At 43.5% G+C, this 72,089-nt stretch overlaps 3 protein-coding genes across 5 annotated transcripts in view; all 3 read right to left on the bottom strand.

Moving 5' to 3' along the window:
- The window catches only part of lhfpl4b (LHFPL tetraspan subfamily member 4b), an 11,960-nt gene extending 11,238 nt beyond the window's left edge, over window positions 1-722 (bottom strand). For 2 of the 3 annotated variants that reach the window (XM_082961463.1, XM_045695209.2), the window contains exon 1: window positions 461-722. The gene's annotated coding sequence lies outside the window, so the exon portion shown is untranslated. 3 annotated transcript variants of the gene reach the window in all.
- Window positions 723-26,333: 25,611 nt separating this feature from the next.
- On the bottom strand, window positions 26,334-45,501 carry sypa (synaptophysin a). The gene is made up of 7 exons (XM_082962278.1): window positions 45,361-45,501; window positions 41,024-41,089; window positions 35,899-36,023; window positions 33,283-33,481; window positions 32,705-32,896; window positions 28,600-28,914; window positions 26,334-26,665 (listed from the first exon to the last, which is right to left on the bottom strand). Exons 1-6 carry the CDS (start codon window positions 45,376-45,378, stop codon window positions 28,642-28,644), a joined length of 873 nt encoding a protein of 290 aa, XP_082818404.1. The 5' UTR covers window positions 45,379-45,501; the 3' UTR covers window positions 26,334-26,665; window positions 28,600-28,641.
- A 17,939-nt stretch (window positions 45,502-63,440) lies between these two features.
- The window catches only part of cacna1fb (calcium voltage-gated channel subunit alpha1 Fb), a 183,032-nt gene continuing 174,383 nt past the window's right edge, over window positions 63,441-72,089 (bottom strand). The window contains exons 42-47 of the mRNA XM_082962277.1: window positions 69,652-69,941; window positions 66,975-67,094; window positions 66,561-66,733; window positions 65,724-65,848; window positions 64,902-65,264; window positions 63,441-64,732 (exon numbers count right to left, since the gene is read on the bottom strand). Of these exons, the coding sequence (XP_082818403.1) occupies window positions 64,460-64,732; window positions 64,902-65,264; window positions 65,724-65,848; window positions 66,561-66,733; window positions 66,975-67,094; window positions 69,652-69,941 (1,344 nt within the window). The 3' untranslated portion in view covers window positions 63,441-64,459. The remainder of the gene's footprint in view (window positions 64,733-64,901; window positions 65,265-65,723; window positions 65,849-66,560; window positions 66,734-66,974; window positions 67,095-69,651; window positions 69,942-72,089) is intronic.

Below are 72,089 nucleotides of genomic sequence, written 5' to 3'. Positions count from 1 at the left end.
AGAGACAGACAGACAGTACAGAGACAGACAGACAGTACAGAGACAGACAGACAGACAGTACTTAAATCACAGAGACAGACAGACAGTACAGAGATAGACAGACAGTACAGAGACAGACAGACAGTACAGAGACAGACAGACAGACAGTACTTAAATCACAGAGACAGACAGACAGTACAGAGACAGACAGACAGTACAGAGACAGACACACAGTAATGAATCATAAAGAGAGAGACAGACAGATAGACCACAGTGGTGTATGAAGGGTACTACACAAAGATACACTGAGGATTTATGAACGCATAATCCCATACTCAAACAATTACTTCTATCTAACGGAAAGAAAATATTAAAAGCATCTGTCAATGGTTTGAAGAAAAAAAAAGCTACGCAACGCTAAACAATATCACAGCATGAATGCAATGCAAACATATGTAAGAGTCTATAGATGGTTCTTCACCTTTCCGCTGCTAGCAGCAGACTGCTGTGGTTCTGTCCCCTTAATGTAGATCGACCAACCAGAAATCAGAACAGATGATTTAGATTAGAAATGCCGACACGATCCGGTCCCGAACGAACGAGGGAGTGATGGAGAAATAGACCATTTCAAAAGAGACTCTCTGTTTCTCTCCGTGGAATGATGGGAGGCTGGATGAACAACAACATGTACAGGCCCAAACCATCAGCATCAAGCAGGGAGATTTACCTCCGTCACAAACGGAAAGAGGAGAGCAGGGAGGGGGGCAGGGGGAGGGGGAGAGGGGGGTTAGATACCGACAGGAAAGGAGGGAGAGCAAGAGAGGCTGAGAGAGGCAGGACAGGATGGAGGGTTGGGGAGGGAGGGAGGGAGGGAGGGAGGGAGGGAGGGAGGGAGGGGGAGGGAGGGAGGGAGGGAGGGAGGGAGGGGGGGGGGGGGCATTGAGAGTGTGTCGCAGTGGCTCTGTTGGGGGATGGGTTTCCTCTATTACAGAATGCTGCAGCAATGAGCACTGAAGCAGAATGACCACAGAGAGACAGAGGAGAGGCAGAGAGACAGACAGAGGAGAGAGACAGAGGAGAGAGACAGAAGAGAGGCGGGGGGCAGAGGAGAGGAGAGGAGAGGAGAGGAGAGGAGAGGAGAGGAGAGGAGAGGAGAGGAGAGGAGAGGAGAGGAGAGGAGAGGAGAGGAGAGGGGGGGGCAGAGGAGAGAGAGAGGAGAGACAGAGGAGAGAGACAGAGGAGGGACAGAGGGAGCTAGAAGTAGAAAACATGATTTTCCCCTGTCTTCTTAGATATATAGAACCAGCAGAAAGGAAGGGAGACATTAGATTTGGAGGAAAAAAAGATGAGCGATATAGGAATGTAAATCACTGTGTTGAGAGTATAAAACACTCCTTAATTTCTTCCTTATTCTGTCCATCTTTTGGCTGCAGAACAAGAGTGGTGAACTATCCTGCGATGGATCATCGATCACACGTTGTGATGACACACACGCACTGCTGTGACCTTAGATGAGCCGGCCCTGAGGAACAGAATTCTGATTAGGATTCAGGTCTGTCCCTGGTTACCACACAAAGAGAAGGAGGACAGACTGTGCTGTCTCATCTTTATCTTGATATATGTTGTCAAAAAATGACAACCTCGTCAACCTTGAACCAGCACCGTGAGTGGGTATGTGAAACGAGAGGGGGGGGGGGGGGGGGGGGGGGAGATGAGAGAGGGAGAGTGTGTGTGTGTGTGTGTGTGTGTGTGTGTGTGTGTGTGTGTGTGTGTGTGTGTGTGTGACGAGCGACGGAGTGTGTGTGTGTGTTAAAGACTTCTACACAACCAGAGCTGGTCTCCAGTAGAACCTCAGTCTTGTTACCTGATGAGATGGAGGGAGGAGAGATGAGATGGAGGAGAGATGAGATGGAGGGAGGAGGAAGGAGAGATGAGATGATGGGAGGAGGAAGGAGAGATGAGATGGAGTGAGGAGAGATGAGATGGAGGGAGGAGAGATGAGATGGAGGGAGGAGGAAGCAGAGATGAGATGATGGGAGGAGGAAGGAGAGATGAGATGGAGTGAGGAGAGATGAGATGGAGGGAGGAGAGATGAGATGATGGGAGGAGGAAGGAGAGATGAGATGGAGTGAGGAGAGATGAGATGGAGGGAGGAGAGATGAGATGGAGGGAGGAGGAAGCAGAGATGAGATGATGGAAGGAGGAAGGAGAGATGAGATGGAGTGAGGAGAGATGAGATGGAAGGAGGAGGAAGGAGAGATGAGATGGAGGGAGGAGAGATGAGATGGAAGGAGGAGGAAGGAGAGATGAGATGATGGGAGGAGGAAGGAGAGATGAGATGGAGTGAGGAGAGATGAGATGGAGGGAGGAGGAAGGAGGGATGAGATGGAGGGAGGAGAGATGAGATGGAGGGAGGAGGAAGGAGGGATGAGATGGAGGGAGGAGAGATGAGATGGAGGGAGGAGGAAGCAGAGATGAGATGATGGGAGGAGGAAGGAGAGATGAGATGGAGGGAGGAGAGATGAGATGGAGGGAGGAGGAAGCAGAGATGAGATGATGGGAGGAGGAAGGAGAGATGAGATGGAGTGAGGAGAGATGAGATGGAGGGAGGAGAGATGAGATGGAGGGAGGAGGAAGCAGAGATGAGATGATGGGAGGAGGAAGGAGAGATGAGATGGAGTGAGGAGAGATGAGATGGAGGGAGGAGAGATGAGATGATGGGAGGAGGAAGGAGAGATGAGATGGAGTGAGGAGAGATGAGATGGAGGGAGGAGAGATGAGATGGAGGGAGGAGGAAGCAGAGATGAGATGATGGGAGGAGGAAGGAGAGATGAGATGGAGTGAGGAGAGATGAGATGGAAGGAGGAGGAAGGAGAGATGAGATGGAGGGAGGAGAGATGAGATGGAAGGAGGAGGAAGGAGAGATGAGATGATGGGAGGAGGAAGGAGAGATGAGATGGAGTGAGGAGAGATGAGATGGAGGGAGGAGGAAGGAGGGATGAGATGGAGGGAGGAGAGATGAGATGGAGGGAGGAGGAAGGAGGGATGAGATGGAGGGAGGAGAGATGAGATGGAGGGAGGAGGAAGCAGAGATGAGATGATGGGAGGAGGAAGGAGAGATGAGATGGAGGGAGGAGAGATGAGATGGAGGGAGGAGGAAGCAGAGATGAGATGATGGGAGGAGGAAGGAGAGATGAGATGGAGTGAGGAGAGATGAGATGGAGGGAGGAGAGATGAGATGGAGGGAGGAGGAAGCAGAGATGAGATGATGGGAGGAGGAAGGAGAGATGAGATGGAGTGAGGAGAGATGAGATGGAGGGAGGAGAGATGAGATGGAGGGAGGAGAGATGAGATGGAAGGAGGAGGAAGGAGAGATGAGATGGAGGGAGGAGAGATGAGATGGAGGGAGGAGGAAGGAGGGATGAGATGGAGGGAGGAGAGATGAGATGGAAGGAGGAGGAAAGAAAGATGAAATGGAGTGAGGAGAGATGAGATGGAGGGAGGAGGAAGGAGAGATGAAATGGAGGGAGGAGGAAGGAAAGGGGGATACCTAGTCAGTAGTACAACTGAATGCATTCAACCAAAGTGTGTACTCCACATTTAACCCAACCCCTCAGAATCAGAGAGTTGGATGGCAAGATAAGCCTGATTGCTGGAGGGCACAGAGTTACATAACCACATGGAGATCGAAGGAGGGAGATGCATCAATGGTCAGCGTGTGTCACGAGGGAGGAGAGTAATTGGCATTTTCCCAGCGAAGAAGCGACTCCGGGATGCTGGCCTTCTAGGCAGAGTTCCTCTGTCCAGTGTCTGTGTTCTTTTGCCCATCTTAATCTTTTCTTTTTATTGGCCAGTCTGAGATATGGCTTTTTCTTTGCAACTCTGCCTAGAAGGCTAGCATCCTGCAGTCACCTCTTCACTGTTGACATTGAGACTGGTGTTTTGCAGGTACTATATACACTGCTCAAAAAAATAAAGGGAACACTTAAACAACACAATGTAACTTCAAGTCAATCACACTTCTGTGAAATCAAACTGTCCACTTAGGAAGCAACACTGATTGACAATACATTTCACATGCTGTTGTGCAAATGGAATAGACAACAGGTGGAAATTATAGGCAATTAGCAAGACACCCCCAATAAAGGAGTGGTTCTGCAGGTGGTAACCACAGACCACTTCTCAGTTCCTATGCTTCCTGGCTGATGTTTTGGTCACTTTTGAATGCTGGCGGTGCTTTCACTCTAGTGGTAGCATGAGACGGAGTCTACAACCCACACAAGTGGCTCAGGTAGTGCAGCTCATCCAGGATGGCACATCAATGCGAGCTGTGGCAAGAAGGTTTGCTGTGTCTGTCAGCGTAGTGTCCAGAGCATGGAGGCGCTACCAGGAGACAGGCCAGTACATCAGGAGACGTGGAGGAGGCCGTAGGAGGGCAACAACCCAGCAGCAGGACCGCTACCTCTGCCTTTGTGCAAGGAGGAGCAGGCGGAGCACTGCCAGAGCCCTGCAAAATGACCTCCAGCAGGCTACAAATGTGCATGTGTCTGCTCAAACGGAAAGAAACAGACTCCATGAGGGTGGTATGAGGGCCCGACGTCCACAGGTGGGGGTTGTGCTTACAGCCCAACACCGTGCAGGACGTTTGGCATTTGCCAGAGAACACCAAGATTGGCAAATTCACCACTGGCGCCCTGTGCTCTTCACAGATGAAAGCAGGTTCACACTGAGCACATGTGAAAGACGTGACAGAGTCTGGAGACGCCGTGGAGAACGTTCTGCTGCCTGCAACATCCTCCAGCATGACCGGTTTGGCGGTGGGTTAGTCATGGTGTGGGGTGGCATTTCTTTGGGGGGCCGCACAGCCCTCCATGTGGTCGCCAGAGGTAGCCTGACTGCCATTAGGTACCGAGATGAGATCCTCAGACCCCTTGTGAGACCATATGCTGGTGCGGTTGGCCCTGGGTTCCTCCTAATGCAAGACAATGCTAGACCTCATGTGGCTGGAGTGTGTCAGCAGTTCCTGCAAGAGGAAGGCATTGATGCTATGGACTGGCCCGCCCGTTCCCCAGACCTGAATCCAATTGAGCACATCTGGGACATCATGTCTCGCTCCATCCACCAACGCCACGTTGCACCACAGACTGTCCAGGAGTTGGCGGATGCTTTAGTCCAGGTCTTGGGGGAGATCCCTCAGGAGACCATCCGCCACCTCATCAGGAGCATGCCCAGGCGTTGTAGGGAGGTCATACAGGCATGTGGGGGCCACACACACTACTGAGCCTCATTTTGACTTGTTTTAAGGACATTACATCAAAGTCGGATCAGCCTGTAGTGTGGTTTTCCACTTTAATTTTGAGTGTGACTCCAAATCCAGACCTCCATGGGTTGATAAATTGGATTTCCATTGACTATTTTTGTGTGATTTTGTTGTCAGCACATTCAACTATGTAAAGATAAAAGTATATATATATATCTAACTAGCTGATTCATCTAGCCTACATTAGAGATGATATATCTAACTAGCTGATTCATCTAGCCTACATTAGAGATGATATATCTAACTAGTTGATTCATCTAGACTACGTTAGAGATGATAGCCTTCATTAGAGATGATATATCTAACTAGCTGATTCATCTAGCCTACATTAGAGATGATATATCTAACTAGTTGATTCATCTAGCCTACATTAGAGATGATATATCTAACTAGCTGATTCATCTAGTCTACATTAGAGATGATATATCTAACTAGTTGATTCATCTAGCCTACATTAGAGATGATATATCTAACTAGTTGATTCATCTAGCCTACATTAGAGATGATAGCCTTCATTAGAGATGATATATCTAACTAGTTGATCCATCTAGCCTACATTAGAGATGATATATCTAACTAGTTGATTCATCTAACCTACATTAGAGATGATATATCTAAACTAGTTGATTCATCTAGCCTACATTAGAGATGATATATCTAACTAGCTGATTCATCTAGCCTACATTAGAGATGATATATCTAACTAGTTGATTCATCTAGCCTACATTAGAGATGATATATCTAACTAGTTAATTCATCTAGCCTACATTAGAGATGATAGCCTTCATTAGAGATGATATATCTAACTAGTTGATCCATCTAGCCTACATTAGAGATGATATATCTAACTAGTTGATTCATCTAGCCTACATTAGAGATGATATATCTAACTAGTTGATTCATCTAGCCTACATTAGCGATGATATATCTAACTAGTTGATTCATCTAGCCTACATTAGAGATGATATATCTAACTAGTTGATTCATCTAGCCTACATTAGAGATGATATATCTAACTAGTTGATTCATCTAGCCTACATTAGAGATGATATATCTAACTAGTTGATTCATCTAGCCTACATTAGAGATGATATATCTAACTAGTTGATTCATCTAGCCTACATTAGAGATGATAGCCTTCATTAGAGATGATATATCTAACTAGTTGATCCATCTAGCCTACATTAGAGATGATATATCTAACTAGTTGATCCATCTAGCCTACATTAGAGATGATATATCTAAACTAGTTGATTCATCTAGCCTACATTATAGATGATCAACTGATATATCTAACTAGTTGATTCATCTAGCCTACATTAGAGATGATATATCTAACTAGTTGATTCATCTAGCCTACATTAGAGATGATATATCTAACTAGTTGATTCATCTAGCCTACATTAGAGATGATCAACTGATATATCTAACTAGTTGATTCATCTAGCCTTCATTAGAGATGATACATCTAACTAGTTGATTCATCTAGCCTTCATTAGAGATGAGATATCTAACTAGTTGATCCATCTAGCCTACATTAGAGATGATATATCTAACTAGTTGATTCATCTAGCCTACATTAGAGATGATCAACTGATATATCTAACTAGTTGATCCATCTAGCCTACATTAGAGATGATATATCTAACTAGTTGATCGATCTAGCCTACATTAGAGATGATATATCTAACTAGTTGATTCATCTAGCCTACATTAGAGATGATATATCTAACTAGTTGATTCATCTAGACTACATTAGAGATGATAGCCTTCATTAGAGATGATATATCTAACTAGTTGATTCATCTAGCCTACATTAGAGATGATATATCTAACTAGTTGATTCATCTAGCCTACATTAGAGATGATATATCTAACTAGTTGATTCATCTAGCCTACATTAGAGATGATCAGATAGATTATACAGTATCAAATCAAAATCAAATCAAATTTATTTATATAGCCCAGGAACAGCTGTACATCGTTGTTGCTGATTGAGAGTCATACTGAGGTAGCCTGTTTTCACCTGTCCCTTTGTGGGAAGTTGTTGTTTGCATAGCTGTGTGTTTTAGCCTGCAATCCTGTTCGTTCGATTGTTTTCTTGTTTTGTTTGTGTTCAATAAAAGTCATTATGAGCACTCAACCCGCTGCGCCTTGGTCCACTACGTACAACGACCGTTACAGAACTTCCCACCACAAATGGACCAAGCAGCGGGGTAAGGAGCAACAGAAGAATTATGTGGACTATACGGAAACTTGGACATGGGAGGAGATCCTGGGCGGGGCTGGGTCATGGCACCAGGCTGGGGAATATCGTCGCCCACCGGAGGAGATAGAGGCAGCCAAGGCGGAGCGGCGCCGGGTATGAGGCTCTATACACACGGTTGGCATTTAAGCCTGAGAGGCAGCACCAATAATTTTTTGGGGGGGGGGGCACACGGACAGATCGGCGGAGCCGAGGATGGAACCAGAGCCAGTCGGGGTAAAATTGGACGTGAGCGAAGCAGAGACTGTAAAGGAGTTGATGGGAAAATTGGAGGAGAAAACTATGAGAGAGCTGCTGTGTTGGTGTTTTAGGCACAACATTCGCCCTACGGAGTGTGTCCTAAAATTGACGTCACCTGAGTCAGCTCTCCATACTTGTCCTGAGGTGCGTGCTAGCCGTCTGGTGAAGACAGTACCAGGCCCACGCACCAGGCCTCCAGTGCGTCAGCCCAGTCCAGCTCGTCCTACTCCTGCTCCTCGCACTAGCCTTGAGGTGCGTGTTTCCAGTCTGGCACATCCTAAGCCAGCACCACGCACCAGGCCTCCAGTGCGTCAGCCCAGTCCAACTCGTCCTGTTCCTGCTCCTCGCACTAGCTCTGAGGTGCGTGTCTCCAGTCTGGTACCTCCAGTACCAGCCCCACGCATCAGGCTTCCAGTGCGCAGTCCCCGTCCAGAGCTTCCGACGACAGTACCCCGTCCAGAGTGTCCGGAAACAGTGCCCCGTCCAGAGTGTCCGGAAACAGTGCCTCGTCCAGAGTGTCCGGAAACAGTGCCCCGTCCAGAGATGGCCCACAGTCCGGAACCGAGTGAGACGGCCTACAGTCCGGAACCGAGTGAGACGGCCCACAGTCCGGAACCGAGTGAGACGGCTCACAGTCCGGAACCGAGTGAGTCGGCCCACAGTCCGGAACCGAGTGAGTCGGCCCACAGTCCGGAACCGAGTGAGTCGGCCCACAGTCCGGAACCGAGTGAGTCGGCCCACAGTCCGGAACCGAGTGAGACGGCCCACAGTCCGGAACCGAGTGAGTTGCCCTACAGTACGGAACCGGCGCAGCCAGAGTTGCCTTACAGTCCAGAGCTCCCAAAGTCGCACTGCAGTCCGGAGCTCCCAGAGTCGTCCTTCTGCCCGAGGTCTACAGCGAAGAGCTTCAGCCCGAGGTCTACAGCGACGTGCCTCAGCCAGAGGTATTCAGCGGGGGTGGACCTGTTAGGTGGGGGACTAAGGCCAGAGCCTGAGCCACCTCCACAGTAGGTTAGGTGGGGGACTAAGGCCAGAGCCTGAGCCACCTCCACAGTAGGTTAGGTGGGGGACTAAGGCCAGAGCCTGAGCCACCTCCACAGTAGGTTAGGTGGTGGACTAAGGCCAGAGCCTGAGCCACCTCCACAGTAGGTTAGGTGGTGGACTAAGGCCAGAGCCTGAGCCACCTCCACAGTAGGTTAGGTGGGGGACTAAGGCCAGAGCCTGAGCCACCTCCACAGTAGGTTAGGTGGGGGACTAAGGCCAGAGCCTGAGCCACCTCCACAGTAGGTTAAGTGGGGGACTAAGGCCAGAGCCTGAGCCACCTCCACAGTAGGTTAGGTGGGGGACTAAGGCCAGAGCCTGAGCCACCTCAACAGTAGGTTAGGTGGGGGACTAAGGCCAGAGCCTGAGCCACCTCCACAGTAGGTTAGGTAGGGGACTAAGGCCAGAGCCTGAGCCACCTCCACAGTAGGTTAGGTGGTGGACTAAGGCCAGAGCCTGAGCCACCTCCACAGTAGGTTAGGTGGGGGACTAAGGCCAGAGCCTGAGCCACCTCCACAGTAGGTTAGGTGGTGGACTAAGGCCAGAGCCTGAGCCACCTCCACAGTAGGTTAGGTGGGGGACTAAGGCCAGAGCCTGAGCCACTTCCACAGTAGGTTAGGTGGGGGACTAAGGCCAGAGCCTGAGCCACCTCCACAGTAGGTTAGGTGGGGGACTAAGGCCAGAGCCTGAGGGTTGGGGAGGGGGGGTGTAGCACGGGAACCGTCGTTGACGGCAGCCACCCTCCCTTCCCTCCCTTTAGTTTGGGGGGTTTATTTTGTGTTTATTTTTTTTGTGTGAGGTGCATCCGGGGTCTGCACCTTTGGGGGGGGGGGGGGGGTCACGTTCTGACCAGTATAAGGGGTTATTTGTTATTGTAGTTTGGTCAGGATGTGCCAGGGGGTATTTGTTTTATGTGGTTCAGGGTTTGTTAGTATATGTGTTTATGTAGAGGGGTGTTTGGTTAGAGTATACCGGGGTTTTTGGGTTATGTTCTATATTTTGTATTTCTATGCTCTGTCTGTGTTGTGTATTTCTTTGTTGGCCTGGTATGGCTCTCAATCAGGAACAGCTGTACATCGTTGTTGCTGATTGAGAGTCATACTGAGGTAGCCTGTTTTCACCTGTCCCTTTGTGGGAAGTTGTTGTTTGCATAGCTGTGTGTTTTAGCCTGCAATCCTGTTCGTTCGATTGTTTTCTTGTTTTGTTTGTGTTCAATAAAAGTCATTATGAGCACTCAACCCGCTGTGCCTTGGTCCACTACGTACAACGACCGTTACATCTACATTGTCAAATAATAGTGAAGACATCAAAACTAGGAAATAACACATATGGAATCATGTAGTAACCAAAAAAGTGTTAAACAAATCAAAATATATTTAGATTCTTCAAAGCCCTTTGCATTGATTACAGCTTTGCACACTCTTGGCATTCTCTCAACCAGCTTAAAACCTCTGGGGATCCCTGCCCGGTAATGGGATTCATTGTCACAAAAAACAAAACCACAGCTAAATGCAGCACTAACCTTTGATGATCTTCATCAGATGACACTCCTAGGACATTATGTTATACAATACATGCATGTTTTGTTCAATCAAGTTCATATTTATATCAAAAACCAGCTTTTTACATTAGCATGTGACGTTCAGAACTAGCATTCCCACCGAACACTTCCGGTGAATTTACTAAATTACTCACGATAAACGTTCACAAAAAACATAACAATTATTTTAAGAATAATAGATACAGAAGTCCTTTATTCAATCGCGGTGTCCGATTTTAAAATAGCTTTTCGGTGAAAGCACATTTTGCAATATTCTGAGTAGATAGCCCGGCCATCATGGCTAGCTATTTTGACACCCACCAAGTTTGGTACTCACCAAACTCAGATTTACTATAAGAAAAATTGGATTACCTTTGCTGTTCTTCGTCAGAATGCACTCCCAGGACTTCTACTTCAATAACAAATGTTGGTTTGGTTCCAAATAATCCATAGTTATATCCAAATAGCGGCGTTTTGTTCGTGCGTTCAAGACACTATCCGAAGGGTAAAGAAGGGTGACGCGCCCGGCGCGTTTCGTGACAATTTTTAAAAAAATATTCCATTACCGTACTTCGAAGCATGTCAAACGCTGTTTAAAATCAATTTTTCTCGTAAAAAAGCGATAATATTCCGACCGGGAAACCCTGTTTTCGTTCAAAGACGAAAAAATAAAAACATGGAGTCGTCTCGTGCACGCGCCCCTAGTCTCATTGTTCTCAGATCGACCACTATCCAAATGCGCTACTGTTTTTCAGCCATGGCCTGCAAAGTCATCATTCAACGTTCTGGCGCCTTCTGAGAGCCTATGGGAGCGTTAGAAAATGTCACGTTACAGCAGAGATCCCCTGTTTTGGATAGAGATGATCAAGAAGGCCAAGAAATAGTCAGAGAGGGCGCTTCCTGTTTGGAATCTTCTCAGGTTTTGGCCTGCCAAATGACTTCTGTTATACTCACAGACACCATTCAAACAGTTTTAGAAACGTTGGAGTGTTTTCTATCCAAAGCTAATAATTATATGCATATTCTAGTTTCTGGGCAGGAGTAATAATCAGATGAAATCGGGTACGTTTTTTATCCGGCCGTGAAAATACTGCCCCCTATCCATAACAAGTTAAGAAGGCACACCTGTTAATTGAAATGCATTCCAGGTGACTACCTCATGCAGCTGGTTGAGAGAATGCCAAGAGTGTGCAAAGCTGTCATCAAGACAATGGGTGGCTGTTTGAAGAATATGAAATCTCAAATATATTTTGATTTGTTTAACACTTTTTTGGTTACTACATGAATCCATATGTGTTATTTCATAGTTTTGATGTCTTCACTATTATTCTACAATGTAGAAAATAGTACAAATAAATTAAAAACTCTTCAGTCTTGAATGAGTAGGTGTTCTAAAACTTTTGACCGATAGTGTAGGTAGAGATATTTAACTAGGCAAGTCAGTTAAGAACAAATTCTTATTTACAATGATGGCCAAAAAGCAAAAGGCCTCCTGCGGGGTTGGGATTAAAAATACAAATATAGGACAAAACACACATCACGACAAGAGAGACAACACAACACAAAACTACATAAAGATATACCTAAGACAAAAACATAGCATGGCAGCAACACATGACAACACATTTTTATTTATACATTTTTTTATTTAACCTTTATTTAACTAGGCAAGTCAGTTAAGAACAAATTCATATTTACAATGACAGCCAAACCTGCGCCGCCCTATGAGACTCACAATCACGGCTTGATGTGATACAGCCTGGTGGCAGCACAAAACATGGTACAAACATTATTGGGTACAGACAACAGCACAAAGGGCAAGAAGGTAGAGACAACAATACATCACGCAAAGCAGCCACAACTGTCAGTAAGAGTGACATGATTGTCTTTGAATGAAGAGACTGAGATACAACTGTCCAGTGTGAGTGTTTGTTGCAGCTCATTCCAGTCGCTGGCTGCAGCGACCTTTAACAGAATGTGACTGGCAGAACGGGTGTTGTATGTGGAGGATGAGGGCTGCAGTAGATATCTCAGATAGGGGGGAGTGAAGCCTAAGAGGGTTTTATAAATAAGCATCAACCAGTTGGTCTTGCAACAGGTATACAGAGATGACCAGGTTACAGAGGAGTATAGAGTGCAGTGATGTGTCCTATGAGGAGCAATTGTGGCAAATCTGATGGCGAATGGTAAAGAACATCTAGCCGCTCGAGAGCACCCTTACCTGCCGATCTATAAATTACGTCTCCGTAATCTAGCATGGGTAGGATGGTCATCTGAATCAGGGTTAGTTTGGCAGCTGGGGTGAAAGAGGAGCGATTACGGTAGAGGAAACCAAGTCTAGATTTAACTTTATCCTGCAGCTTTGATATGTGCTGAGAGAAGGACAGTGTACCGTCTAGCCATTCTCCTAAGTACTTGTATGAGGCGACTACCTCAAGCTCTAAACCCTCTGAGGTAGTAATCACACCTGTGGGGAGAGGGGCATTCTTCTTACCAAACCACATGACCTTTGTATTGGAGGTGTTCAGAACAAGGTTAAGGGTTGTCGTGACGTCGGATTGATTAAGGTGACTGCAGCTCATTGAATGATTAACTGTTTATAATTACGTGATTAAATTAATCAGGTAATTATTAACTCAGTAACCTGGGGCACCATGGGAAAGTTTGGGTTTTTATTGAGTTTCTATTTCCCAAATTAACTCAAAGAATATCAGAATATCGATTTTTACAACAGTCGCTAATTAATTAATTTCCTCTACAGTCTCATTCTGAACGTCGCATAATCCGGGAATCTGCACAAACCCGACTCAGAATATAATGATGTAATTACGTGTCGAAGGTCTCTGATGGGGGGGGTGTCTCTTCATGGACCGAGTTTCGACTTCTCCTCTGATGGCGACACTCCTGTGGTTACCGGGTGTAAGTCTCTGATTGTCCACACGATGTCCTTTTCTCTTAGTGGTCTGTTTCCTCGCCCTTGTTCTGAAAGAGGGGGTCTTCTGAGGACGGCTAATCAGCCATATAGGTGTTTCCAGCGTGGGAATGAAAGCAGTGTGTAGACACACGATTCCTTGGAGAGAATAACAGGGTGGTCCTGCTTGAATTCACCCTCTTAGACACAGCATAGTAGCCATAGCATAGATTGTTAAAAGTTTGTCTACTTCAACCTCGTGTTGCGTTTTGGGTTTACAACTAATCGGACTTTGGCTGAGGCTCGTGGTCACTTAGTCTGATATGTTCATTCTTACCTCACATGTTTTATACTCTCGGGTCAGAAATGGGCGTTTCCGCCTTCAGGGCAAGTTCTCTGGGCGTAACTAGTTACGAGGCAAGGTCTGGATTTTACTCAGATCCAATTTAGACAACTAACTTCACATTTGATCTTTACAAAAACATTCTCTTTGATCTGGACATTTTCCACACAACGTAAACATCAAGTTCATATTGTGAAAACTCTTCAAGTTACAATGTTTTCCTTATAATGTCGCCATTTAACTTTTAATAACATAACAAAAACGACATTCATTTTCATATTCCATCTATCGTCATTACTACCATTTTGGCTGACAAAACATATTGTCCCAAAGTCCATTTATTGCATGTTACTGTTCAGCGGTAGATTCTTCATACATTCAATTCCATAGTGAGAGGACAAAGGGATTTTGTCTGCTGCCTTAAGATTTACAATGTGCGGGAGGTGTCATAAAACCCCCTCACCTCTATACCTCTCCATCTCTCCCCCGCTGGTGGGTGTGAGAGATGTCTCTGTAGGAGTGTGGTCCACGGTAACCTGACCCGAACAGGCCAGTCATGACAGGGTAGAGAAAGCTTGTTGGACACTAAAAAAGCTTTGTTGTAGAGCGTTTAACACACAATCCGGGGAGGAGCCAGCTGAGTATAAGACTGTATCATCTGCATATACATGGATGAGAGAGCTTCCTACTGCCTGAGTTATGTTGTTGATGTAAATTGAGAAGAGAGTGGGGCCTAGGATTGAGCCTTGGGGTACTCCCTTGGTGACAGGCAGTAGCTGAGACAGCAGATGTTCTGACTTTATACACTGCACTCTTTGAGAGAGGTAGTTAGCAAACCAGGCCAAAGACCCCTCAGAGACACCAATACTCCTTAGCCGGCCCACAAGAATGGAACGGTCTACCGTATCAAAAGCCTTGGCTAAGTCAATAAAAATAGCAGCACAACATTGCTTAGAATCAAGGACAATGGTGACATCATTGAGGACCTTTAAGGTTGCAGTGACACATCCATAACCTGAGCGGAAACCAGATTGCATACAAGACAGAATACTATAGACATCAAGATAGCCAGTCAGTTGATTATTGACATGTTTTTACAACACTTTTGATAAACAGTGCAAAATAGAAATGGGCCTATAACAGTTAGGATCAGCTTGATCTCCCCCTTTAAATAAAGGACGAACCGTGGCTGCCTTCCAAGCAATGGGAACCTCCCCAGAAAAGTTTGGGGTCACTCAGAAAAGCACATTTTAAAAAAATGAAAATATCAAATTGATCAGAAATACAGTGTAGACATTGTTAATGTTGTAAATGACTATTGTAGCTGGAAACGGCAGATTTTTTTAATGAAATATCTACATAGGCGTACAGAGGCCCATTATCAGCAACCATCACTCCTGTGTTCCGATGGAACAAAAGTTGAACAAAGAAGAAGAACAAAATTTCGAACAAAATCATAGCGTTGCAACATCATCATTATCTTTTAAATACGAAGATTCATTCAGATTCATTCAGATTCATTCAGATTCATTCAGAGTCATTCGGATTCATTCGGATTCATTCGGATTCATTCGGATTCATTCGGATTCATTCAGATTCATTCAGAGTCATTCGGATTCATTCGGATTCATTCGGATTCATTCAGATTCATTCAGAGTCATTCGGATTCATTCGGATTCATTCGGATTCATTCAGATTCATTCGGATTCATTCAGATTCATTCGGATTCATTCATTCATTCAGATTCATTCAGTTTCATTCAGATTGTTTAGAGAGATTGGAATGGGGGAGGGTTCATATCAAATCAAATTTTATTGGTCACATACACATGGTTAGCAGATGTTATTGGTCACATACACATGGTTAGCAGATGTTATTGGTCACATACACATGGTTAGCAGATGTTATTGGTCACATACACATGGTTAGCAGATGTTATTGGTCCATACACATGGTTAGCAGATGTTATTGGTCACATACACATGGTTAGCAGATGTTATTGGTCACATACACATGGTTAGCAGATGTTATTGGTCCATACATATGGTTAGCAGATGTTAATGCGAGTGTAGCGAAAATGCTTGTGCTTCTAGTTTGGACAGTGCGGCAATATCTGACAAGTAATATCTAACAATTCCACAACAACTACCTTTTACACACAAAACTAAGTAAAGGAATGGAATAAGAATATATAAATATATGGATGAGCAATGTCAGAGCGACATAGGCAAGATGCAATAAATAGTATAGAATACAGTATATACAGTACATATGAGATGAGTAATGCAAGATATGTAAACAAATAAAGTGACTGTAACGGCTGTCGTAGAGAAGGGGACCAAAGCGCAGCGTGTTGAGTGCTCATGATGAATATTTATTATAACTCAAAACACTAAAGGAAAAATAACAAAGAGAAAAACGAAAGTGCCCAGTTCTGTCAGGAACATAAACTAGACAGAAGACAACTACCCACAAACACAGGTGGGAAAAAAACCTACTTAAGTATGATCTCCAATTAGAGACGACGAGGACCAGCTGCCTCTAATTGGAGATCATCCCAAAAAACCTCAACATAGAAATTGAAAAACTAGAACCTAAACATAGATATACAAAACATAGAAAAACACAAAACACCCCCTGTCAAGCCCTGACCTACTCTACCATAGAAAATAACATCTTACTATGGTCAGGACGTGACAGTGACATTATTAAAGTGGCCAATGATTTGGAGCGGTATGTAGGCAGCAGCCTCTCTGTGCTAGTGATGGCTGTTTAACAGTCTGATGGAATTGAGATAGAAGCTATTTTTCAGTCTCTCGGTCCCAGCTTTGATGCACCTGTACTGACCTCGCCTTCTGGATGATAGTGGGGTGAACAGGCAGTGGCTTGGGTGGTTGTTGTCCTTGATGATCTTTTTGGCCTTTCTGTGACATTGGGTGTTGTAGGGATCTTGGAGGGCAGGTAGTTTGCCTCGGCAATGCATTGTGCAGACCGCACCACCCTCTGGAGAGCCCTGCGGTTGTGGGCGGTACAATTGCCGTACCAGGCGGTGATACAGCCCGACAGGATGCTCTCAATTGTGCGTCTGTAAAAGTTTGTGAGGGTTTTAGGTGACAAACCAAATTTCTTCAGCATCCTGAGGTTGAAGAGGCACTTTCTTCAACACACTGTCTGTGTGAGTGGACTATTTCAGTTTGTCCGTGATGTGTAGTCCGAGGAACTTAAAACTTTCCACCTTCTCCACTGCTGTCCCGTCGATGTGGATGGGGGTGCTCCCTCTACTGTTTCCTGAAGTCCACGATCATCTCCTTTGTTTTGTTGGCATTGAGTGAGAGATTACTTTCCTGACACCACACTCCCAGAGCCCTCATCTCCTCCCTGTAGGTGTTGGTAATCAAGCCTACTACTGTTGTGTCGTCTGCAAACTTGATGATTGAGTTGGAGGCGTGCATGGCTACGCAGTCATGGATGCACAGGGAGTACAGGAGGGGGCTGAGCACTCACTCTTGTGGGGCCCCGGTGTTGAGGATCAGCGAAGTGGAGATGTTGTTTCCTACCTTCACCACCTGGGGGCGGCACATCAGGAAGTCCAGGACCCATTTGCTTATCCCGTTGGGATTTGAGACCCAGGGCCTCAAGCTTAATGATGAGCTTGAAAGGTACTATGGTGTTGAATGCTGAGCTATAGTCAATGAACAGCAGTCTTACATAGGTATTCCTCTTGTCCAGACAGGATAAGGCAGTGTGCAGTGTGATGGCGATTGCATTGTTTGTGGACCTATTGGGGCGGTAAGCAAATTGGAGTGAGTCTAGGGTGACAGGTAAGGTGGAGGTAATATGATCCTTGACTAGTCTCTCAAAGCACTACATGACAGATGTGAGTGCTACAGGGCGATAGTCATTTAGTTCAGTTACTGTTGCATTCTTGTGTACAGGAGCAATGGTGGCCATCTTGAAGCATGTGGGTACAACAGACTAGGATAGGGAGAGATTGAATATGTCTATAAACACACCAGCCAGCTGGTCTGTGCATACTCTGAGGACACAGCTAGGGATGCCATCTGGGCCGGAGAAGACTTTTAAATGTCTTCCTAACATCGGCCACGGAGAAGGAGAGTCCAGAGTCCTTGTTAGCGGGCTGCGTCGGTGGCACTGTATTATCCTCAAAGCGGGCAAAGAAGGTGTTTAGTATGTCTGGATGCAAGACGTCGGTTTCCGTGATGTTGCTGGTTTTCTTTTTGTAGTCCGTGATTGTCTGTAGACCCTGCTACATACGTCTCGTGTCTGAGCCGTTGAATTGCGCCATTTTGCCTGTTTGATTGCCTTACGGAAGGAAGAACTGCACTGTTTGTATTAGGCCATATTCCCAGCCTTGCCATGGTTAAATGCGATGGGATGCGCTTTCAGTTTTGCGCAAATGCTGTCATCTTTCCACGGTTTATGGTTAGGGTAGGTTTTAATAGTCACAGTGGGTACAACATCTCCTATACACTTCCATATAAACTCACTCACCGAATCAGCGTATATTATCGATATTAGGCTACACGGAAACATATCCCAGTCCACGTGATCAAAACAATCTTGAAGCATGGATTCCGAATGGTCAGACCAGTGTTGAATAGTCCTTAGCATGTGTACTTCCTGTTTGACTTTCCGCCTATAGGAAGGGAGGAGCAAAATGGTGTATTGGTCAGATTTGCCAAAATCAAGGGTGGGGGAGGGCCTTCTATGCATCACGGAAGTTAGAGTAACAATGGTCCAGTGTTTTTTCCAGCGAGAGTGCTACAGTCGATATGCTGATAGAATTTCTCAAATTTGCTTTGTTAAAATCCCCAGCTACAATAAATGCAGCCTCAGGATATATGGTTTCCAGTTTGCATAAAGTCCAGTGAAGTTCCTTGAAGGCCGTCGCGGTATTGGCTTGAGGGGGGGATATACACGGCTGTGACAATAACCAAAGATAATTCTCGTGGGAGATAATACGGCCGGCATTTGATTGTGAGGAAATCTAGGTCAGGTGTACAAAAGGACTTGAGTTTCTGTATGTTGTTACAATTACACCATAAGTTAATCATGAAACATCTTCTTCCTGGAAAGATGCTTATTCATGTCGGCGCGATGCACTGAGAACCCCGGTGGCTTTATCGACTCCGACAGCGTATCCCGCTAGAGTCATGTTTCCGTCAAACTGAGTATATTACGATCCCTGATGTCTCTCTGGAAAGCAACCCTTTGCCCTGATTTCGTTGACTTTGTTATCTAGGGACTGGACATTAGCGAGTAATATACTCGGAAGCGGTGGGTGGTATGCGCGTCTCTGAAGTCTGACTAGAAGACCGCTCCGGCTCCCTCTCCTCTGGCAGCGTTGTTTTAGGTCGGCCTCTAGAATCAGTTCAAATGCCCTGGGTGGTGGGGACAAAGGATCCGCTTCGGGAAAGTCGTATTCCTGGTAGTAGTGCTGGTAAGTTGACGTCGCTCTGTTATCCAATAGTTCTTCCCAGCTGTATGTAATAACAATGATCTGTTTATGATCTGTTTCCAGAATTACCTTTGGAAAGCCATAAATGTAACAGCGAAACTTCCCCCACCCAACGACTAACATTATGCTCTCCTTTTCTATTGAGCACAACGCTGCTCAGTCACAAAGCCACAGGCTTCTACATACCTTGATGCTCCTGAAGCAGCACTGCTCCAATGCCATCTTTGGAGGCGTCCTTAGTCAAGTTGAAAAAAAAGGTGAGCGCTTTCATGTTCTCTGTTCCATGAAAACTCTGTCTTGTCCTTTAAGTTCACTGTTGTAGCTGAAAGGTTTGTTTTTATTTTAATCCCCTAAATAGTTGCATGTCCTCCACAAAACAAATCACTTTGTTCATCCTCCTCCATTTGTGGGAACATTTTGTCAAATTTTTCCCAAATTATTTTTCCTTTGCATTCCTTATCAATAAAATCATACCTGTACTTCTACTGATTCCATATCAATAAAATCATACCTGTATTTACACTACATAACCAAAAGTATGTGGACTCCTGCTCATCGAACATCTCATTACAAAGTCATGGACATTAATATGGAGTTTGTCCCCACTTTGCTGCTATAAAAGCCTCCACTCTTCTGGGAAGGCTTTCCACGAGATGTTGGAACATTGCTGCGGGGACTTACTACCATTCAGCCACAAGAGCAGTAATGAGGTCGGGCACTGATATTGGGGGAATAGACCTGGCTCCCAGTCGACCTTCCAATTCATCCCAAAGGTTTTCGATGGGGTTGAGATCAGGGCTCTGTGCAGGCAAGTCAAGTTCTTCCACACAGATCTCGATGAAACATTTATGTATGGACCTCGCTCTGTGCACGAGGGGAGTGTCATGCTGAAACAGGAAAGGGCCTTCCCCAAACTGTTGCCACAAAGTTGGAAGCACAGAATCATCTAGAATGTCATTGCATGCTGTAGCATTAAGATTTCCCATCACTGGAACTAAGGGGCCTAGCCCGAACATTGAAAAACAGCCCTTGACTATTATTCGTCCTCCACCAAACTTTACAGTTGGCACTATACATTGGGGCAGGTAGTGTTCTCCTGGCATCCGTCAAACCCAGATTTGTCCGTCGGACTGCCAGATGGTGAAGCGTGATTCCTCACTCCAGAGAATTAATTTCCATTGCTCTAGAGTCCAATGGCGGTGAGCTTTACACCACTCCAGCCGATGCTTGGCATTGCGCATGGTGATCTTAGGCTTGTCTGTGGCTGCTCGGCCATGGAAACCCATTCATGAAGCGCCCAACGAACAGTTCTTGTGCTGACGTTGCTTTCAGAGGTAGTTTGGAACTCGGTAGTGAGTGTTGCAACCGAGGACAGATGATTTTTACACGCTTCAGCACTCGGCGGTCCCGTTCTGTGAGCTTGTGTGGCCTTAGCTGTTGTTGCTCTTAGACGTTTCCACTTCACAATAACAGCACTTACAGTTGACCGGGGGCAGCTCTAGCAGGGCAGAAATTTGACAAATGTACTTGTTGGAAAGGTGGCATCCTATGATGGTGCCACGTTGAAGGTCACTGAACTCTTCAGTAAGGCCATTCTACTGCCAATGTTTGTCTATGGAGATAGCATTGCTGTGTGCTCATTTGTTTTACAGCTGTCAGCAACAGGTGTGACTGAAATAGCCAAATCCACTAATTTGATGGGGTGTGTAGTGTATTTTTACTGCAGTGTCCAAATCAGTGGATGCTCCTCAGAGGAGGAAGGGGAGGACCATTCTTCTCAGTGAATTTCAGAAAAATAAATATAGTGAAACATTAAAATAAAAGATCAGATTGAACACAATCTGCAATGATGACATTAAGTCTGCCAAAATTACACGTCTGTGCTTTAAAATTTCAAGTCCGTAAGAAAGACGTCAAACTTTCTCACCTTGTTGTCGCACATAACCCCTCCATCATCGGATGGGGCCACAGTTTCTCCTGACCCCTCCTGTCTCAGCCTCCAGTATTTATGCTGCAGTAGTTTATGTGTCGGGGGGCTAGGGTCAGTCTGTTACATCTGGAGTATTTCTCTTGTCTTATCCGGTGTCCTGTGTGAATTTAAATATGCTCTCTCTAATTCTCTCTTTCTTTCTCTCTTTCTTTCTTTCTCTCTCTCTCTCGGAGGACCTGAGCCCTAGGACCATGCCTCAGGACTACCTGGCATGATGACTCCTTGCTGTCCCCAGTCCACCTGGCCGTGCTGCTGCTCCAGTTTCAACTGTTCTGCCTGCGGCTATGGAATCCTGACCTGTTCACCCGACGTGCTACCTGTCCCAGACCTGCTGTCCCAGACCTGCTGGAACCCTGACCTATTCACCGGACGTGCTACCTGTCCCAGACCTGCTGTTTTCAACTCTAGAGACAGCAGGAGCGGTAGAGATAGTCTCATAGATCGGCTATGAAAAAGCCAACTGACTCTTACTCTTGAGTTGCTGACTTGTTGCACCCTCGACAACTACTATGATTATTATTATTTGACCATGCTGGTCATTTATGAACATTTGAACATCTTGGCCATGTTCTGTTATAATATCCACCCTGCACAGCCAGAAGAGGACTGGCCACCCCTCAGAGCCTGGTTCCCTTCTAGGTTTCTTCCTAGGTTTTGGCCTTTCTAGGGAGTTTTTCCTAGCCACCGTGCTTCTACACCTGCATTGCTTGCTGTTTGGGGTTTTAGGCTGGGTTTCTGTACAGCACTTTGATATATCAGCTGATGTAAGAAGGGCTATACAAATAAATTTGATTTGATAACACCAAAACACCGCGTTCATATGTCTGTTCTTCTGAGGTGAACAATATGCAATACGTTATTAACATACTTGGCTGTCACCCCCACAAATTATTTGCATAATACTTATTCTGCCACTCTAATTTGTTAACCAACCTGCTAACACTGACAGTAAAGCTGTCACATAATACTGACCTGCTATGACAGTAAAACTGTCACATAATACTGACCTGCTATGACAGTAAAACTGTCACATAATACTGACCTGCTATGACGTAAAACTGTCACATAATACTGACCTGCTATGACAGTAAAACTGTCACATTATACTGACCTGCTATGACAGTAAAGCTGTCACATTATACTGACCTGCTATGACAGTAAAGCTGTCACATAATACTGACCTGCTATGACAGTAAAACTGTCACATTATACTGACCTGCTATGACAGTAAAACTGTCACAAAATAATGACGTCACTGTTTGTTTACCCCTCGTTTTTTGCCGGTTAACTGACGTTAACTGATGTTAGCTGATGTTAACTGATGTTAGCTGATGTTAACTGATGTTAACTGATGTTAGCTGATGTTAACTGATGTTAGCTGATGTTAACTGATGTTAGCTGACGTTAACTGATGTTAGCTGACGTTAACTGACGTTAGCTGACGTTAGCTGACGTTAGCTGACGTTAGCTGACGTTAACTGACGTTAGCTGACGTTAGCTGATGTTAACGGACGTTAGCTGACGTTAACTGACGTTAGCTGACGTTAGCTGACGTTGAATAATAATAGGTCTTTGCTCCTATTATTATTCAAACAAAATGGTATGCAACAGCTTTTCGGACATCTTAGCTATAAAAGCAGGGTTAGTTAGCTAACCTTAGCTAGCTGAAGAAAGTCCATTGTAATCAGCTTTTTTTGGCTGATAATCATGATGTACATTTCATGTGACAGTCTATTAATCTGTTAATGCTTACATTTTTATGTTTTTAGAATCAAAAGTGTTTTTTTTTTTAATGTAATTTGTTTATTTTAGACAACATAGAAGTCTGTTAAAAACTACCGATCAAGGATATCCAAAATCTTTATAGAATGAAAAATAATCAATACAGCCGTTATTCAGGTTATGAGTAAAATAGGCAAATTAACATGGGAGTAAAGGGAGTGTCCCAACTTTCATCTGGCTCTTTTTGTAACTCCAATGGCGGACATGTACAGCAACAACAACAAAAAAACGCTGCTGAAATGTTTACCAATTCGCGTCCACACTCAAAGTCTATGGTGGCTTGATAACATCCAATGCACTTCCATAAACTCCAACGTTCACAGAATTTTTTTAAATAAATTTTCACTCCTGGTACCATGCATTACTTTGTTGATTACAGCGAGCCGAGACGAACATGATACGAACATATACGTTTGAATGTTTCATCGTTGTCCGCACATATACCACAGGTGTCGTAAAAGGGTGCCTTAAAACATTGCTCAAAACCACATCAATACAATGTCTACTAAATATTCTGGAGAATTTGGCTACAATAGCAGTAGAAAAGTATACATTTAATTGCGGTACATTGTGAGTACCTGCCGCGTGTAACAGTATAGCTTCCGTCCCTCTCCTCGCCCCAACCCGGGCTCGAACCAGGGACCCTCTGCACACATCGACGACAGTCACCCCACGAAGCATCGTTACCCGTCGCTCCACAAAAGCCGCGGCCCTTGCAGAGCAAGGGGAACAACTACTTCAAGGTCTCAGAGCGAGTGACGTCACCCGATTGAAACGCTATTAGCGCGCACAACCGCTAACTAGCTAGTGATTTCACATCGGTTACACCACCGCTAACTAACTAGCCATTTCACATCGGTTACACGCGCACGGTGCGGGCCACGGTCCTGCTGAGGAGGCTCAGAAGTAAGGAAGTGAAATTAGAAAACCATGACAACCGTGCCCATGATAACATCCTCTTTATTGACAGTTCCCCCCCCCCCCGCCCACATGGATTCCATAGAAGAAGACAACAGATTTCATGGTCATTTTGGTCAACCTGTTGTTTAGCCATAAGTAACCATTGTTGTCAACATCATCGTCAATGCTAAATATATATCATACACAATAAATACAGCACGACCCAGGCATTGAGACAAGACACATCAAACACCACCAACAACAGAGTATCTGAATAGCATATTTATAAAAGAGAAAGTTAACATAGTACGTGGTGCAGTGTGAGAGAGAGAGAGAGAGAGAGAGAGAGAGATGAGAGAGAGAGAGAGAGAGAGAGAGAGAGAGAGAGAGAGAGAGAGAGAGGAGAGAGAGAGAGAGAGAGAGGGAGAGAGAGAGAGAAAGAGAGAGAGAGGGAGAGAGAGAGAGAGAGAGAGTAAAAGAGAAAGGGGGAGAGAGTGAGAGGGGGAGAGAGAGGTGTGTGTTTTTGGAATGTTTCGTTTCTATATCAGAGTAAAACTTAAAAGTCTGTCTTAGTAAATGTTCTAGCATGGTGTCATGTTGCTGTTTTAGCAAGCTGGAGGCTTCAGGACATCTAAACATGCAGTCTGATATGTAAAGGATCATCACATCTGCCTCTCTCTAGTTGGAAAGGATAAATACTACAGTAGATCATTACTGGGTTATAACAGAGTCAGTACAGGAAGTGAGTTGAAATACAAGATGCTAATTTTGTCCAATCAGGAACTGAATATCAAATCACTTCCTGTATTGACCCTACCCTTTGCTCTAAGAGATCCAAGGGGTGCAGAATGCTGCTAGAGATAATAGTTTGTGGAATGTAAACAAACCAACGTGTGTCATGAACTGGATATAGAGCAAAACTGACGAACTGAACCAAAGGCACGCTCAGTCCTTTTTTCATAGAATGTTTACGAAAATAATTATAGCAGCAGCAGCAAAAAATAAATAAAAAATAAATAAACGTTTGAAAATCTACTGTTAAAATGTCAAATGCATATTGGATTTATTTGAAATGTCTATCGGATTGGGAATGTTTCATTGTTTCAGTAATCAATATGCGTCAAACACATTTTTAACTCAAAGTAAAGTCACAAATGATGAACCCTTTTCAATTGTTCAAGACCCCAAAACGTTTTACTGTAAACTCTATTCTAAATGGTTTATACTGAGAGAGAGAGAGACCATCATCATAACATTAAATAGCTCTATATTCAATCTGGAAAGCTGAAGCGTTATGGATTACGTGATAGAAACGTAAAATGTCATTTCCGATTGAGTCGACACGTTCAATGTTCATCGTGAATGTAGTAAAATGGCGCCGACAGAGATGGTTGCCTCGTTTCGCGTTCTTAGCATTTAAAAAAAAAAATCTAAAAATTGAAATGTATTATTTGCAAGCATTTCTCTACAATCGCATTAACATCGCTAACCATGTGTATGTGACCAATAACATTTGATTTGATTTGAATGCGGTCTCCGCTAAAAGCAGGAAAATTGACTTTCCATTTTTTTGTTTGTTTTCAGCTGTAAAGCTGAACTTCCGCGGATTGAATAGAGGTTGGAAAGAATAACAGAGAGAGAGAGAGAGAGAGAGAGAGAGATGGATAAAGAGAGAGGGAGCGAGGGAACGGGAGAGAAAGAGAGCTAAGTAAGAGATATATAGAGGGAAGGTGGAAATACTGTATTACTACAGGATAGAATCCAATACAGCTTTCTACACAAATACCATCTCAACACACAGCTGATTATCTGTGTCTGGGTCCCACTCTACACAAAACTTCTAACCAAAATATAACCAACTTGCATGAAACACCACTTAAACATGAACAGTAAAGGAGGGGCATTGGTACTAGATGGAATATTCAACGGTACCCATGCTCCTCTAGCAGTTCATAATGTATTCCTACTGTAATGTATGGACGTTACTGTATTCCTACTGTAATGCATGGACGTTACTGTATTCCTACTGTAATGTATGGACGTTACTGTATTCCTACTGTAATGCATGTTCTTTACTGTATTCCTACTGTAATGCATGGGCTTTACAAGTTCAACCAAAACAAGGTTCAGATAGCTTAGACTGAGAGAAGAAAAATATCAATAAACCAATGATTCCTTAATAACTCTTTTGGTCATGTTTGATTTGTTTAATGGCCAGTGTATCTATAATGAGACTGGTCTTAGTCCATCAATGTCTTCTCTATAATATATCTCACCGATGTAGAAACACAACAAAAACAAGTAGATTAATCAAATCAAATTTGATCAAATTACAAAGAAGAATTTGTACTAAAATTAAAAAATAAAAAAAAGTGTGCAAACTGTTGCGTGGAGGAGCAATCAGTGTTTGGCAGAATTATTGTTACGATTAGTTATTTACTAAACTCAAAAAACAAAACATTTGAATAGTTCCATACATAGCATTACCAAATATTTGTCTATATATTTGTTCATAGTGACATCTATAAAGCACAGACAAATACATTCTCTCAGATTTTAATATTAATATTATCAACATTGTAATCAATTTTTATTTTTATTTTTTAAATCTTTTCCACATTTTGGTTCTGTGTTCAAGTTTTTCTTCATGTACTGTCTTTTTTTTCTTCCAGTTACAATAACTAACATCTAATCCCTCTCCCTTCTCCCTGTTCCCTTCCGTTTTTTTTGTGTTTAGGTAACTCTCTACCCCCCCTCCCTCCCTCATTTACTCAGCACACAGACATATGCACAAACAAACACACAGGAAGGAGTGGGGCATTGTAGGTACTGTAGTTTTCAGGCACCACACTCTCTAGTCTCTCCGCTGACTCTCTGTGGAGAGAAAGAGAAGACAGGAAACATTAATGAGTGGAAGGTAGCTGCACCGCCACCGCCAACGCCACCGCCACCGCCACCGCCACCGCCAACGCCACCGCCACCGCCACCGCCACCGAAACCGCCACCGCCACCGCCAACGCCACCGCCACCGCCACCGCCACCGCCACCGCCACCGCCACCGCCACCGCCAACGCCACCAAAACCCCAATTCTGTTACTTCTGTTTTTATCCAGTTGCTGAGTAGAAAGTGGAGGTCGTGAACAAAAAAACGGAGAATCCTAATTGGGTTCATCATGTATAATTATCATGTGATATCAAAATCAAATTGCATTTGTCACATGCGCCGAATACAACAGGTTTAGACCTTACCGTGAAATACTTACGGAGAAAATAAACAAAAAAATAAATAAAAAATGTATGAAATGTATGCATTCACTACTGTAAGTCGCTCTGGATAAGAGCGTCTGCTAAATGACTAAAATGTAAAATGTAAAAATGTACATGCTCTTAACCCACAATGCAGTTCAAGAAATAGAAGTAAGAAAAGATTTACTAAATAAACTCAAGTAAAAAGTCTAATAAAAAGTAACACAATAAAATAACTATATCGAGGCTATATACAGGGGGTACCGAGTCAATGTGCGGGGGTACAGGTTGAGGTAATTTGTACATGGAGGTAGGGATAAAGTGACTTTGCATAGATAATAAACAGCGAGTAGCAGCAGTGTAAAAAACAAAGTGGGGGGGGGGGGGGTCAATGTAAATAGTCCGGGTGGCCATTTGATTAGCTGTTCAGCAGTCTTATGGCTTGGGGGTAGAAGCTGTTAAGAAGACTTTTGAACCTAGACTTGGTGCTCCGGTACCGCTCGCCATGCGGTAGCAGAGACAACAGTCTATGACTTGAGCGCCTGGAGTCTCTTAGAATTTTTTGGGGTCTTCCTGACACCGCCTATTATAGAGGTCCTGGATGTCAGGAATAATTGGCCCCAGTGATGTACTGGGCTGTTCGCACTACCCTCTGTAGTGCCTTGCGGTCAGATGCCGAACAGTTGCCATACCAGGCGGTGATGCAACCGGTCAGGATGCTCTCAATGGTGCAGCTGTATAACTTTTTGAGGATCTGGGAACCCATGGCTAATCTTTTCAGTCTCCAGAGGGGAGAAAGGGTCTTGTTGTGCCCTTTTCACGACTGTCTTGGTGTGTTTGGACTATGATAGTTTGTTGGTGATGTGGACACCAAGGAACTTGAAACTCTCGACCCGCTCCACTTCAGCCCCGTCGATGTGAATGGGGGCATGTTTGGCCCTCCTTTTCCTGTAGTCAACGGTGATCTCCTTTGTCTTGCTCACATTGAGGGAGAAGTTGTTGTCCTGGCACCACACTGCCAGGTCTCTGACCTCCTCCTTATAGGCTGTCTCATCATTGTCGGTGATCAGGCCTACCACTGTTGTGTCATTTGCAAACTTAATAATGGTGTTGGAGTCGTGCTTGGCCACGCAGTCGTGGGTGAACAAGGAGTACAGGAGCGGACTAAGCACGCACCCCTGAGGGGCCCCAGTGTTGAGGATCAGCGTGGCAGATGTGTCGTTACCTACCCTTACCAAATGGAGGCGGCTCGTCAGGAAGTCCAGGATCCAGTTGCAGAGAGAGGTGTTTAGTTCCAAGGTCCTTAGCTTATTGATGAGCTTTGTGGGCACTATGGTGTTGAACGCTGAGCTATAGTCAATGTGGGTCTTTTTGTATGTTTAATTTATACAGCTTAAATTAAAACACAGAGTTTAAAGATTAAAAAAAAAAAAATAGAATGTAAATAATATCATATAAAATCATTAAAATATTATTCATAACACCTCAAAATCAAAACTTCATAATATCAATAATGCATTGTCACTGTCTAATAACCAAAGCAATATAATAATGTGACTCACCAGTCGCCAGCTGCCTCCACACTTCCTCTTTCCTCCTCCCCCTCACATCTGATTGGCGAAGGAGGTGGGGGCCTGTCCGTACTCTCCACCGTCCTGGTTGTACCCCTGCTGCTGCTGGTTGTATTCTGGCTGGTAGCCCCCCTGGGAACCGGCGTAGGGGTCCTGCTCGTACCCCGCCTGCTGGCCGTACGAGTCTGGGGCGGGCTGCTTCTCCTGGGGAGGAGGGGCACGCATGAAGGGGGCGATGATGCCGGTCTCCTTGAAGACGAACCACAGGTTTCCTCCCCACAGCACCAGGTTCATGAAGCCAAAACACTGGGAAGAAGAGAGGGAGAAATGCTGAGATTACTATGAAGTACTGTAGATACTGGGAGGGAAGAGAGGGGGGAGAGAGACAGAGAGGGAGGGGGAGAGATAGAGAGGGGGAAGGTGAGAGAGACAGAGGCGGAGGGGGAGAGAGAGAGATATAGAGAGGGGGAAGGGGAGAGAGAGCGAGAGAGAGAGAGAGGGGGGAGGGAGCGAGAGAGAGAGGGGGGGGAGAGAGGGGGGGAGGGGGGAGAGAGATAGAGATAGAGAGGGGGAAGGGGAGAGAGAGAGAGAGCGAGCGAGCGAGAGAGAGAGGGGAGAGAGAGAGAGAGAGAGGGAGGAGGGGAGAGCGAGAGAGAGAGAGGGGGGGAGGGGGAGAGAGAGAGAGATAGAGATAGAAAGGGGGAAGGGGAGAGAGAGAGCGAGAGAGAGAGAGAGAGAGAGAGAGAGAGGGAGGAGGGGAGAGAGAGAGAGATAGAGATAGAAAGGGGGAAGGGGAGAGAGAGAGCGAGAGAGAGAGAGAGGGAGGAGGGGAGAGGGAGAGAGAGAGAGAGAGAGAGGAGGGGAGAGAGAGAGAAAGTGAGAGAGAGAGAGTAGAGAGGGAGGAGGGGAGAGCGAGAGAAAGGGAGAGAGAGAGAAAGTGAGAGAGAGTGCATTCTGATAGCATTCAGACCCCTTGACTTTATCCACTTTTTGTTGCGTCACAGCCTTATTCTAAAAGAAGAAACAAATCCTCATTAATCTACACAAAATACCTCAAAATGACAAAGTAAAAACAGGTTTTTAGAAATGTTTGCAAATTAAAACAAAAATAAAAAACAGAAATACCTTATTTCCATAAGTATTCAGACCTTTGCTATAAGACTCGAAATTGAGCTTAGATGCATGCTGTTTTCATTGATCATCCTTGCGATGTTTCTACAACGTGATTGGAGTACACTGCTGTAAATTCAATTGATTGGATATGATTTGGAAAGGCACACACCTGTCTATATAAGGTCCCACAGTTGACAATGCATTTCAGAGCAAGAACCAAGCCATGAGGTCGAAGGAATTGTCCATAGAGCTCCGCGACAGGATTGTGTCGAGGCACAGATCTTGGGAAGGGTATCAAAACATTTCTGCAGCATCGAAGGTACCCAAGAACACAGTGGTCTCCATCATTCTTAAATGGAAGAAGTTTAGAAACACAAAGACTCTTCCTAGAGCTGGCCACCCGGCCAAACTGAGCAATCGGGGGAGAAGGGCCTTGGTCAGGGAGGTGACCAACAACCCAATGGTCACTCTGACAGAGCTCCAGAGTTCCTCTGTGGAGATGGGAGAACCTTCCAGAAGGACAATCTCTGCAGCACTCCACCAATCAGGCCATTATGGTAGAGTAACCAGACGGAAGCCACTCCTCAGTAAAAAAGCACATGACAGTCCACTTGGAGTTTGCCAAAAGACACCTAAAGGACTCTCAGACCATGAGAAACAAGATTCTCTGGTCTGATGAAACCAAGATTAAACTCTTTGGCCTGAAAGACAAGCGTCACATCTGGAGGAAACCTGGCACCATCCCTACGATGAAGTATGGTGGTGGCAGCATCATGCTGTGGGGATGTTTTTCAGTGGCAGGGACTAGGAGACTAGTCAGGATCGAGGGAAACGGAGCAAAGTACAGAGAGATCCTTGATGAAAACCTGCTCCAGAGCGCTCAGGATCTCAGACTGGGGACGAAGGTTCACCTTCCAACAGGACAACGACCCTAAGCACACAGCCAAGACAACGTAGGAGTTGTTTCGGGACAAGTCTCTGAATGTCCTTGAGTGGCCCAGCCAGAGCCCGGACTTGAACTCGATAAAACATCTCTGGAGAAACCTGAAAATAGCTGTGCAGCGACGCTCCCCATCCAACCTGACAGAGCTTGAGAGGATCCTTTGAGAAGAATGGGAGAAAGTCCCCAAATACAGGTGTGCCAAGCTTGTAGCGTCATACCCAAGAAGACTGACTCAAGGCTGTAATCGCTGCCAATGGTGCGTCAACAAAGTACTGAGGAAAGGCTTTGAATACTAAATATACTGTAAATGTAATATTCCCAGGGGGTTTTATAAAAAAATACAAATAATAATCTAAAACCTGTTTTTGCTTTGTCATTATGGGGTATTGTGATGTCATTATGGGGTATTGTGATGTCATTATGGGGTATTGTGATGTCATTATGGGGTATTGTGATGTCATTATGGGGTATTGTGTGTAGACTGATGAGGGGGAAAAAAACACAATTTGATCCATTGTAGAATAAGGCTGTAACGTAACAAAATGTGGAAAAAGCCAAGGGGTCTGAATACCTTCCGAATGCACTGTATGTTGAAGTGGGTGGGGCTCAAGCTTCATCCCTGTCTCACCCCACAACCCTGTGGAAAGAAATGTGTGTGCTTTTTGCCAATTTTAACCGCACACTTGTTGTTTGTGTTGTTGTTTGTGCACATGGATTTTATAATGTTATATGTTTTTTCCCCAACACCGCTTTCCATCAATTTGTCTAGCAGACTCTCATGCCAAATTTATTCAAAATATTTGTTTAAATCAACAAAGCATAATAAAACATTGCTTTTTTTGTTTGCCAATAAGGGTCAGCAGGGTGCACACGTGGTCTGTTTTGGAGAGAAGAAAATTAGACTTTTCTTCAGGACATTTTGGAGTCTGCTGTTGATGACACTGCAGAGGATTTTTCAGATATTCCTGCTGACAGATATTTCACGGTAATTGTTGTGGTCAAATTTGTCTCCACTTTTGTGGATTGGTGGATCAAGCCTTGGTTACAAATATTAGGGAAGATGCCAGAGCTAATCCATTTTAGAATAAGGCTGTAATGTATCAAAATGTGGAAAAAGTCAAGAGGTCTGAATACTTTCCGAATGAACTGTATATACACAAGTATGTGGACAGCCCCAGAACATTATTCCTCCTACACCAAACTTTACAGTTGGCATTGTTACAATGAATGTAAGGTAACATCTCTGTTACAATGAATGTAAGGTAACATCTCTGTTACAATGAATGTAATGTAACATCTATGTTACAATGAATGTAATGTAACATCTATGTTACAATGAATGTAATGTAACATCTCTGTTACAATTAATGTAAATGTAACATCTATGTTACAATGAATGTAATGTAACATCTATGTTACAATGAATGTAATGTAACATCTCTGTTACAATGAAAGTAATGTAACATCTCTATTACAATGAAAGTAATGTAACATCTCTGTTACCATGAAAGTAATGTAACATCTCTGTTACAATGAAAGTAATGTAACATCTCTGTTACAATGAATGTAATGTAACATCTCTGTTACAATGAAAGTAATGTAACATCTCTGTTACAATGAAAGTAATGTAACATCTCTGTTACAATGAAAGTAATGTAACATCTCTGTTACAATGAAAGTAATGTAACATCTCTGTTACAATGAAAGTAATGTAACATCTCTGTTACCATGAAAGTAATGTAACATCTCTGTTACAATGAAAGTAATGTAACATCTCTGTTACAATGAATGTAATGTAACATCTCTGTTACAATGAATGTAATGTAACATCTCTGTTACAATGAAAGTAATGTAACATCTCTGTTACAATGAATGTAATGTAACATCTCTGTTACAATGAAAGTAATGTAACATCTCTGTTACAATGAAAGTAATGCAAGACAATATTATTGTACTGCAACCGAACACAGCAGAGATCACTGCTCCAATAAACTGTTATAGAGTTGAAGCAAAACCTAGCCGTTAAAACCAGACACTCACGACGGAGGTGTTGAGTCCAGACATGACGGGGTCGTGAACTTCACGACAGCGGTTCCCTTCCTCATCGCAGGCTGAGATCAGATCCACCACCTTCTCAGGGTCCGTGGACGCCTTGACGTCCGACAGGCCTTTGGCCCACGCAGCGGAGCTGACCAACCACATGAAGGTGAACACACACGTCACGCCAAAGTCCTGCCGACGGAAGGTAGAAACACACACAGGAAACAGAAAACGAGGTCAAACTCATACAATGGACATATAGAACACCTGATCAAGATGGCCGCCATTATCGGCACGTTCTAAAGCTATACGCGGGTCTATGACATCAGACGCTAGTGAAGTATAGGATCTCTACGGTAAATACACACAGGAAGACGGGGTGAGGTCAAATTGTTCAAAATCGACTGCTACAGTGGTGAACATAAATGTGAGAAAATAAAAAAAGGGATTAAAGTGCAAATATATTTCATTTACCCTTCAACTGTAAATGCAACAACACACACACACACACACACACACACACACACACACACACACACACACACACGCACGCACGCACACATCCAACACCCACTCACGATGAGTGGTCCTTTGTTGTTCTCCCGGTACTTCTCCAGGGCGAAGACGTAAACGCTGAGGGCAGCCATGGAGTAGAGGAAGGCAAACACACCGATGGTGACGAAGAATTCTGCCGAGGAAGAGTAGTTACCAACCAGGAAGAGACGCTCGGGGGGACCCCCTTTACAGGTCGGGGCGTCAAAGTATACCTGGTGAAGCCTGAAGATGGAGACAGAGAAGCAGAAGATTCTCAATCAATCAATAAAAACACATATACACTACTCGACCAAAAGTATGTGGACACCTCTTCAAATTAATGGATTTGGCTATTCCAGCCACACCCGTTGCTGACAGATGTATAAAATCGAGCGCACAGCCATGCAATCTCCATAGACCAACATTGGCAGTAGAATGGCTTTACTGAAGAGCTCAGTGACTTTCAACGTGGCACCCATAGGAAGCAACCTTTCCTACCAGTCAGTTGGTAGCGTGTAGCGCGTAAAAATCGTCTGTCCTCCATTCACTACCGAGTTCCAAACTGCCTCTGGAAGCAACGTCAGCACAAGAATTGTTCATCGGGAGCTTCATGAAATGGGTTTCCACGGCAGAGCAGCAGCATACTAAGATCACCAAAGCCCATTTTCACATCAACAGCTTCTGTATCATGACATTCTGACATTCTGTATCATGACATTCTGACATTCTGTATCATGACATTCGGACATTCTGTATCATGACATTCTGACATTCTGAAATGGTCCATCCACACAGACAGCGTGGTGAAGAAGGCGCAACCGCGCCTCTTCAACCTCAGGAGGCTGAAGAAATTTGGCTTGTCACCAAAAACACTCACACTTTTACAGATGCACAATTGAGAGCATCCTGTCGGGCTGTATCACCGCCTGGTACGGCAACTGCTCCGCCCACAACCGCAAGGCTCTCCAGAGGGTAGTGAGGTCTGCACAACGCATCACCGGGGGCAAACTACCTGCCTTCCAGGACCCCTCCAGGACCCGATGTCACAGGAAGGCCAAAAAGATCATCAAGGACAACAACCACCCGGACCACTGCCTGTTCACCCCGCTATCATCCAGAAGGCGAGGTCAGTACAGGTGCATCAAAGCTGGGACCGAGAGACTGAAAAACTGCTTCTATCTCAAGGCCATCAGACTGTTAATCAGCCATCACTAACATTGAGTGGCTGCTGCCAACATACTAACTCAAATCTTTAGCCACTTTAATAATTAACATTTGGATGTAATAAATGTATCACTAGTCACTTTAAACAATGCCACTTTATATAATGTTTACATACCCTACATTACTCATATCATATGTATATACTGCACTCTATACCATCTACTGCATCTTGCCTATGCCGTTCGGCCATCGCTCATCCATATATTTATATGTACATATTCTTATTCATTCCTTTAAACTTGTGTGTATTAGGTAGTTGTTGTGAAATTGTTAGACTACTTGTTAGATATTACTGCACGGTCGGAACTAGAAGCACAAGCATTTCGCTACACTCTCATTAACATCTGCTAACCATGTGTATGTGACCAATAAAATTTGATTTGATTTCTGTATCATGACATTCTGACATTCTGTATCATGACATTCTGACATTCTGTATCATGACATTCTGACATTCTGTATCATGACATTCTGACATTCTGTATCATGCCATTCTGACATTCTGTATCATGACATTCTGTATCATGACATTCTGACATTCTGTATCATGACATTCTGTATCATGACATTCTGACATTTTGTATCATGACATTCTGACATTCTGTATCATGACATTCTGACATTCTGACATTCTGTATCATGACATTCTGACATTCTGTATCATGACATTCTGCCATTCTGTATCATGCCATTCTACCATTCTGTATCATGACATTCTGACATTCTGTATCATGACATTCTGCCATTCTGTATCATGCCATTCTGCCATTCTGTATCATGACATTCTGACATTCTGACATTCTGAATCATGACATTCTGTATCATGACATTCTGACATTCTGTATCATGCCATTCTGCCATTCTGTATCATGACATTCTGACATTCTGACATTCTGAATCATGACATTCTGTATCATGACATTCTGACATTCTGTATCATGTCATTCTGTATCATGACATTCTGTATCATGACATTCTGACATTCTGTATCATGTCATTCTGTATCATGACATTCTGTATCATGACATTCTGACATTCTGACATTCTGAATCATGACATTCTGTATCATGACATTCTGACATTCTGTATCATGCCATTCTGTATCATGACATTCTGTATCATGACATTCTGACATAGTACAGTGAAGGTAGTTTGGTGAACAACACTCACTGAGATCTGAAGACTTGCGTTAACTCCCTGACTTAATGCCTATGCTTTAGATCAGTGGGCTAACACAGTCTTGACGGTAAGCAGACAACCAGTCTGTCACATTTAGCAGCAAAACACATCATTTGTCTCAAATGGCACCCTATTCCCTGCATAGTGCACTATTTTTGAACAGATCCCTATGGAGAATAGGGTGCCATTTTTTGGGATGTAAACATAAGACACATTTAATGCTAGTCAACCTAAAAACCCCAGAGAACTTGACTGACCTGAAAGGATACTCGAATTCCACTTCTATACTCAGGTCGCTCTCGGTCCTGTTTTTACACTCCACACTCATCTTAAACATCCCGGAGTAACTCCCACATGTAGAGAATGCAAAGATGGCAAAGATCTACAGGGGGCAGACAGTAGAGGGATTAAAAACAGAGTTAAAATGATCGTCTATAATTGTCTCATATTTCACTAGCCTGTGAATTTTCAGTTGCGTGATTAAAGGGTCAATAACATAAAGTAATACACAGTTTATGGTAATAAGAGAAACACATATTAATAAAAAAAATATATAAAAAAAAATGTAGTAAAATACTGATCCCTTTTTCCCTACATAGTGCACTACTTTGAACCAGGGCTCTGGTATAAAGTAGTGCACTATAAAAGGAAATAGTGTCCCATTTGAGAGAACACCCGAGGCTTATAGCCAAGTGACCACCATCATTTCCCAACCCCCAGTAGATGTATTAAACCCAGTAGATTCCCCCCCCCCCCCACTAAGAGATGAGGTTAGTGTAGCATGTGATGTAGTAGGGCAGGCCAGATCGGATTGAATCTAGCTGCTTTTACATTTCACTGCCATCTGTCGCATCCTCCTACTGGTGTGTGCGTGTGTGTGTGTGTGTGTGTATTGTGTGTGTGTGTGTGTATTGTGTGTGTGTGTGTGTGTGTGTGTGTGTGTATTGTGTGTGTGTGTGTGTGTGTGTGTGTGTGTGTGTGTGTGTGTGTGTATTGTGTGTGTGTGTGTGTATTGTGTGTGTGTGTGTGTGTGTGTGTGTGTGTGTGTGTGTGTGTGTGTGTGTGTGTGTGTGTGTGTGTGTGTGTGTGTGTGTGTGTATTGTGTGTGTGTGTGTATTGTGTGTGTGTGTGTGTGTGTGTGTGCGTGGGAGCTCACTCACGACTCCAAGTGACAATGTTCAGATATTCTCACCTGCTATCCTACTGAAGGACATAGGCTCTGGTTAAAAAAAAAATATGAAAAAAGTAGTGTACAAACAAAGGGAACATGGAGCCATTTCAGAAGCAGACACTGTGATGTCATGGCGACTGGTCCAGGGTGTCGTGACTGCCGACGGCCACCGGATGGCGCTATTAGTCTCATCATCGTGTAGTTGTCATGGTTACTGATACTCTCTGTATCCACTGCTTTAGTATTTCCAGGATGTGTTCAGCTTCTTGACATCTCAGATCATTGATTTAACCTTTATTTAACTAGGCAAGTCAGCTATGAACCAATTCTTATTTACAATGACGGCCTAACCCAAATCCGGACGACGCTGGGCCAATTGTGCGCCGCCCTATCGGACTCCCAATCACGGCCAATTGTGATACAGCCTGGAATCGAACCAGGGTCTGTAGTGGCACCTATATGCACTGAGATGCAGTGCCTTAGACCGCTGCGCAAATCGGGAGACTGATATGAATCTCATATAAGATGTACTGACGTCGCCTTATAGGAGGAGAGATCCCATAGCACAAACAGAAGTGAAATGGTGCTGCTTTTCAATAGTTGTTTCATTACTGATTTTCAAAAAGTCTCAGATTATGGACCTAGTGTTGTTCCTGGTCAGAGACTAACTCTGGACCTAGTGTTGTTCCTGGTCAGAGACTAACTCTGGACCTAGTGTTGTTCCTGGTCAGAGACTAACTCTGGACCTAGTGTTGTTCCTGGTTAGAGACTAACTCTGGACCTAGTGTTGTTCCTGGTTAGACACTAACTCTGGACCTAGTGTTGTTCCTGGTTAGAGACTAACTCTGGACCTAGTGTTGTTCCTGGTCAGAGACTAACTCTGGACCTAGTGTTGTTCCTGGTCAGAGACTAACTCTGGACCTAGTGTTGTTCCTGGTCAGAGACTAACTCTGGACCTAGTGTTGTTCCTGGTTAGAGACTAACTCTGGACCTAGTGTTGTTCCTGGTTAGAGACTAACTCTGGACCTAGTGTTGTTCCTGGTTAGAGACTAACTCTGGACCTAGTGTTGTTCCTGGTCAGAGACTAACTCTGGACCTAGTGTTGTTCCTGGTTAGAGACTAACTCTGGACCTAGTGTTGTTCCTGGTCAGAGACTAACTCTGGGCCTAGTGTTGTTCCTGGTTAGAGACTAACTCTGGGCCTAGTGTTGTCCCTGGTTAGAGACTAACTCTGGGCCTAGTGTTGTTCCTGGTCAGAGACTAACTCTGGGCCTAGTGTTGTTCCTAGTCAGAGACTAACTCTGGGCCTAGTGTTGTCCCTGCTCAGAGACTAACTCTGGACTTAGTGTTGTCCCTGGTCAGAGACTAACTCTGGGCCTAGTGTTGTTCCTGGTCAGAGACTAATTCTGGGCCTAGTGTTCTTTCAGAGACTAACTCTGGACCTAGTGTTGTTCCTAGTCAGAGACTAACTCTGGACCTAGTGTTCTTTCAGAGACTAACTCTGGACCTAGTGTTGTTCCTGGTCAGAGACTAACTCTGGACCTAGTGTTGTTCCTAGTCAGAGACTAACTCTGGACCTAGTGTTCTTTCAGAGACTAACTCTGGACCTAGTGTTGTTCCTGGTCAGAGACTAACTCTGGGCCTAGTGTTGTCCCTGGTTAGAGACTAACTCTGGACCTAGTGTTGTTCCTGGTCAGAGACTAACTCTGGACCTAGTGTTGTTCCTGGTCAGAGACTAACTCTGGACCTAGTGTTGTTCCTAGTCAGAGACTAACTCTGGGCCTAGTGTTGTCCCTAATCAGAGACTAACTCTGGACCTAGTGTTGTTCCTGGTCAGAGACTAACTCTGGACCTAGTGTTGTTCCTGGTCAGAGACTAACTCTGGGCCTAGTGTTGTTCCTAGTCAGAGACTAACTCTGGGCCTAGTGTTGTCCCTGCTCAGAGACTAACTCTGGACCTAGTGTTGTTCCTGGTCAGAGAGTAACTCTGGGCCTAGTGTTGTTCCTGGTCAGAGACTAACTCTGGACCTAGTGTTGTTCCTGGTCAGAGACTAACTCTGGGCCTAGTGTTGTCCCTGGTCAGAGACTAACTCTGGGCCTAGTGTTGTTCCTGGTCAGAGACTAACTCTGGGCCTAGTGTTCTTTCAGAGACTAACTCTGGACCTAGTGTTGTTCCTGGTCAGAGACTAACTCTGGACCTAGTGTTGTTCCTGCTCAGAGACTAACTCTGGACCTAGTGTTGTTCCTAGTCAGAGACTAACTCTGGACCTAGTGTTGTTCCTGGTCAGAGACTAACTCTGGACCTAGTGTTGTTCCTGGTTAGAGACTAACTCTGGGCCTAGTGTTGTTCCTAGTCAGAGACTAACTCTGGACCTAGTGTTGTTCCTGGTTAGAGACTAACTCTGGGCCTAGTGTTGTTCCTAGTCAGAGACTAACTCTGGACCTAGTGTTGTTCCTAGTCAGAGACTAACTCTGGACCTAGTGTTGTTCCTGGTCAGAGACTAACTCTGGGCCTAGTGTTGTTCCTAGTTAGAGACTAACTCTGGACCTAGTGTTGTCCCTGGTCAGAGACTAACTCTGGACCTAGTGTTGTTCCTGGTCAGAGACTAACTCTGGACCTAGTGTTGTTCCTGGTCAGAGACTAACTCTGGGCCTAGTGTTGTTCCTAGTCAGAGACTAACTCTGGACCTAGTGTTGTTCCTGGTTAGAGACTAACTCTGGGCCTAGTGTTGTTCCTAGTCAGAGACTAACTCTGGGCCTAGTGTTGTTCCTGGTTAGAGACTAACTCTGGGCCTAGTGTTGTTCCTGGTCAGAGACTAACTCTGGGCCTAGTGTTGTTCCTAGTCAGAGACTAACTCTGGGCCTAGTGTTGTTCCTAGTCAGAGACTAACTCTGGGCCTAGTGTTGTTCCTAGTCAGAGACTAACTCTGGGCCTAGTGTTGTTCCTAGTCAGAGACTAACTCTGGACCTAGTGTTGTTCCTGGTCAGAGACTAACTCTGGGCCTAGAGTTAGAGCATGGTGTTTGCAACGCCAGGGTTGTGGGTTCGATTCCCACAGGGGGCCAGTACAGAAAAAGAATAAAAATAAAATGTATGAAATGTATGCATTCACTAGTGTAAGTCGCTCTGGATAAGAGCGTCTGCTAAATGACTAAAATGTAAAATGTAGTCCTGTTCCTTGTCAGAGACTAATTTTGGGCCTTGTGTTGTTGAGAGAGAGAGACGGGCAACTAGTGAAGAACAAACACCATTGTAAATACAACCTATATTTATGTTTATTTATTTTCCCTTTTGTAAACTATCTATTTGCACATCGTCACAACACTGTATATAGACATAATATGACATTTGTAATGTCTATTATTTTGGAACTTTTGTGAGTGTAATGTTTACTCTGAATTTTTTATTGTTTATTTCACTTTTGTTTATTATCTATTGCACTTGCTTTGGCAATGTAAACATACTGTATGTTTCCCATGATAATAAAGCCCCTTAAATTGAAATGGAAATGTAATTGACGGGCCAGAGAGAAGGAGAGTGGGAGGACAAGAGAGAGGGGGAGATTAGAGTTAGAGGGGGGTCAGAGAGAGGAGGAGAGAGACAGAGAGAGAGGAGGTGAGAGAGAGGAGGGGAGAGAGACAGAGAGAGGGGCGGTGAGAGAGAGAGGTGGAGAAAGACAGAGAGAGACAGAGAGAGAGGGGGTGAGAGAGAGGTGGAGAAAGACAGAGAGAGACAGAGAGAGAGACAGAGAGAGAGGGGGGAGAGAGACAGAGAGAGAGACAGAGAGAGGGAGGAGAGAGACAGAGAGAGAGGGGGTGAGAGAGAGGAGGGGAGAGACAGAGAGAGAGAGAGAGAGGGAGATGGCTTACCCATTCTAGAGCTTTGATGAAGCCCAGGGGAACATTGACTTACCCATTCTAGAGCATTGATGAAGCCCAGGGGAACATTGACTTACCCATTCTAGAGCTTTGATGAAGCCCAGGGGAACATTGACTTACCCATTCTAGAGCTTTGATGAAGCCCAGGGGAACATTGACTTACCCATTCTAGAGCTTTGATGAAGCCCAGGGGAACATTGACTTACCCATTCTAGAGCTTTGATGAAGCCCAGGGGAACATTGACTTACCCATTCTAGAGCATTGATGAAGCCCAGGGGAACATTAACTTACCCATTCTAGAGCTTTGATGAAGCCCAGGGGAACATTGACTTACCCATTCTAGAGCTTTGATGAAGCCCAGGGGAACTTTGAGGACTCTGAACTGTCCGCCTGCAACCAACTGGAGAAGAAAATGAATAACGATGATTCCAAATCGTAACAAAACAGCCATTGATCATTGATGGGTGTAATATAATAACGAAGCACCACACAGACAACAGAAGTAGAGAACAACTAATATAGATATAAGTGGGTCTAATCAAATGTCCATTAACACTGCAACCTGTTAATCGGGAAATGCCACTACATTCATCATCATCATCACCACCCCAACATCAACATACAGTTGAAGTCAGAAGTTTACGTACACCTTAGCCAAATACATTTAGACTCAGTTTTTCACAATTCCTGACATTTAATCCCAGTAAAAATTCCCTGTTTTAGGTCAGTTCGGATCACCACTTTATTTTAAGAATGTGAAATGCCAGAATAATAATAGAGAATGATTTATTTCAGCTTTTATTTCTTTCATCACATTCCCAGTGTGTCAGAAGTTTACATACACTCAATTAGTATTTGGTAGCATTGCCTTTAAATTGCTTAACTTGGGTCAAATGTTTTGGGTAGCCTTCCACAAGCTTCCCACAATAAGTTGGGTGAATTTTGGCCCATTCCTCCTGACAGAGCTGGTGTAACTGAGTCAGGTTTGTAGGCCTCCTTGCTCACACACGTTTTTTCAGTTCTGCCCACACATGGACTGTGTTGTCCTCCATTTCGCCACAACTTTGGAAGTATGCTTGGGGTCATTGTCCATTTGGAAGACCCATTTGCGACCAAGCTTTAACTTCCTGACTGATGTCTTGAGATGTTGCTTCAATATATCCACATTATTTTCCTCCTCATGATGCCATCTATTTTGTGAAGTGCACCAGTCCCTCCTGCAGCAAAGCACCCCCACAACATGATGCTGCCACCCCCGTGCTTCACGGTTGGGATGGTGTTCATCGGCTTGCAAGCGTCCCCCTTTTCCCTCCAAACATAACGATGGTCATTATGGCCGAACAGTTCTATTTTTGTTTCATCAGACCAGAGGACATTTCTCCAAAAAGTACAATCTTTGTCCCCATGTGCAGTTGCAAACCGTAGTCTGGCTTTTTTATGGCGGTTTTGGAGCAGTGGCTTCTTCCTTGCTGAGTGGCCTTTCAGGTTATGTCGATATAGGACTCGTTTTACTGTGGATATAGATACTTTTGTACCTGTTTCCTCCAGCATCTTCACAAGGTCCTTTGCTGTTGTTCTGGGATTGATTTGCACTTTTTGCACCAAAGTACGTTCATCTCTAGGAGACAGAACGCATCTCCTTCCTGAGCGGTATGACGGATGCGTGGTCCCATGGTGTTTATACTTGCATACTATTGTTTGTACAGATGAATGTGGTACCTTCAGGCATTTGGAAATTGCTCCCAAGGATGAACCAGAATTAGTTTTTCTGAGGTCTTGGCTGATTTATTTTTATTTTCCCATGATGTCAAGCAAAGAGGCACTGAGTTTGAAGGTAGGCCTTGAAATACATCCACAGGTACACCTCCAATAGTCTCAAATTATGTCAATTAGCCTATCAGAAGCTTCTAAAGCCATGATATAATTTTCAGGAATTTTCCAAGCTGTTTAAGGCACAGTCAACTTAGTGTATATAAACTTCTGACCCACAGGAACTGTCATACAGTGAATTATAAGTGAAATAATCTCTCTGTAAAGAATTGTTGGAAAAATTACTTGTGTCATGCACAAAGTAGATGTCCTAACCGACTTGCCAAAACTATAGTTTGTTAACAAGAAATTTGTGGAGAGGTTGAAAAATGAGTTTTAATGACTCCAACCTAAGTGTATGTAAACTTCCTACTTAAACTGTATGTGAAAATGGCGCGTTTCTATGTTTTGTAGTAAACTAGATAGAGGAAGATACATGTTTCCAATGACATCATCGACCAATTAGAGGACAATTAGTAGGCAGTTACTAGGCAATGCCTATTCATAATTGGTTAAAATCACACGATGCACACTGATGACGTCATTGGAAACGCTTATCTCACATCTGTGGTGCTGGAGATGATCATTATGAAGCTGATGTTTTAAATGTCCCTTTAAGAAGCGATCGTAGAAGACACACAGTAAACGCATAAAAAATATTTGGTTGTTGGTCACCATCATCTCTATAGGCAGTAAACAGCAGTAATAAATGATCCTCAACAGAGAGTCTGTATACCGATAGAGAGAACACAATGACTGATTATTAACCCATATGATGTTTCTCAGAGGCATAACGGTGTATCCCTCTATATATCTTATATGCCATATGAAATGACGTCTCTCTACATGGTAGCCCACGTACAACAGACACACAGACAATCGTTGTTTTCCTACGATGAAAGAATGATTCACCCACCCACCCACATCCTCCTAATCCACAGTAAAGATGTGGGACTAATGAAATGTCTATTATCATTACAACATATTAGCCTATTAGCAACAGGTGAGAGTGGGGATGAAGGCAATACACTGAGTTTACAAAACATTATGAACACACTCCATGACATAGACTGACCAGGTGAATCCAGGTGAAAGCTATGATCCCTTATTTATGTCACTTGTTAAATCCACTTCAATCAGTGTAGATGAACGGGAGGAGACGGGTTAAAGAATAATTTTTAAGCCTTGAGACAATTGAGACATGGATTGTGTGTATGTGTGCCATTCAGAGGGTGAACGGGGCAAGACTAAAGATTTAAGTGCCTTTGAACGGGGTATGGTAGTAGTTGCCAGGCGCACTGGTTTGAGTGTGTCAAGAACTGCAACGCTGTCGGATTTTCCACGTTCAACAGTTTCCCATGTTTATCAAGAATGGTCCACCACCCAAAGGACATCCAGCCAACTTGACATAACTGTGGGGAAGCATTGGAGTCAACATGGGCCAGCATCACCGTGGAAACGCTTTCGACTCAATATTAGGAAGGTGTTCTTAATGTTTAGTGTATATTGCATTATTTATTTTCACCATCATCTGCATATGTCTACAGCCTTTACATTAATTGTAGTTTATTCTCAATAGTAGGCCTATTCCTTCTCATCATGTGTTTAGACTACAATAAGATATACAGTATATTCGGTGAGGAGGCTGTGGTATGTATGACGTTGCACCTTTAATGAAATAGACAATATGATGATTGGATATTTCTTTTGCTTCTGTGGATTTTATATATTTAATAAAAATGTTCCCATATCGGCTATAAAACATGGTATGTAGCCTAAATATTTGAGCACAGATGGGCCAACAATCGAAATATTTGAGTACAGAGAGTGAGGTGTGAATACGCGAAGTCATGGCCTGGCGTTAACGTGGACCCGGAGGAGAATGGGCCTGGTAAAAAGGTGCGGTTTGGATCGGACATGACACCATTACGCTGTTAAACTGCTGTGGTATAGCTAGTGATGCTCAGTCAGAAACCACCAGCATTATCATGCGAACAATTACCAATAATAACTACCCACTCAAACGTATCATTTTAATTGTTTCGTTCGTTTTAATTATGATAGAATCCAACTAGAAGTAAATACGGTGTTAATATGACGGAAAAAAGACAAGACACCATTTCATGTTTTAACACTTGAGGGCATTGGACAGTAATTTTACTAAAAACGACTTATTATATTCACCCAACGAATATCGAGAGAAATAGTCGTGCTATAGGCCTACGTGATGTATCAGAGCATGCCAGGTATTCTAGAAGAAGAATCAGTAGTCTATACAGCCATGTAGGGAATAAAGGTGAACTGCCATTTTACAACGCAATCTCAGAAATGACAACTGCACATAGCCTTTACCAAGCCCGCTTTATAAACAGATAATATAATACCAGGATTGCAGAAGAAGAAAAAAATATATATGAACAAATACATATTTGGACGACAGATAGACAAAGATATTTCTGTTCCATCATTTATCTGTGCGTACATGTATATGATGGGGATACCGTTATATCACCATCCATAAGTCCACCAATGGCTGTATCTGACATAATATTAAACAATAAACGTTACATACTTATCATTTTACCCGGTATAGCCACAAGATAGTGTGTTTAATTTAACACATAAACGCATAAACACCTCCTCCGTCAGTAATTATAAGGATGTGCTGTATTTCAGTCAACAAACGGCGTCTGCATCATAAGGATGAGAGGGGGGGGTGGGCTTTCCGCGGATTTACCTGATAATTCTAATATCTCAGATAACTACATAGCAACGCTCATAACCGGTTGGTACGTACACGTTACAGTTGATATTTAAACAACAGTAAATGTCCGTTATGTTTGTAGATGTTCAGAGCCCTACCTGATTCACAATATCCATCCTGGCCGCCTTGCTCGTTGATAAGAGAAATAACGGAGCAGGGGGAGGGAGCCGTCACAACCGGAAAAGCCTCCGGTAGGGGGAAGGAGACTGGAACAGCGCTATGCGTCACTGTGGAAGGTGTAGTTGATGGCGTGTGATACGAAACAGACAGAAGAAGCGCATAACACAAACTGCCACGACGGTCAAACAGGACCAGACACCGACTGGTAGAGAAATACTTAGATATAGGATCAAATAAATGTATTGTTTTTAATATTAGATGTAAAAGAGAGCCAGACCATATAATGAAATAGATCTATTTTTTATTTTTTTTATTTTTTTGGAAGTCTGCCTTTATGATGCTGGTATTTTTTGCCGCTATTTATTTCCCCAAAATAGTCGCCCTAAGCGCAGCACCTCCCAGCTCCATGGGCGTCGGACCGGAGGTGCTGGGGGATGGAACGTGGCCGGCAGGTTGTCCAGCCGGATGGACAGGTCCACCAGCTGGTCCAACGTGAGGGTGGTGTCTCAGCAGGCCAACTATTTTCCCAAAAATGTAGAATAGTACCATTGACTTTCCATGCAGTAAAACCAACGCGGTGTTTAACTAACTGTCTATGTGTTTGTGCCAATAGTGAGACGTCATCTTACTATTATTTACCCATTGGCCGTCTCACATCACTGGGATGTGACCAACAGGGCCTGAACCCAAGTCTCTGTTCAGTGTGTCACACGACCGCGTTAGACTATAGGCATTCACTCGAAAAGCTCACACAAATATTAAGGTCTCACGCAATGTTACTTATCAAACCAGCAAGTGAGCATACACACTTAGGGTGCTATCTACAACCTAAAATTGTTATTTGTCTGTGCCCATAGGAGAACCCTTTAAATAACAATTTGGGTTCCAGGTAGAACCCTTTTGGGTTACATGTATGACCCTTTCAACAGAGGGTTCTACCTGGAACCCAAAATAATTATACATGAAACCAAAAAGGATTCTCTTATGGCGACATCAGATGAAGATACAAGCTAATACAATACAATAGGTCTTTTTACGATAACTTTATTGTCTATTTACATGGACATTTTTTGTTGTTGTGAGGGTTAGACCAACCCTGCTAGCTTGGTAGGAGTTGTCACCACAGCACGAACAGATCTGGGACACCAAGCTACAGCCATGGTATCGCTACATCAGGGGTATTCAACTCTGACCCTACGAGGTCCAGAGCCTGCCGGTTTTATCTTCTACTTGATCATTAATAGGGCTCCCCAGTGGCATAGCAGCGGTCTAAGGCACTGCATCTCAGTGCTAGAGGTGTCACTACAGACACCCTGGTTCGATCCCGGACTGTATCACATCTGGCTGTGATTGGGAGCCCATTCAGTGCATTTGGAAAGTATACAGACCCCTTGACTTTTTCCCACATTTTGATATTTTACATCCTTATTCTAAAATGTATTTTCCTCATCAATCTACACACAATACAGCACAATGACAAAGCAAAAACTTTTTTTTTGTTGCAAATTTATTACAACTTAAAAAAATAAATAGCTTATTTTACTCCATGTGTAACTCTGTGTTTTTGTATGTTGTCGAACTGCTTTGCTTTATCTTGGCCAGGTCGCAATTGTAAATGAGAACTTGTTCTCAACTTGCCTACCTGGTTATATAAAGGTGAAATAAATAAATAGCTTATTTACATACAGTACCAGTCAAAAGCTTGGATACACCAGGGTTTTTATTTATTTTTTACTATTTTCTTTTATTTAAGTAGGCAAGTCAGTTAAGAACAAATTATTATTTACAATGACGGACTACAATGACAGTGGCTACTTTGAAGAATCTAAAATCTAAAAAATATATTTTGATTTGTTTAACACTTTTTTGGTTACTACATGAATCCATATGTGTTATTTCATAGTTTTGATGTCTTCACTATTATTCTACAATGTAGAAAATAGTCAAAAATAAAGAAAAACCCTTGAATGTGTTGGTGTGTCCAAACTTATGACTGGTACTGTAAGTATTCAGACCCTTAGCTATGAGACTCGGAATTGAGCTCAGGCGCATCCTGTTTCCATTGATCATCCTTGAGATGTTTCTACAACTTGATTGGAAAAACATCATGTTTAGCAGGCACTAGTTTGCATCAAGCCTGTCTTTGGCACGTGGCCATAGATTATCATCGAAATTGCTGTAAATATCTTTATTGTTCATGCAACTGGGGAAAAAAAACTTATGGCATGGCGAATCCAAGCCTGACGTAGGTCTGAATTGAAATCATTGCATGCATCATGCAATGGCCTGAAGGAGGGTGGGACGCTCATGGGGATGGCCGTCATACATCCTCCACCTGTATTGTAATAGTGTATTGTGTTTTACAGTATTGTATTGTACTCCTGTATTGTAGTGGTCCTGTACTTGGAGAATGACACTGGCAACACCAGAGTTGTGGGTTAGATTCCCGCTGGGGTCTCAAACCAAAATGTGTGGATTGTTGTCACTTTGTTTATTAACCAGGCATGTCAGTTAAGAACAATTTCTTAATTACAATGACAGCCTACCCCGGGCCAAACCCGGGCCAATTGTGTGCCTCCCTATGGGACTTCCAATCACGGCCGGATGTGATTCAGCCTGGATTCGAACCAGGGACTGTAGTGTCACCTCTTGTACTGAGATGCAGTGCCTTAGACCGCTGAGTGCTAAAGCTTGTAACGCATAAAAATGGTCTGTTCTCAGTTGCAACACTCACTACCGAGTTCCAAACTGCCTCTAGAATCAATGTCAGCACAAGAACTGTTAGTCTGGAGCTTCATGAAATGGGTTTCCATGGCCGAGCAGCCGTACACAAGCCTAAGATCACCATGCGCAATGCCAAATGTCGGCTGGAGTGGTGTAAAGCTCGCCACCATTGGACTCTGAATTACGCTTCTGTAACAGTGTAGGTTCCGTCCCTCTCTTCGCCCCAACCCGGGCTCAAACCAGGGACCCTTGCACACATCAACAACTGACACCCCACGAAGCATCGTTACCCATCACGCCACCCATTTCCCATTACCCATTACCCATTTCCCCTTGCAACGCAAGGGGAAACCCTACTTCAAGTCTCAGAGCGAGTGACGTCACTGATTAAAACGCTATTAGCGCGCACCACCGCTAACTAACTAGCCATTTCACATCGGTTACACTTCACCATCTGGCAGTCCGACAGACGAATCTGGGTTTGGAGAATGCATAGTGCCAACTGTAAAGTTTGGTGGACGAGGAATAATGGTCTGGGGCTGTTTTTCATGGTTCAGGCCCCTTAGTTCCAGTGAAGGGAAATCTTAACACTACAGCATAGAATGACATTCTAGACGATTCTGTGCTTCCAACTTTGTGGCAACAGTTTGGGGAAGGCCATTTCCTGTTTCAGCATGACAATTTCACTGTGCACAAAGTGAGGTCTATACAGAAATAGACCAGAGAGCCCTGACCTCAACCCCATCGAACACCTTTGGGATGAATTGGAACTCCCACTGCGAGCCAGGCCTAATCACCCAACATCAGTGCCCGACCTCACTAATGCTCTTGTTGCTGAATGGAAGCAAGTCCCTGCAGCAATGTTCCAACATCAAAGCTGTATCACAGCTTTGATGTGATTGGTATTTGAATATATTTTATTTAACATTTATTTAACTAGGCAAGTCACTTAAGAACAAATTCTTATTTACAATGACGGCCTACCAAATGGCAAAAGGCTTCCTGCGGGGACGGGGCCCTGGAATTAAAAAAATACATATTTAAATATAAATATAGGACAAAACACACATCACGACAAGAGAGAGACAACACTACACTACATAAAGAGAGACCTAAGACAACATAGCAAGGCAGCAACACATGACAACACAGCATGGTTGCAACACAACATGGCAGCAGCACAACATGGTAGCAGCACAAAACATGGTACAAACATTATTGGGCACAGACAACAGCACAAAGGGCAAGAAGGTAGAGACAACAATACATCACACAAAGCAGCCACAACTGTCAGTAAGAGTGTCCATGATTGAGTCTTTGAATGAAGAGATTGAGATATAACTGTCCAGTTTGAGTGTTTGTTGCAGCTCGTTCCAGTCGCTAGCTGCAGTGAACTGAAAAGAGGAGCGACCCAGGGACATTTAACAGAATGTGACGGGCAGAACGGGTGTTGTATGTGGAGGATGAGGGCTGCAGTAGATATCCCAGATAGGGATGAGTGAGGAGTATAGAGTGCAGTGATGTGTCCTATAAGGAGCATTGGTGACAAATCCGATTGGTAAAGAACATCTAGCCGCTCGAGAGCACCCTTACCTGCCGATCTATAAATTATGTCTCTGTAATCTAGCATGGGTAGGATGGTCATCTGAATCAGGGTTAGTTTGGCAGCTGGGGTGAAAGAGGAGCGATTACGACAGAGGAAACCAAGTCTAGATTTAACTTTATCCTGCAGCTTTGATATGTGCTGAGAGAAGGACAGTGTACCATCTAGCCATACTCCCAAGTACTTGTATGAGGTGACCACCTCAAGCTCTAAACCCTCAGAGGTAATAATCACACCTGTGGGGAGATGGGGTAGAGCGGCGCACAATTGGCCCAGCGTTTCCCGGGTTTGGCTGGGATAGGCCGTCATTGTAAATAAGAACTTGTTCTTAACTGACTTGCCTAGTTAAATAAAGGTTAAATATATATATATATTTTTTAATCTAGTGAAAAGCCTTCCCAGAAGAGTGGAGGCTGTTATAGCAACAAAGGGGGGGACCAACTCCATATTAATGACCATGATTTTGGAATGAGATGATGGACAAATACAGTTGAAGTCAGAAGTTTACATACACCTTAGCCAAATACATTTAACCTCAGTTTTTCACAATTCCTGACATTTAATACTAGTAAAAAATCCCTGTTTTAGGTCAGGTAGGATCACCACTTTATTTTAAGAAGTGAAATGTCAGAATAATAGTAGAGAGAATGATTTATTTAATCTTTTATTTCTTTCATCACATTCCCAGTGGGTCAGAAGTTTACATACACTCAATTAGTATTTGGTAGCATTGCCTTTAAATTGTTTAACTTGGGTCCAACGTTTCAGGTAGCCTTCCACAAGCTTCCCACAATAAGTTGGGTGAATTTTGGCCCATTCCTCCTGACAGAGCTGGTGTAACTGAGTCAGGTTTGTAGGCCTCCTTGCTCGCACACGCTTTTTCAGTTCTGCTCACACATTTTCTATAGGATTGAGATCAGGGCTTTGTGATGGCCACTCCAATACCTTGACTTTGTTGTCCTTAAGCCATTTTGCCACAACTTTGGAAGTATGCTTGGGGTCATTGTCCATTTGGAAGACCCATTTGCGACCAAGCTTTAACTTCCTGACTGATGTCTTGAGATGTTGCTTCAATATATCCACATAATTTTCCTCACCTCATGATGCCATCTATTTTGTGAAGTGCACCAGTCCCTCCTGCAGCAAAGCATCCCCACAACATGATGCTTCACGGTTGGGATGGTGTTCTTCGGCTTGCAAGCCTCCCCCTTTCTCCTCCAAACATAACGATGGTCATTATGGCTAAACAGTTCTATTTTTGTTTCATCAGACCAGAGGACATTTCTCCAAAAAGTACAATGTTTGTCCCCATGTGCAGTTGCAAACTGTAGTCTGGCTTTTTTATGGCGGTTTTGGAGCAGTGGCTTCTGCCTTGCTGAGCGGCCTTTCAGGTTATGTCGATATAGGAGTCGTTTTTACTGTGGATATAGATACTTTTGTACCTGTTTCCTCCAGCATCTTCACAAGGTCCTTTGCTGTTGTTCTGGGATTGATTTGCACTTTTCGCACCAAAGTATGTTCATCTCTAGGAGACAGAACGCGTCTCCTTCCTGAGCGGTATGACAGCTGCGTGGTCCCATGGTGTTTATACTTGCGTACTATTGTTTGTCCAGATGAACGTGGTACCTTCAGGCGTTTGGAAATTGCTCCCAAGGATGAACCAGATTTATAAGTGAAATAATCTGTCTGTAAACAATTGTTGGAAAAATTACTTGTGTCATGCACAAGGTAGATGTCCTAACCGACTTGCCAAAACTATAGTTTGTTAACAAGACATTTGTGGAGTGGTTGAAAAATTAGTTTTAATGACTCCAACTTAAGTGTATGTACACTTCTGACTTCAACTGTAGGTGTCCACATACTTTTGGTCATCTAGTGATCATTTTCATTATTTAGTTCTCAAAATCTGTAGTAGACAAAACCAGTTTACATGTAAAATCTACAGGTTTACCAAAAGTTGAAGTGATCATCAATTAAGAGCAGTTAGATTAAGTAATAGTAAAACATATTTTAACAAAAAAGAAGAGAATCATATCAAAAGAAATGTGAGCATTGTGTCAAGGAAAACTGTAACAAGGCACTACATACTTTTGGTTCAGTATTTAGCCGTTTTGAGCAGTTTGATTAAGTGATAGTGAATTGTATTCTTGACAAATAACAACAAAATCATATGAAAAGTAATGTAAGCATTGCATTGTGTGGTGGTTAATTTCTGTATTACCAAATGAGGAGCGAGACAAACTTCACACACCAGTCAGAGTTATACTTAAACTACATCTTTAATAATAAGAGCTTTGCATTAGCACTTGACTTTCAATGATGCGCCATTTCTAATGAACCATTGAAAGTCCCAACACAATGGCTACTGAGATCTTTTATAGCAAAGATCCACCCCCCTAGTCAATATAACAAACCACAGATATTAGGAACAGCTCACAAAGGAACTTTATAAATGAGAGAGCAGTATCCCGTAGCCAGATATTATTCACTATAAATTATCGTTCAGTTTGGTCCCTAAAACGAGGTTCTTATCTCGTTCCTGGTACTTCATAGCACAAAAACACCAACTCCTCCAATGGCATAACTCAATTGTCAACTCTAGATACTCCCATCTCAAGTAAACCCCCTCTTGATCCCACTCCTGGACAAGCTCACTGAGGGGAGTGAGTCTCTAGGTCATACACTATCCCAAGATAAGTGCAACATCAGAGAGGACATACAATGGTTCCAGACACTGCCATACACCTTCCCCCAATGCCAAAGGAGGGAGTGACTTGCACGCAGACATTGTGGAGACAAGTAATTGGTTCCCCATTAATCACGCCATCCCTTCACATGGTTTAAGAATAGGTAAAGACACATTCACATATGAAGACAATGTTCCATCCTGTCCTCTTCCCTTTCTGATATTCTGCATAGCACCAAGGACATGTGAAAGACAAGCCTGACCTCTCCCCTCTCTGGGCCCCAAGTGACTGAGCCACAGCTAAGGGAAAAGTGCAACTGCCAACATTCATTATCCAAAGGAATACATTCTAATGACAAGTATCTCACATAAGCATATTATGCAAATAAAACATCTTAATTATCTATATTACCCAACTAATTCTGATTCATCCGCCACAATTGTGAAAGGCAATTACTTCATATGAACATGCATTGCAATGTGAAACATGTATTTCTAGATGAAACAAACTGATTAAGTTTGGTGAAAAACTAACTGTATGATTTTGTGTGTTGTACTTTACTCAACTGAAAATGTGCTTAAGACTTTTGAAACATCTGTTTTGAGTTTTGTACTAAGAGTTGTGTAAAATGTAGTTATCAAGAAAAACTGTAACTAGGCACTACCTACTTTTTGTTCGGTAATTATCCGTTTTGAGCAGTTTGATTGAGCAGTTTGATTAAGCGATAGTTAATTGTATTCTTAACAAAAAGCAAGACAATCATAAAAAGTAAAGTGAATATTTTTTTTTTTTAAAGCAGATACTTAGACTGAATATGTATCCAAATTGAAAGAGTGATTTGATGCAGTGAACAAGTGACTTGGTGAATTCTTTGTTGTACTCAAACATGAGCCATTTTGATAATCTGTTTTTTTATGCTTAGAATTGAGAAAATGTATTCAAACTATTTCAGATGATATCCCTCAATCCTTAAACACACGTTTGCTAAAACTACATCTCAGTAACTCAAAACACAAAAGACAAAACAGTTAGCCAAATTTCCCCCAAACATCTTGCAAAATGAAACAGGCAACCAAAATCATGTACTCCCTGCTCAAGATGAAACTCTGCTTACACATGAGACACACACATCAAAATGAATCTAACTTAGTAAGATCACACTAATTTAACACATTCAAAACACTATCAGAACCTATTTCAGTGTAGACTACGATTTGGTTGTTATACTGTATTGTTTGCGTTTACTCAAACAAGAAAGGAAAACAAATGTAAACATTTTAGTTTTATATTTCAACATGACTCAATACATGTCAAATAGCATACTGTAAGCACACATAAAGTAAAAATGCAAACATACAGTAAATATATTTTGCATATTCAAAGGAAGAAAAATATTCCTATTTGTACTAATATTCCTATTTGTACTGTTGTATGTTAGATCAATTGTACGGAATAGATAAAGAAACTGTTAAAATACAGTCAAATCAAAATCATGAGTCAAGAAACAAATACTATCGTTGCGAAAACAAAATCAGTCATGTCTTGTGTTTTGGTCCGGCTACAGATTTTCATCAACATCACAGTCGATATTTTCCATGGCCAGACAGCAGGGAGAAATATCTTCTGGCATGACGCATCCACCCCTGACAGGACTCTGCTGGAATGTCACCACAGGCCTCCACCATTGCCTGGAGAACAGCCATTCATTCATTGGGGTTTGCGATCATACACCTTCCACCGCCATGCTGAAAACAACTCCTCAATGGGGTTGAGAAATTGAGTATGGTGGGAGATAGAGAATTGTAAACCTGGGATGGTCACGGAACCAGTTGTGGACCTGAGCAGCCCGATGGAAACTCACATTGTCCCACATTAGAACACACATTTGCTGCTCAGGATTACCTGGCGTCACTCTGCTCTGGCTGAAAAAAGATTGTCATGTAAGGTGTTCAGGAAATGAAGGAGATGGGCAGTGTTCTATGGTCCAAGGGTGGCATGGCGGTGGAGGACCCCATTGTGGCCCATAGCTGCGCATATGGTGACATTTTCCCCCCAATGTGGCCACGTACCTCAATGATGGCACGTTGACCAATGACGTTCCTTCCTCTCCTCCTCGTCTTCGCTAAATTGAATCCAGCCTCACCCGTGAAATGAGTTCCTGTCGGATGGGACTTGTATCCAACTCCATGAAATCTCTGAAATGACAATAAATACTGTAATTGCTGTAAAGTTCACTGTCAACATCAATGAGTCTCTAATGTTTTAAGAGGGTAATACTAGTACATTAATTACTTCCACATATTCCGTACCGTTTATCCTTCACTCTTTGGGAATTCCTTTCAAACGGGACTCTGTAGATTTGATTCATCCAGAGGTTGTGTTTCTTAAGGATGCGGGCTGTGGTTGTCACAGGCGTCGTAAAGGACCGACCAAGGCGCAGCGGGTATAGCGCTCGTCTTCTTTATTTTTAACGAGAATAACACTTTTAACAACAACAGAAAACGGTACACTAACTAAACGGAAGACAACCACCCACAAAAACACAGGAAAAACAGGCTGCCTAAGTATGGCTTCCAATCAGAGACAACGAAAGACACCTGCCTCTGATTGGAAGCCATACTTGGCCACATATAGCAAAAGAAACATAGAAATAGAAAACTAGAACCAAAATCCCCTAGAACCAAAAAGATAATAAGATCACTCTGATGTTATGGAAGATGGCAGGGGTTTTCAATCATCTGTTGTTGGATTTCTCACTGTCTTAAAATGGCATTATTTTCAACTATCATTTGCACAATAGCAGCTTCCTGTTCGTCTGGTAAATAGATGCATTTTACCACCAGGTGGTGGTCGTCTTTCAGTTCTACAACAACTAAATAGCATACAGTACAGCAAACACTACAGTACAGCAAACACTACAGTACAGCAAACACTACAGTAATACAGTATACAAGATAAATATGTTACAAGATAGTATAGTTCCCAATTACATACGTACAGTAATACATTAAACATTTGCTTTGTTTCCCCTTACAGTATGTATTGGAATCTACAGTCTACAGACTGTGCTTTATCTTGTACTACTGGTTCAAGGCTTGGAAGAAAGCGTTTCACGGTAAGGTCTAAACCTGTTGTATTCGGGCCGCATGTGACAAATAACATTTGATTTGATTTCCTTAATTTCCACCTCTCCCTGCTGAGTTTGCTTCCATTGTTCTCCGAACACAGGCGTACTCACCTGAAGCCTTTTTTTTAATCCACACCAAAAGGTCTGATATCAAAGTGAACATTTACGCAATTAGTGTTTGCCGATGTGAAGAGTGAAAGTGGTCAATTGGTAATTGATCTCAGCTTGTTGAACAGTGTTGCTTTGCATTTTCACTTCAGAGATTTTAGTTGTGAAGGTTTGTGCCAAAGGTAGAGAATTGTGTGTTGTGTTTTGCCAAATGTTTGTTATAGAATTACAATCTGAGTGTAAAGCAAAACATGTGCAAGTAGTATTGCAGATTTGGTGTCTGGTTCTGCTAAATGAGATACAGGTTTGGCTCATTGTGCCTCATGGGCCAGTTTTAGCGTGTAAACTGGGAAAAACTGTAACACTGTATTAACCACTGGCTCTCATGCTATTCATCAAACTGTGTGTGTGTGTGTGTGTGTGTGTGTGTGTGTGTGTGTGTGTGAGAGAGAGAGAGAGAGAGAGAGAGAGAGAGAGAGAGAGAGAGAGAGAGAGAGAGAGAGAGAGAGAGAGAGAGAGAGAGAGAGAGAGAGAGAGAGAGAGAGAGAGTGTGGGTTTGTTTGTGTGTGTGAGAGACAGTGTGTGTGTGTGTGTGTGTGTGTGTGACAGTGTGTGTGTGTGTGTGTGTGTGTGTGACAGTGTGTGTGTGTGTGTGTGTGTGTGTGTGTGACAGTGTGTGTGTGTGTGTGTGTGTGTGTGTGTGACAGTGTGTGTGTGTGTGTGTGTGTGTGTGTGACAGTGTGTGTGTGTGTGTGTGTGTGTGTGTGACAGTGTGTGTGTGTGTGTGTGTGTGTGAGAGACAGTGTTTGTGTGCATGTGTGTGTGAGAGACAGTGTGTGTGAGACAGTGTGTGTGTGTGTGTGTGTGTGTGTGTGTGTGAGAGACAGTGTTTGTGTGCATGTGTGTCATCAGAACCAAATTAGACACAGGGTACTAAATGTTTGATATTTGTATTTGATTTAACAAGCATATTAGTTTAATAAATCAATCTTTAATCAACCAATGAAACCTTACATAATGGGAATATTAGCTCCTGTTACCCTTCAGAAAGTATTCACACCCCTTGACTTTTTCCACATTTTGTTGTGCAACAGCCTGAATTGAAAATATTCACAAGTTAATACAAAATTAAAGCTGAAATATTTTGAGTGAATAAGTATTCAATCTCTTTGTTATGGCAAGGCTAAATAAGTTCAGGAGTAAAAATGTGCTTAACAACTTAACAATAAGGTGCATGGACTCATTTTGTGCGCAATAATAGTGTTTAAAATGATTTTTTAAATGACTACTTCTTTGTACCCTACACATAAAATTGTGGGATGGGACTTATCTTTAAGGTCCTTCAGTCGAGCAGTGAATTTCAAACACAGATTCAACCACAAAGTCCAGGGAGAATTTTCCAATGCCTCACAAAGAAGGGCACCAATTGGTATATGGGTAAACATAAAAAGCAGCCAATGAATATCCCTTTGAGCATGGTGAAGATATTAATTACACTACAGTCACTACAAAGATACAGGCGTCCTTCCTAACTCAGTTGCCGGAGAGGAAGGAAACCGCTCAGGGATTTCATCATGAGGCGAAAGGCGACTTTAAAACAGTTAGAGTTTAATGGCTGTGATAGGAGAAAACTGAGGATGGATCAACAACATTGTAGTTATTCCAAAATACTAACCTAATTGACAGAGTGAAAAGAAGGAAGCCTGTACAGAATAAAAATATTCCAAAACATGCATCCTATTTGCAACAAGGCACAAAAGTAATACTGCAAAAAAATTGCAAAAGCAATTAACTTTTTGTCCTGAATACAAAGCAGTGGGGAACCTTCAGAGAAGGCCTAAGGATTGATGTATAAAGATGTATATTTTAAAATGTTTGTTTTTTTATACTATAATTGTAATAATTTTCTCCTTTAGTCTCTTCAGTTTGTGTTGGAAAGAGAAGTCTGAAGACTGAATAGAAAAAATGATATAATCAGGATTCCAAACAGACTGTCCTTCTCTCAGCACATATCAAAGCTGCAGGCTAAGGTTAAATCTAGACTTGGTTTCCTCTATCGTAATCTCTCCTCTTTCACCCTAGCTGCCAAACACTGATTCAGATGACCATCCTACCCATGCTAGATTACGGAGACATAATTTATAGATCGGCAGGTAAGGGTGCTCTCGAGCGGCTAGATGTTCTTTACCATTCGGCCATCAGATTTGCCACCAATGTTCCTTATAGGACACATCACTGCACTCTATACTCCTCTGTAAACTGGTCATCTCTGTATACCTGTTGCAAGACCCACTGGTTGATGCTTATTTATAAAACCCTCTTAGGCCTCACTCCCCCATATCTGAGATATCTACTGCAGCCTTCATCCTCCACATACAACACCCGTTCTGCCAGTCACATTCTGTTAAATGTCCCTGGGTCGCTCCTCTTTTCAGTTCGCTGCAGCTAGCGACTGGAACGAGCTGCAACAAACACTCAAATTGGACAGTTATATCTCCGTCTCTTCATTCAAAGACTCAATCATGGACACTCTTACTGACAGTTGTGGCTGCTTTGCGTGATGTATTGTTGTCTCTACCTTCTTGCCCTTTGTGCTGTTGTCTGTGCCCAAGAATGTTTGTACCATGTTTTGTGCTGCTGCCATGTTGTGTTTCTACCATGTTGTTGTCATGTTGTGTTGCTACCATGCTGTGTTGTCATGTGTTGCTGCCTTGCTATGTTGTTGTCTTAGGTCTCTCTTTATGTAGTGTTGTGGTGTCTCTCTCTTGTCGTGATGTGTGTTTTGTCCTATATTTTAATCCCAGCTCAAGTCCACGCAGGAGGCATTTTGTCTTTTGGTAGGCCGTCATTGTATATAAGTATTTGTTCTTAACTGACTTGCCTTGTTAAATAAAATGTTTTATTTGAGGGTCTCTTTGTAGAAAAAGCTAGCTAGCTCAGCCAGCCATTGGCTAGGCCTTCAGAAGTGGGAATACATTCAACTTTATTGGACCAGAATTTTGGAGTGACAGTGGAACGAACCAATCATATTTTGACTTGCAATGGGCGGGACCGTAAAAAACTAATGTGAGGTGTCTAGGGCTGCAGTCCAAACTCAAAGTAGACAGCCCTTGACCCTAAACCCTCAGCCCTTGAATTATGTTTTACATCGTCACATCCGAGTGTACCTTAAATGTCCCTTGCCCAAGTGAGGGAGAGTGATGATCGTAGAGGCAACATCCTTGGTAGAAATCTTGAAGTTGAGCTTAAAAACCAACCAACCTAAAGCTATTCATGTACCTTACGATAGCTAGCTACAGTTACTCATACTAGCTGGCTATTTAGTTTTATAGTTTGGTCATTTATTCCAATACATTTCAGAATTCCCCAAAATATGTTGATGAAGCTACGTTTTATAGGCTCCTCACTCCGAGACTAAGCCAATTAGCCAACTCTAAAATCAATGTCATATTTATATATATTTTTAGCAAGCTAGCATCATCATAATAGGTTGTGGTCTACCTTTTTTTTTAAAGAAGAAGAAGAGAGAGCACAAGAGAAAATAATCAGTGTTGCAAGCAGTGGTTTTGTGACAATGTTAGCTAGCTTGTGTTGTAGTAGTGTGATGCTAGCTAGCTTGTGTTGTAGTAGTGTGATGTTAACTAGCTTGTGTTGTAGTTGTGTGATGTTAGTTAGCTTGTGTTGTAGTAGTGTGATGTTAGTTAGCTTGTGTTGTAGTAGTGTGATGTTAACTAGCTTGTGTTGTAGTAGTGTGATGTTAGTTAGCTTGTGTTGTAGTAGTGTGATGTTAACAAGCTTGTGTTGTAGTAGTGTGATGTTAGTTAGCTTGTGTTGTAGTAGTGTGATGTTAGTTAGCTTGTGTTGTAGTAGTGTGATGTTAACTAGCTTGTGTTGTAGTAGTGTGATGTTAGTTAGCTTGTGTTGTAGTAGTGTGATGTTAGCTAGCTTGTGTTGTAGCACTGTACTTCATCAGCTGTTATCAACTTCAAGGTGGATGTTGTTTCTAATTTATTTGCATCACCCTTTTCAAGATTAACTTTCAAACTATGTTTATAATTGATCATCTGGTGAGTGGCAATGTTTTTTCTTGCAGCTCGCTTGCTGTTTGCGATCTGTTTGAAAATGACTGCGAAACATAGTTGCATTTAAACTTTAGATCACCGGTTAGTGTGATGAAGGTGATTTAAAAATATATTTTTAATGAGGAAGTAATAGCTGATTTTGTTCATATCATTTTGGAAATGAAATGGTTGTACTTTTGTATAGGTATGATTTCATGTGGGCTACTAAAGTGAACGGGATGCTTATTCTGTAACATTATCGGATGCTGTGTGTGACAGCTGTCTCCTGTCTATCAGCTTTTTGTCTGTGTTTGACCAAAACTGGCTCTCCTTCATCGACCATTGAAGTGCACAGGTATTACAGCTGCTGTCCTTTCAGCACCACGAGCCTGTCACCTTTGTGACACTACTGTTGTCGCTATTGGTGATCGTGGTGTTGTTAGGCTACCGTGTTATGGCGTGTGTCACGTGTCCATGACTGTTCTGTTTCCATGTAACCAGACCTGTTTTGATTCATTCATAATGTCATCAAAAAGTATTGCTCCTCCACTAAAACCTGAACTGTCCGACTACAGAAGATAAAATCTCGGCACATTAAGTGATGCTGTGTGTTATGTTATTTTCTAGATATTTTTTTTTTTTAATACAAAGTATTGGAAGATTTTTGGTCCCTCTGAAGGCCTAGGTTCTATAGTCATGGTTCTCCACTGATACAAAGTGTTATGTTTGGGGCAAATCCAATACAACACATTACTGAGTACCACTAGCTGCATCATGTTATGGGTATGCTTGTAATTGTTAAGGGCTGGGGATTTTTTTCAGGATAAAAAAAGAAATGGAATTGGAACTAAGCACAGGCAAAATCCTAGAGGAAACCCTGGTTCAGTCTGCTTTTCACCAGACACTGGTAGATGAATTCACCTTTCAGCAGGACAATAACCTAAAACACAAGGCCAAATATACACTGGAGTTGCTTACCAAGAAGACGGTGAATGTTCCTGAGTGGCCCAATTACAATTTTGACTTAAATCTGCTTGAAAATCTATGGAAAGACCTGAAAATGGTTGTCTAGCGATGATCAACAACCAATTTGACAGATCTTGAAGAATTTAGAAAATAATAATGTGCAAATATTGTACAATCCAGGTGTGGAAAACTCTTAGAGACTTACCCAGAAAGACTCACGGCTGTAATCACTCTTAGAGACTTACCCAGGAAGACTCACAGCTGTAATCACTGGTGATTCTAACATGTATTGACTCAGGGGTGTGAAAACTTATGTAAATAAATGTGTACATTTTTTTCTTAAAACATGTTTTCACTTTGTCATTGTGAAGTATTGTGTGTAGATTGTTGAGAAATAAAAAGTCAAGGGACTATGAATACTTTCTGAAGGCACTGTATGATAATGATCCCTCACTGCAGGGTTTATGAAGACAGAAAAGGGACGGACTGGGACCAAAACCGGTCCGGGAATTTCTAACACACCGGCCCATTTTGTTCTTCAGATAATAATAGTAATACTATACTACGCTATACTATTATAATAATTTACTATTACTAGTTACTACTGTTCTGCTAGTCTGCTTTCTTTCAATCATCTTAACTAGCATCTCTACTGTTGCTGCTGTGAGGAATGGATTAGTTAGTGCTGTGATAGACAGAACATTTCCACCTCCACCTCCCATCCCCTAGGGGGCAGCAGAACAGAGCAGCCTACAGTTTCCAGGTGTCTGTAGCAAGACAACACTATAGTGACTGTCAGGAACCATCATAATCTGAGTAACACCGGTTAGCAACAACTCAAGAAGAACTGACGTGATAAACGGTTATATAACAAACTACATGGATAACCATTTTGTTCGCCATTTTTTGTTTATCGATATGACATTAGAATTAACTGTATTAGATTCATATAGAATGATAGAAATCTGAATAAAAACAAATGATGCTTTGACATTGAGCAATGACATTTCAAATGAACGTTTGTTTTAGTCTATATAAGCTGATAAAACATGCAATTAAGTTAATGCCAGAATAAAATGAGCACTTTGTATTTTCAGCAATTTCATGCTGCTTATAAACCCTGCATGTCCAGGATATAAATAAAAATAAATTTAAAAAGAAGAAGAAAAAAAAAATAACTTGAAATGAAATTACTATTAAAAACAGCAATCACAGTGCATTTAGACAGAGACTGTGTCCTAAATGGGACACTATTCCCTATTTGATACTACATTAGACCAGAGCCCTGGTCAGAAGTAGTGCATTATTTAGGGAATATGGGGTGTAATTTGGGGCACAGCACAGCGACATCATGGAAAAACAACAAAATAAAACAACAGACATGATGTGATCTGTTTTCAAACAGAAAGCAACATAGACGTGATATCTAACGCAAAGAGAAGAAGAACAGAGTGGTGGTTCAATTCAGGTTTTAATTCAGCCAAATCAGGTTTTAATTCAGCCAAATCAGGTTTTAATTCAGCCAAACCAGGTTTTAATTCAGCCAAATCAGGTTTTAATTCAGCCAATTCAGGTTTTAATTCAGCCAAATCAGGTTTTAATTCAGCCAAATCAGGTTTTAATTCAGCCAAATCAGGTTTTAATTCAGCCAATTCAGGTTTTAATTCAGCCAAATCAGGTTTTAATTCAGCCAAACCAGGTTTTAATTCAGCCAATTCGGGCTAGTGAATTCTAATTCTAATTCAGGAATTGAAATATTCTCATAGAAAACAACGCAGACAATTTTCAATTCATGAATTTAATTTAAATTGACTGAATTGAAAACTGAAACTGACTTCAACCGACCCTGGTAGTAGACGCATCACGACGACAAGACAACACTTACAACTTTGTTTTTTAAAAGTATTTCACAATTTCAGTTCTTTCATAAAATCTAAATAATGTAAAGCTGAAAATGAAAAACATTGTACTGTATATCCAACAAGATAATGTGCATGTACAACATGATGCGCAGTACAAATATCTTAAAGGAGTTCGTTATTAGAGACCAACACAATTTGATGCAAATGTGTTGACGATCTGGGAGTGCTAATCACTGACTCATCCAGCAGACACACTGTGAGTCACACTCTGCACCATCTCTCTCTCTACTCTCTCTCTCTCTCTACTCTCTCCCTCTACTCTCTCTCTCTCGCTCTCTCTACTCTCTCTCTCTACTCTCTCTCTCTCTACCCTATCTCTCTCTCTACTCTCTCTACCATCTCTCTCTCTCTACTCTCTCCACCATCTCTCTCTCTCTACTCTCTCCACCATCTTTCTCTCTCTACTCTCTCCACCATCTCTCTCTCTACTCTCTACTCTCTCCACCATCTCTCTCTCTCTACTCTCTCCACCATCTCTCTCTCTACGCTCTACTCTCTCCACCATCTCTCTCTCTCTACTCTCTCCACCATCTCTCTCGCTCTACTCTCTCCACCATCTCTCTCTCTCTACTCTCTCCCTCTACTCTCTCTCTTTCGCTCTCTCCACTCTCTCTCTCTCTCTCTCCCTCTACTCTCTCTCTACCCTATCTCTCTCTCGCTCCCTCTACTCTCTCTCTCTCCCTCTACCCTATCTCGCTCTCTCTCTCTCCCTCTACTTTCTCTCTCTACCCTATCCCTCTCTCTCTCTACCCTATCTCTCTCTCTCTCTCTCTCTCTCTCGCTTCTCTCTCCTCTCTCTCCACCATCTCTCTCTCTCTCCACCCTATCTCTCTCTCTCTCTCTCGCTTCTCTCTCTTCTCTCTCCCCATCTCTCATATTCTATTCTTCCATTAATGTGATCTTCTACACACACACACACACACACACACACACACACACACACACACACACACACACACACACACACACACACACACACACACACACACACACACACACACACACACACACACACACACACACACACACAACTCATCCTTAAGATCATCCACCTTCCCAAATCGGTTCCTCACCTCACCCACATATTTGTTTGCTTCCCAAATGGCCCCCTATTCCCTACATAGTCCATAGTCTCTATGGGCCCTGGTCAAAAAGCAGTGCACTATATAGCGTGCCTTTGGGGAGGTCATCTCACGTCTTTCTGTCTCTTTTTTCCCCCATCGTTCTCTTCTTTCACTTTTTTCTCTGTCGCTCCATCTAGTCTCTTTGGTCCATTCTCTGCCTCTCCATCTAGTCCCTTTGGTCAATTCCCTGTCTCTCCATCTAGTCCCTTTGGTCAATTCCCTGTCTCTCCATCTAGTCCCTTTGGTCAATTCCCTGTCTCTCCATCTAGTCCCTTTGGTCAATTCCCTGTCTCTCCATCTAGTCCCTTTGGTCAATTCCCTGTCTCTCCATCTAGTCCCTTTGGTCAATTCCCTGTCTCTCCATCTAGTCCCTTTGGTCAATTCCCTGTCTCTCCATCTAGTCCCTTTGGTCAATTCCCTGTCTCTCCATCTAGTCCCTTTGGTCAATTCCCTGTCTCTCCATCTAGTCCCTTTGGTCAATTCCCTGTCTCTCCATCTAGTCCCTTTGGTCAATTCTCTGTAAAGCCTAGAGGCCTATAATATATATCTGTCTATAGTCAAGATGGAGGGACTAAGGACACTGGACTGGACAACCTCTTGTCTGTCTGTCCAGCTCCATATCTGTCCTCCATCCATCTGTCCCTCAGTTGTCCTCTGTCTCCCTCGTGCCCAGTAAGTCTGGTCTGCTCCTGATCACAAATAAACTCAATCAATCATGATCGATCGATTGATTAATTGATCGACCGTCGTCCAGATCAGAAGGAAGTGACGCAGGTCATCTCGTCCGCCAGGTCTTCCTCGTCGCGGCCCGTTCTGATTGTCTCCTCGTCGCTGTACAGGGTTCCAAGGTCGGGATTGTTCAGGAAACCCCCACCCCCTCCGTCCCTGCTTCCCCGACTCAGCAGGTCGCTGGCCGCACTCTCCATCTCGTCAATTGTCATGTGACACGCGTCAGCAATCTCCCGTTTGGCGAAGGCCACAAACTTGGGGTCCTTGGCATACAGACCCAGCCCCTCTGAGATCAGCACCTACATGAGGAGGGACAGTGATTGGTTGGTTGGTTAGTTTATTTTGTTTTACTTAACCCATTAATTTCTCATCAATAACCTGAATATAATGAATGCATTAGTCCAGACTCTATGGATGTTTAAATCAATATCGATCTCTAAATATGTCTGAATGTGTAGTAATACTTACTGCTTCCACCAGGCTATCAGCGCTGCCTCTCTTGTCGCTGTAGTGAGGGCTGAGCTGAGTGGGGACCCTTAGTGTGGTATAGGCCCTGTATGGTGCCTGGGAACCTCCTGAGGGACAAGGGGGCCCCGTGTACCACCCCGCAGGGCCAGGTCGGGAAGTGGCAGCCGTCACGTTGGCCCCTCCACCCGTCTTGTCCCCCCAGATCCCGGAGCCGCCGCCGCTGCCCCCCGCCCCTTCCTCTTCGACCAGGATGAGAGGGGCATAGAGGAGGCGACCTCGGCGAGGGCAAGGGTTAGCCCAGGAGGCAGAGGAACCTGTTGAGGAACGGCTGCTGCTGCGACGAGACTCGTAACTGCCGTACGTCTGGAGGGAGGGGAGAGAGAAATTCAGGTTGAGAAATGTTACAGCCATTGCTACACAACAGTAGGTTCCAATATTCCTTGTTACGTGTGTGTGTGTGTGTGTGTGTGTGTGTGTGTGTGTGTGTGTGTGTGTGTGTGTGTGTGTGTGTGTGACGGTGCTGATGTGTTACCTGTGTGTGTGTGTGTGTGTGTGTGTGTGTGTGTGTGTGTGTGTGTGTGTGTGTGTGTGTGTGTGTGTGTGTGTGTGTGTGTGTGTGTATGTGTGTGTATATGACTGTGTGTGTTTGTGTGTGTGCATGTGTGCATGCTGATGTGTTACCTGTGTGTGTGTGTGTGTGTGTGTGTGTGTGTGTGTGTGTGTGTGTGTGTGTGTGTGTGTGTGTGTGTGTGTGTGTGCGTGTGTGTTTGTGTGTGTGCATGTGTGTATGTGTGTGTGCGTGTGACGGTGCTGATGTGTTACCTGTGTAGTGACCTGTGTGCGTGCACGGCAGGGGGGAGAGTTCTGGTGGTAGGTTCCTGGGATGGGGAGGTCATCATTGCTGTCCTGCCTCCTCAGGCATTGGATATTAAAGGATGGCTTACGACCTGGGAGGAACCAGGAAGAAAACAAGGAGTCACATGGTGGAACCAGGAAGTAAACAGGAAGTCACATGGTGGAACCAGGAAGTAAACAGGAAGTCACATGGTGGAACCAGGAAGTAAACAGGAAGTCACATGGTGGAACCAGGAAGTAAACAGGAAGTCACATGGTGGAACCAGGAAGTAAACAGGAAGTCACATGGAGGGAGCAAGAAATACAAATGAAGTCACATGGTGGAACCAGGAAGTAAGTAGGAAATCACACGGTGGAACCAGAAAGTAGACAGGAAGGCACATGCAGGAACCAGGAAGTAAACAGGAAGTCACATAGATGAACCAAGATGGTGGAACCAGGAAGTAAACAGGATGTCACATGCAGGAACCAAGAAGGAAACAGGAAGTCACATGGAGGATGTTTCTGAAATGGCACCCTATTTACTATAGTGAAATACTGTACTTTTGACGACGGCCCATAGGGACACAGCCTCAGATAGACATAGTTTACCACTGAATGAGGACAACCAAAATGAAGACGCAGTGCAAAGGCCAAGAGTGTAAAACGTTCTGAACATTGCAGATAGAAATGTCATGAATAGAGATGACATGATTCCTTACTCTACATGAGTGAGAGGCATATTTGTTTTACATCATATAATTCTACCTGATTGTTCCCCACCGTCATGCCCCATGTAAAGCAGCCCTGGTGTTGTGATGTTACCGGTAGGTGTGGCGGGGAGGAGGCGTCTCCTTGCGGTCCTCCGTCCATCTCCATAGCCATTCCCGTTCCCGTTGCCATAGTTATTACCGTAGGCAGCGTTGCTGGGGGCGTGGGCGTCGTACATGTGGTCATGCTGACCAGGGTACAGAGGAGGGTCGTCAGGGTAACGAAGTCTGAGAGGGAGGAATGGGATCGAGATTAAGATTAAGATTGAGATTAAGATTAGGATCAAGATTAAGATTAGGATCAAGATTAGGATCAAGATCAAAACAAAGATATAGTGATAATACACACTAGCACACTTTTAGCATCCTCACACATATTCTCAAACACACACACACACACACACACACACACACACACACACACACACACACACACACACACACACACACACACACACACACACACTACCTGTCACGAGGATCAAGGCTTTCGTTATCCTCATCGTAGTAACCCTCCTCTCCTCCGTAACCCTCCTCTCCTCCATCCATCCCTCCGTTACGAACTCGGACAGGAGAATACCTGTCTCTGCTGGAGAGAGGGAAGGGATTGATTGACTGATAGACGGATTGACTAGCTGACTGGTTCACTGATTAATGGACTGACTGAAGGACTGACTGGCTGGCTGGCTGACTGACTGACTACCTGACTGGCTGACTTATTAATGGATTGATGGACTGACTGGCTGGCTGGCTGACTGACTGACTACCTGACTGGCTGACTGATTAATGGACTGGTTGACGGACTGACTGGCTGGCTGGCTGACTGACTGACTACCTGACTGGCTGACTTATTAATGGATTGACGGACTGACTGGCTGGCTGACTACCTGACTGGCTGACTAGCTGACTGGTTGACTGGTTGACTGATTGACTGATTAATGGACTGGCTGACGGACTGACTGGCTGGCTGACTGACTGACGGACTGACAGACTGATTGACGGACTGACTGGCTGAAGGAGATGAAGGTTCTGAGAGAAGGGACAGAAGGAGATGAAGGTTCTGAGAGAAGGGACAGAAGGAGATGAAGGTTCTGAGAGAAGGGACAGAAGGAGATGAAGGTTCTGAGAGAAGGGACAGAAGGAGATGAAGGTTCTGAGAGAAGGGTCAGAAGGAGATGAAGGTTCTGAGAGAAGGGACAGAAGGAGATGAAGGTTCTGAGAGAAGGGTCAGAAGGAGATGAAGGTTCTGAGAGAAGGGACAGAAGGAGATGAAGGTTCTGAGAGAAGGGACAGAAGGAGATGAAGGTTCTGAGAGAAGGGTCACTAAGGGTTCTGAAGGTTCTGAGAGAAGGGACAGAAGGAGATGAAGGTTCTGAGAGAAGGGTCAGAAGGAGATGAAGGTTCTGAGAGAAGGGACAGAAGGAGATGAAGGTTCTGAGAGAAGGGACAGAAGGAGATGAAGGTTCTGAGAGAAGGGTCAGAAGGAGATGAAGGTTCTGAGAGAAGGGACAGAAGGAGATGAAGGTTCTGAGAGAAGGGACAGAAGGAGATGAAGGTTCTGAGAGAAGGGACAGAAGGAGATGAAGGTTCTGAGAGAAGGGTCACTAAGGGTTCTGAAGGTTCTGAGAGAAGGGACAGAAGGAGATGAAGGTTCTGAGAGAAGGGACAGAAGGAGATGAAGGTTCTGAGAGAAGGGTCAGAAGGAGATGAAGGTTCTGAGAGAAGGGACAGAAGGAGATGAAGGTTCTGAGAGAAGGGACAGAAGGAGATGAAGGTTCTGAGAGAAGGGACAGAAGGAGATGAAGGTTCTGAGAGAAGGGACAGAAGGAGATGAAGGTTCTGAGAGAAGGGACAGAAGGAGATGAAGGTTCTGAGAGAAGGGACAGAAGGAGATGAAGGTTCTGAGAGAAGGGACAGAAGGAGATGAAGGTTCTGAGAGAAGGGACAGAAGGAGATGAAGGTTCTGAGAGAAGGGTCAGAAGGAGATGAAGGTTCTGAGAGAAGGGACAGAAGGAGATGAAGGTTCTGAGAGAAGGGACAGAAGGAGATGAAGGTTCTGAGAGAAGGGACAGAAGGAGATGAAGGTTCTGAGAGAAGGGTCACTAAGGGTTCTGAAGGTTCTGAGAGAAGGGTCAGAAGGGTTCTGAAGGTTCTGAGAGAAGGGACACTAAGGGTTCTGAAGGTTCTGAGAGAAGGGTCAGAAGGAGATGAAGGTTCTGAGAGAAGGGACAGAAGGAGATGAAGGTTCTGAGAGAAGGGTCAGAAGGAGATGAAGGTTCTGAGAGAAGGGTCAGAAGGAGATGAAGGTTCTGAGAGAAGGGTCAGAAGGAGATGAAGGTTCTGAGAGAAGGGTCAGAAGGAGATGAAGGTTCTGAGAGAAGGGTCAGAAGGAGATGAAGGTTCTGAGAGAAGGGTCAGAAGGAGATGAAGGTTCTGAGAGAAGGGTCACTAAGGGTTCTGAAGGTTCTGAGAGAAGGGACAGAAGGAGATGAAGGTTCTGAGAGAAGGGTCACTAAGGGTTCTGAAGGTTCTGAGAGAAGGGTCACTAAGGGTTCTGAAGGTTCTGAGAGAAGGGTCAGAAGGAGATGAAGGTTCTGAGAGAAGGGTCACTAAGGGTTCTGAAGGTTCTGAGAGAAGGGACAGAAGGAGATGAAGGTTCTGAGAGTAGGGACACAATGAGATGAAGGTTCTGAGAGAAGGGTCAGAAGGAGATGAAGGTTCTGAGAGAAGGGTCAGAAGGAGATGAAGGTTCTGAGAGAAGGGTCACTAAGGGTTCTGAAGGTTCTGAGAGAAGGGACAGAAGGAGATGAAGGTTCTGAGAGAAGGGTCAGTCTGGTAGTCAGTCAGAAACACGTAACGTAGGATCGTATCGTAGCGTCTGCGACAACTAAGGAACATTGTTCTCGTACGCAGATTTTCTCCGGACAAATCCCGTTTTCCTAAGTGTTCACATGTTTCGAATTTTGGATGGGGAGGGGACATTTGGCCTAATTGGCTGAACGTTTTCAGTTTAAGGGGGTGGAGACTGTTTTCTTGTTATTAGCTTTTCTCATATCTCTCCCCAAAACCTAATGGAACATCTGATGCAATTACCTGAGATTTATTTTTGTTTTGTTCTGGGTTTCCGAGATTAGTCAAGTGCCTACCTTGAATACTTGTTAGAATTCCTTCTGCTCATGGCCGGTTGGTCCACCAGTCCGTTCTTAATGGAAGAATGACGATGATGATGGTTGAGCGAAGATCTCATGTTGTCTCCTCGTCTCAGCTCATCCTGCTCAAGGCCTCCTCCGTTGGGGGTCTTGGAGAAAGAGGTGGAACCTCGGTGGGCCAGACCCCCGTTGGAGAGACTCTCCCTGGGCATACCTCCTCCTCCAGTAAGGGTGGTGATCATGGAGCCACGCCTGTCCTTACCCTCAGGGGCATAGCCATTGTCAGTCTGTGGGGAGAGTGTTAGAGGGGAGAAGTTGATCAAGGCAATACTGAGAAATCACTAATCTTGACTAGTTACTACTACTAGACTAGCTACTACTAACTAGTTATTATGTGTGATTTCTAGATCAGTGATTATGTGCAATCCAACTGCAGTGTAGTCGATGTAAAACATGCACAAGGTTAGAGATAAAATCACAAGGTTAAATCCAGATGAATGTAAATCACCTTTTGCGGATCAGTTTGGACAGCCCTGTTTTACAGCCTGCTAGTGTCTGTCACCGTCTCAACACGTTAACGTCATATAACATACAGTTAAAGTAGGAAGTTTACATCCACTTAGGTTGGAGTCATTAAAACTCGTTTTTCAACCTCTCCACAAATGTCTTGTTAACAAACTATAGTTTTGGCAAGTCGGTTAGGACATCTACTTTGTGCATGACACAAGTCATTTTTCCAACAATTGTTTACAGACAGATTATTTCACTTATAATTCACTGTATCTCAATTCCAGTGGGTCAGAAGTTTACATACACTAAGTTGACTGTGCCTTTAAACAGCTTGGAAAATTCCAGAAAATGATGTCATGGCTTTAGAAGCTTCTGATAGGCTAATTGACATCATTTGAGTCAATTGGAGGTGTCCCTGTGGATGTATTTCAAGGCCTACCTTCAAACTCAGTGCCTCTTTGCTTGACATCACGGGAAAATAAAAATAAATCAGCCAAGACCTCAGAAAAACACTGCAGACCTCCACAAGTCTGGTTCATCCTTGGGAAATGTCCAAATGCCTGAAGGTACCACGTTCATCTGTACAAACAATAGTACGCAATTATAAACACCATGCGACCACGCTGCCGTCATACCGCTCAGGAAGGAGACGCGTTCTGTCTCCTAGAGATGAACGTACTTTGGTGCGAGAAGTGCAAATCAGTCCCAGAACAACAGCAAAGGACCTTGTGAAGATGCTGGAGGAATCAGGTACAAAAGTATCTATATCCACAGTAAAACAAGTCCTATATCGACATAACCTGATAGGCCACTCAGCAAGGAAGAAGCCACTGCTCCAAAACCGCCATAAAAAAGCCAGACTACAGTTTGCAACTGCACATGGGGACAAAGATCGTACTTTTTGGAGAAATGTCCTCTGGTCTGATGAAACAAAAATAGAACTGTTTGGCCATAATGACCATCGTTGTGTTTAGAGGAAAAAGGGGGAGGCTTGCAAGCCGAAGAACACCATCCCAACTGTGAAGCACGGGGGTGGCAGCACCATGTTGTGGGGGTGCTTTGCTGCAGGAAGGACTGGTGCACTTCACAAAATAGATGGCATCATGAGGAGGAAAATAATGTGGATATATTGAAGCAACATCTCAAGACATCAGTCAGGAAGTTAAAGCTTGGTCGCAAATGGGTCTTCCAAATGGACAATGACACCAAGCATACTTCCAAAGTTGTGGCAAAATGGCTTAAGGACAACAAAGTCAAGGGATTGGAGTGGCCATCACAAAGCCCTGACCTCAATCCTATAGAACATTTGTGGGTAGAACTGAAAAAGTGAGTGCGAGCAAGGAGGCCTACAAACCTGACTCAGTTACACCAGCTCTGTCAGGTGGAATGGGCCAAAATTCACCCAATGTATTGTGAGAAGCATGTGGAAGGCTACCCAAAACATTTGACCCATGTTAAACAATTTAAAGGCAATGCTACCAAATACTAATTGAGTGTATGTAAACTTCTGACCCACTGGGAATGTGATGAAAGAAATTAAAGCTGAAATAAATAATTCTCTCTACTTGCACATCATCATCTGCTCATTTATCACTCCAGTGTTAATCTGCTAAATTGTAATTTGCTTCGCTACTATGGCCTATTTATTGCCTACCTCTTCACGCCATTTGCACACACTGTATATAGACTGTATTTTTTCTATTGTGTTATTGACTGTACGCTTGTTTACTCCATGTGTAACTCTGTGTTGTTGTTTGTGTCAAACTGCTTTGCTTTATCTTGGCACGGTCGCAGTTGTAAATGAGAACTTGTTCTCAACTAGCTTACCTGGATAAATAAAGGTGAAATAAATAAAATAAAAACATTTATAAAAATGATTCTAACATATTCACATTCCTAAAATTAAGTGTTGATCCTAACTGACC

The sequence above is a fragment of the Salmo salar genome, chromosome 15 (assembly GCF_965601325.2).
Source record: "Salmo salar chromosome 15, fSalSal1, whole genome shotgun sequence".
Taxonomy (NCBI): Eukaryota; Metazoa; Chordata; class Actinopteri; order Salmoniformes; family Salmonidae; genus Salmo; species Salmo salar.
Note: the sequence above shows the minus strand (reverse complement) of the source record. Positions and strands in the feature narration are given on the sequence as shown.

Bases quoted from the DNA above. Each gene is read 5' to 3' on its own strand.
- sypa (XM_082962278.1), bottom strand. The intron at 36,024-41,023 runs GTAAGTCAATGT...TGCCCCCTGTAG, and splicing joins TCATCAAAGCTCTAGAATGG to ATCTTTGCCATCTTTGCATT. The intron at 32,897-33,282 runs GTGAGTGGGTGT...TTCCGTCGGCAG, and splicing joins ACAACAAAGGACCACTCATC to GACTTTGGCGTGACGTGTGT.